General features: G+C 49.4%; 1 protein-coding gene across 1 annotated transcript; it reads right to left on the bottom strand.

Annotated features, from left to right (window-relative positions):
* Window positions 1–12603: 12603 nt before the first annotated feature.
* On the bottom strand, window positions 12604–69226 carry WNT9A (Wnt family member 9A; the record flags this gene model as incomplete). Its single annotated transcript, XM_084211645.1, has 4 exons — window positions 12604–13119; window positions 23024–23286; window positions 29460–29719; window positions 69132–69226. The coding sequence occupies 4 exons, from the start codon at window positions 69224–69226 to the stop codon at window positions 12646–12648; spliced, it is 1092 nt and encodes a 363-aa protein (XP_084067771.1). The 3' UTR covers window positions 12604–12645.
* Between the last annotated feature and the right edge of the window lie 2408 nt (window positions 69227–71634).

Below are 71634 nucleotides of genomic sequence, written 5' to 3'. Positions count from 1 at the left end.
GGGAGCCAGGCTGGACAGAGAACTGGTTTTAAATAAGTAAATAAATAATTTAGATACTACTCCCAATTTATGCTTTTCTTTCTTCAAAATAATCAGGAATAACTCTATCACATTCCTTCTATTGGTGATTCCTACAGCAAATGTTCCACACAGATACTTTAAATAGGGAATTAAAGGCCCTGTGTAAAGCAAGAATATTCCAGAAGGATCATTTGTACAGACAATAACAGGAATTTTAAAAATAACTAATTTAAAATGAATAATAATTAAATTATGAACCATATTTTCAGTTCCATAACTCCTGAATACTTAAATTATCAGGCCTCCCACACAGCTGCTTGTTTTGCATTTTGAGTGTGTTTAGCCTGCTAGAACTGGCTCTGGATTTCTCAGAAATTCACAATACAGAATCCAAAAATAGAAATGAAATATGGATTTACGTAAACAGCCTTCCCCCTCTGAGAGTCCTGCAGCACATCTCAGATGTGATTTTGGGTGAGCAAGAGGTAAAATTGAGGTGGTTTGGGTGAGTTTGGCCTTGGGATGATCTTGGCATCAGGAGCCAAGAAATTGGATCAGTAATCTTCAGGATTATCCTGATGATCTCTGAGAATGCTCTTATCTGCAGAAAACCTAAAAATTCCCATAAATTCTTGCAGTGGAGTTACCTTTTTTAATTAAATATATTCTGATTGTCATGAAAAATATTGGGTTTTTTCATCAGATTTCTTCCCTGCTATCCTTTCCTTTGTGCTTCCATGCACTGAAAGTGTTATTTTAATTTTTTAATAAGAATTAAAACTCAAATATCTCTCCTGTCACTGCTCTGAGACACAGCCCAAACTTCCTGTCCAATTAATGCCCCATGAAGGGGACATTTCATGCATCAGGAAAATCTGGTGTCCCCAGGAGACCAATCCATTGGGGAAAGTAGGAATGGAAATCATTGAACTCGAATTTTTGAGGCATCAGAGCTGAATTTTCTAATTATTTTTTGTTTTCCAACCAAAAAAATTGCCTTTTGCACAAATAAAAAGGAAATTACCCAAAACATTGTCCAATCCACAGCAGCCCCTCTTACCAGAGTCCTGTTTATGTTGTTGAAATAACCCGTTCCAGCTCATTTTCTGTCACCAAACCTTGCCAAAACTCCAGAAAAATTCAGCTGTGCCTGCTTCTCCCACCTTGACTGAAAGTGGAAACCTTCAGCTCAGCTTCTCCCCAGCAAAGCCTTCCCACTACAAATCCCACTTTCAGCTCAAAATCCAATTTATTGCCACAATAAAAATAAAAATAAACCAAGGAAGACTCAACCAAACATGGTTTGGGCAAGGCCACCACCAACCCAGAGCATCCAAAAAAAGTCAGGGATGGCTTCTTGGTGTTTTTTTTTTTTTCCAAATGGCAGCTGATAGAAGTAGGGTCTTTAAGAGGGAAAATTCAAAGTTAAAGGCAAATGCAGTCCAGAAATAAAAGTGAGTTACAAACAAACCCCCTCCTCACTGTGGCCTTGTAGTTTTGGAGCTGGGTTTGTGTCCCAGTGACTGCCACAAGGAATTACAAAGGAAAACAGGCACAAGTGAGGTCATTCCCACCTGAGGAGGGGAAAACTTTGGTTTTATTGGAGTTTCCTTGCCTGAGGAGACAACAAATAGAGGAACAAGAGAGGGGTGGCTCATGGAAAACATGATTCCACACCAGCCTTGATGTTTGGGACATTTGGCCATTCATGACCAAGACACCAAATCACACAAAGTGTCCAAAATATCTTCTTTATTCCTTTTTTTAAGCTCTGACCATGATAATTTTAGTGCTACCTTGTTAGAAGTAACAAACCCCATTTTTTTCATCCTTGATTCTTACAAAAATAAGTGAAATTTCAGACACTCAGAGCCTTCACCAAGCAGGGTTAACTGGTAGAATTTCCCAACAGGTTTTGGGGGATTTCTTTAGCCTGGAGATCCCTTTAGTCAACACCTCAGTGCCCAACCACTTTATTTTCATTTTATTCCTTTATCCCTCCCCTAAAGGCTGCCCAGTTCTCCTGGGACATCACTCAGGGAAAGCCTGAAAAGCTTTAAAGTAGAGTTTACTTTAAAAAAGTAGAATCCCAGATTGGTTTGGTTGGAAAGGATTTTAAAGATCACCCCTGTCCCATGGGCAGGGACACTTCCCACCAGACCAAGTTGCTCCAAGCCCCCTCCAACCTGTCCTAATCCTTTGAGAGATTCTTCCCTGCAAGTGAGAGGGAGAAATGAGTGTTAATTTAGGCTGAGTGCCCTTGTAATTAGCACCTTGCAAATTAACACTGCCCTGGGAAGCTGAGAAGGGCAGGAATGAAAGAGAAGCCAGGACAGGAATGTTGTTCTGGGGAGTTCATCATCGAAGGAGAGGTGGGAAATGCATTAAAAAGCAGGCTCTGGACTTGAATTCTAATATTTATAATTGATATTCTAATATTTATAATTGATATTCTAATATTTATATAATTGATATTCTGGTATTTATAATTGATATTTTGATGTTCATAATTGATATTCTGGTATTAGTTGTGTGGATCTGGGATTCTGGTCTGGTCAGAGGCCATCAGGGTCTCTCTATTGACTCAAGAAGATTTTGTGCCAGTCCCTGGGTTTTGAATTCTGCAGGGAATGCTGCCAGCCTTTAACTTTATAGGATATGGCAATGTAAATCATTAATGGGAATCATTAAGGATGGAAAAGACCTTTAAGATCACCAAGTCCAACTGAACCCAGCACCACCATATTCACCATTTAACCACGCCCCAAGTGCCTCACGTTTTTTGACCATTTTCAGGGAATTCAAACAAGAAATAAATAAATGAGTGCGAGGCCAGACACACCAACAACCCAAGGCACGAAGAGTGGAGGAAGAGGAGGATGAAAGGCACCACTTCCCTCCAAATCCCACAGATTAACCCCAGGTGGAGGTTGCACCCCCTGCACTCCTTTGATAGGACCTCAGGTAAATAACTGAGGGAAGCTGTGGCTGTTCAGTCCTTGAGGATGTGGAATAAAGCCATGGAAGGGTTTTAAGGGCCTACAAACACTGGTAATCACCCAGATGGATCACCCCCACTTTGTCATTTGATATGAGGCTTTTTTCAAGGTCTGGCCACGTTTTATACAAAAAATTATGAGTTTTTTAAGGGCCAATTATATTTACTCACCATTACTTCAGGAGTAGCTAGAAGTTGATGTGCTGGAGCAGCTCCATGGACTTGTTCCTTGCTTTAATTCCTTCAGTTAATTCTTTAAGTCCAACCAGGAAGGCCAGCCTTGCAGAAATGTGATTTCTCCGCCAGCAGAATCAAAGAACCAACCCAAAACACTTCAGGCTGGGCTTGTGAGGGTTATTTACAGAACACTTGAATTTCTGCATCAATTTTAGCCTGTTTAAAGAGTGGCAAGGAACATTCCTGGGCAGTGGAACTCAAATATATTGCTAAAATATTAGAAAATCCCTGGCGTGCTGCTGGCTCAGGTAAAAGCACGCTCCCAAGTAATTCCTTGGCACGGCTCAGGAGCTGGCACGGGCCAAGGACCATTCCCAGGAGACATTTTGGATGGAGCCACCTTGTTCTGGAAGGCCAGGACATTTCACAGGTTGGATGTGGGCTGCTTTAGGCCAGGTGGGTTGTGTTTAAATAATTCATGGAGCTGCAGCCAAAAAGTCCAATCCATTCCCTGCACCGACAATAATTCCTGGAAGCAGGAGCAGAGACGGCCTGGGAGAGGATGAGGAAGGTTGGATGGCTCCTCCTCTTTTCCAAGCAGCTTCCCACCACCTGGATATCCCAGATCCTGAGGGAAATTCCCTATTTTGCATTTGGCAGCAGTTACACCCTGGACCCACCAATTCTGGCTCTGTGTTTGTCATTCTACTTAGACTAAAAAAGTTCAGGCATCGCTTCTGTCCCTTAAGCAGCTCAGTTAGAACCTCTAAAAGGAGATGTTCAAAACCACTACACAGCTTGAGCTATGTTAATGGTGCTAATGATGTTAATTATGATTATGATGATCATGAAGAATCAATATCAAGTGTTTAAGGCCAGGCTGGGGCAACCTGGAGTAGTGGAAAGTGCCCATGCCCATGGCAGTGGAGTGAGAGGAACTTTAAGGTCCCTTCCAACCCAAACCATTCTGTGCTTCTGGGACCTGACTATTTCATCTCATCCCTTGGTGATTGATTTTATTTTTGTCCAAATTATAGTCCGATTTTAGTCTTTCATGCCTATTCAAGAGGAAGCTTGATATAAAATTTGTCCTCTGATTGTTTTTTTCTCTGTCTTTCTCCTCATTCTGTTTTTCCTCGCACACTCTTCTCCACTCATCTGTGCTCCATCATTGGTTCCCCAGCTGGGTTACACAAAATTCCACACAAAACACACCTCTCAGTGTACCTGCAAGCTTGTAAGAGATTCAGGCAAGTCATTACTTCTTTCTAAGCTAAAGGCAACTCTTGTTTTTACTGGATTTTCCTTCTCATGCTCCCCTTCTGCTCAGCACATCCACAGCTGCAGCCTGACACCACCTTCAAGGCATCTCAGCGACGCTGAGGAAAACAACGTGAGAGAGAGGGGCAAGAAACCTATTTTATTTTTCTGGAGGTGAAATCTCCCATCTGATCCTCGTTTTAATCCCAGATTCTTACAATGCATTCTGAGTCACCCACTTCCTCTGCGGGAACAGCTGTCAAAACCCTGCCACATCCCTGGCTCCTTCGGCTTTACGGCTCCCATTAGCAGCTCCTTAAGGGGCTGCCTGTGAGGTTCCAAACCTGCCAGTTCCCATTACCCAACTGCCAGGAAGTGCAAATGGGAGGTCGGCTGGGAAGCTGAAGAAGGCAGGGGGTGGCCCTGCAGGGTTTGGTGGGAAGAAAAGCCGAGGTAGATGCATCTCCCATCCCATCATCTCCAATTGTTCGCTCTTCTGGTTTAAAAGCTGAGCAGCCTGGTTCACTGGGAGGTGCCCGTGGCAGGGGGATGGGAATTAGGTAATCCTTGAGCTCCCTCCCAACCCAACCCATTCCATGATTGTATTTTATTTTTTTCCCATTCTATGAAAAATACCTGGATCAAAGTGTCTGCCTGGTTCCTCAGAGCTTTCAGCCGATGTTTCTCAGCACAAGAATGGACAAAGCAAAACAAGAGCAGGAGGAGCATTGGTTGAGCAGAGTTTTCAGTGAGTTAGCAAACAATTCCTTGGGTGCAGAATAACCTGTGAGGAGAGCAGCAGTGGGATGCCATCCCAACACCAGCACAATCCTGGGTAAAGCTCCAGCATTCCTGTCTGAGGATGAGCAGCGCTGGTTCTATGCAAAGGAACCGGCTCTGAAGGGGTGGATTAAAAGCCTGGGTGCTCTTCCCACAGCAGGAAATGGGACTGGAAGGTAAAATAAATGAATAAATGCAAGAATTTTTTGTGCATGGGAAGGAGAGAGCTGGAAAGCCAAAGGGACTCTGGAAACCCTTTGGAGACACACAAGTGAGAGTTTTCAAAGTAACAGAACCATACGATGGTCTGGGTGGGAGGAGACCTTAAAGATGGTCTTGTTCCAAGGTTTAGGTTGGATCTCAGGGAAATTTCCTCCCAGAGGGTGCTGGGGCACTGCCCAGGCTCCCCAGGGAATGGGCACATTCCCAAGGCTGCCAGAGCTCCAGGAGGTTTGGACAACGCTCCCAGGGATGCCCAGGGTGGGATTGTTGGACTGGATGATCCTCGTGGGTCCCTCCCAGCTCTGGTTATTTAAAGCTCAGCTGCAATGAGGAACTGAACAGCTCCAGAGGTCCACTGTGAAGAAAAGGACTTTGATCAAGCAAGACAATGTGCCAGGCAAGGACACATTGACATCAACGTGTCAAGCAAGTCAAAGCCTGGGACAACAACAGTTTTTTTGATTGTTGTCATTCCCCCAGACTAAATTTGGCCACGTCCAACCTATTCTGAGCTCCAGGCAGTTATTTTGGAATCACATCCTGGCAGTGACACTCTGCCAAGGTATCCCGACTTCTCCAGCAAAGTATGATGACCATGGAATCCCGTCGGAAGCCGATGGAGTCCCTCAGCCTCCTGAGTTTGCTTGATGATGTCATTTGCAGTGGATGGAGAGGCATTTCTCCAGCTCAGGGTACCACTTTTGGGGCCTAAATTAGCCCCCAGGCCAGGCTTATGTTCATGAATAATGCTGAAGGAAGGATCTCCCACAACCACTGTACAAAGACTTTTCCAATGGATGTGAAGAAAGAGGAGCACGCTTCAAGTATAATTTAAAATACATTTATTGTTTCATTTGTTCTTGCTTTTTTTTCTTTTTTTTGTTATACAAAGATGTTAAATAACTTAAATACATTCTCAACAGTCACTCAGAATCAGATTTATACCTACAAGCTGTACATATGAGGTAGAGAAAAATAACTTAGGCTCCCATAAGACATTGGAAAATAAACAAAACAAAACAAAAAGAAAAACAAGAAAAATACTAATCCTTCATGTTAGTATTCCCACCTCCCTTTAAAAGGAAATGCCATCCCAGTGTGCAAAACAAATCCTAGACTTTACATTCCTGCTTCAATTATTAAAGGTGGGGTGGTCCAAGGGAAATTCCTGGGCTGGTTTGGTGACTGGTGTTTCAGATGGATCCATGCTCAAGGGGAGCTGGAAGGATTATCCACACATCTCCTGATTTTCCTGAATTCAGTCTCACCTCTACTAATCTGGATGTCTTTATCCCCTTCTGCTGTCAGCAGGGAAAACTGGCACCTCCACCAGGGCCAGGCACCTTCCAGAGGTGCCCCAGACCTGCAGCCCAGGGGCTCCTTTCCCAAGGGGGTGGGATTCCAAACCCACATCACAACATCTCTCCCAACACTCCTGAGGGAACTCATCTCCTGGCCTTTTGGGACATCTTGCCCAGTGCTAAGAAGGGTTTTTTCCCCATTTCTGAAAACACTCGGCAACAACTGAGAGGAAGGCAAAATTCCGATGTTTCCCCTGACAGGTGAATTCGATGTGTCTGCATAATTCCTGCATAATTCCTGGCCTCACTCCCCACTCCCTCCCTGCACCTGAGGAATTGTAGTTACAGGAAGCCAGAGTAACACTGTGCTGCCAAATCCATTTTCCTTTCCTCCCCACCCACAAAGCCTCAAGATCCCTTTTTTTCTTTTATTTGCTCTATTCAGAAATATTCTATTTGTAAATAATTTGGTCAAATCCCATGCTAGTTGGTGAAAAATAAATCTAAAAGCTCTTCAGTGGCAATACCCATGACCAGGCTTCTTCAGGAGGGTTGAGCAGATTCAACCAGGAGGTTGGAATGAGATGGATCTTAAAGACCCCTTCCAACCCCAAACATTCCATGATTCCTATGATTCCTCCGGACCTGATCCTGTGCCATACTGAGCAGAAAGGCCACATCTTGTATTTCTTGTGGGAAAACATCACTTTCTAAAAGTCATCACCTAATTAGCACCCTAAAAACTGAAATCCAGGATGAGCTGGCCACGGAAGCCAGACTCAGCCCAACAGATGTGCCCACAGAGCTGGATAAAGCGGGAACGAGGAGCTTTACTGCACCTGTTCCACAGGGTACAGAACAGACCGGATTTTACTGCAGCATCAACTGAGGAATTTTTCACAGGCACCATAATCCACCAGAAAATCACCTTAAGCAGCATCTACTCCATGAAAGTACCCTTGAGAAATCTGTCCCTTCATCTGGGGTCTCATCCAACCCTAGCCCAGCCAAAACACCCGACTGTATGTTCCCTAAAACAGGGCAGCTGAAAAACCACGGACAAAGGAATTCCAGACCTGGCCTGAAGGAAGGCAGATGTCAACGAGCTGCTTGACAACAAAATCTCCTCAGAAATTATTTTAGCCCCTGCTCAGGTCTCCAGACCAGCAATCCCCAAAGTTCTTTAGGAAACAGGGGGTCCATAAATCATTCCCTGCTTCCCAAGGTGATGGACAAACTTCCTGAATCACAGCAGATCAAATCCCCAGCTCCCCAGTGTTATACTGCCCCATTCAAACAGATAAAAGTTGCTTGTGTTGGATCAAGCCTGGAATTTGGTCCTCTTAATTTAACCTTCCAATGTACTCAGATTATGATTTCATTTTCCCCAACCACCTTTTTAAGAGCCGTTCTTCCCCAGCCAACTGAGCTCAATGGCAAATCCCTGATAATTGCAAATAGATTTGGGATTTTCCCCATCCAGACCCATCTCAAGACCAGGATGTTCGGCTAGAAAAGGATAAACTTGAAATTTTAGGGTAGAATTTTTTATATTTCCATTACAAGCTACTCATTCTTCATTTTCAACATTAATAATGATAATGATTTAAAATGCCCTTTGATTAAACACTGCTTGTTTCACCAACTGGAGTTTTTGATAACGGGAAGATAAGGAGAACGTAATGTTTAGGACTTGTTTTGCATTTCTCCACATCCGGCAAAAATGAGTCAGTCACACAGAATAGAAGCTTGTTAAAAAACAGATGACGGGTGCAACAATTATTTCTGTGGGTTTTTATTTCTTTTAATAGAAAATTCTAATATAAAACAGCAAACGTTTTCAGTTTGCCTTGTTTACAAAAATATTATATATTTTTTTTTTATATTTCTGACATAACTAAAATGCACTATTCAATAAAAATATTCTTCCATCAGCTAACTTCTCTTTTTAAAAAAATTAATAAAAAAGTTATATAAATAATGGTTGCACCCCCCCACCCCAAAACTGATTGGGCTGGATCAGCTTAGGAGAACCAACACTTTGACACTTTTGGGGGGACAGGGGGTGAAAGGGGGTCAGGAACCACAGATCTCCCCTCCACCCATCTGTCCTTCTCCAGTTACATCTGAGCAAAATCCTGTTTCTCTGGGGATAAGAAAAAGGGGGAAAGTTGCTTTGCACTTTTTTTTTTTATATTTATATATATATATATATGAAATGACACCATGAAAAAGTTCAGGGACCCAAATCCACTGTTGAAGTAGTTTTACAAAACAAAACCGAGCAATTTCACTGAATTGCACTGGAGATCCAATGGTGTGGTGGCAGAATCAGCCTCTCTGGAAAAATCCACTTTAATCCAGCTGGGACAGAAAGGTTTTACAGGACACTCCCCAGTGTTTTAAACAGGAGTTCCCAGTCCCTGGTTTAGGGTTTTCCAGGCTTGTGGATGGACTAGCACTTGTACTCCATGAGTCAATTCAACACCTCTCACCATCAGAAAACCCATTCCTAGCACTCCAAAGGGTTTTGAGATGGTTTGACAGATTCTCTCCCAGCTCCTACTTAAGCCCCACTGGATTTTTCCAAAAGGAGGCTTTTGCCCCAATTCCTTTTTCAACGATAAGGCAAACATTGGAAAATGCTGGAACTAAAACATTCCCCCCCCCCCTCAAAACACACCCACAGCAAGGTGCAGGGGGGAGAAGAAAAATAACCCACATTTGTTTTACCACCCTAGGTCAAAAGGCCAAGAAGACAAGTTCTCCTGATTTCAGAGTGTTAGTATATTTTATACACTGCCTATACATTTAACACATGTGCCTCGCTACTATTTAGTTATTTATAATTTTTTTTTTTTAACCACAGGAGAATAAACCTTGCTATTTACAATATATAACAGGCAAGTACTATATCCACATGAACATAAATACAATTTGTGGTGGTTTTTTTTTCTTGTTATTCATTTTTTTGTAATTCTTTTTTTTTTTTTTGTCTTTTTTTTTTGTCTTTTTTGTCTTTTTTCCATTTTTTTTTAAATACTTACAGAAAGCATCCAGGCTTCAGTGCGTGAGTTATAATACACAGAAGAGCTCTTTCACTCAGTAGTTCATTCACTCTTTGCTGCTTTCTTCTAGACAAGCTTGGACAATCTGCCTTATTTCCCACCCATCTCTCTCTCCCCCACAATGCTGAACACACCAAGCTTCCCTACCCCATCCCAGCATTTTTTTGGCCAGGATATCCATGCCAGCACTCCCCTCTCTTCTGCTTCTAGGGACTCATTCTCCTCTCACACCAGTGCAATGTGGAGTTACTCCAGCGAGGTCAACGGAGACAGAGACACCAGTGAAAAGGAGGAAAATGAGGCCCACGGTTTAAATATAACAATAATAATAATAATTAATAATAATAATAATAATGCACATAAATTGCGGCCCATCCTTTAATTAAGAACAGATTTTAAAAAAAAGAAAGAAAGAATGGAGCCAGAAATAGTAATTCAGACCCCAAAGTTCCTGTTTTGAGCAGGTTTGGATCTGGTTTTACTTTGAAGGGGAAGAGCTATTCTATAACACACAAAAATGTAACAGTGAGTTTGCACATATGTGTGAGAGAGAGAGAGAGACAGAGGGAGAAAGAGAATTTAACATAATACCACATTGAAACCATTAGAAGGTCCTTCTGAAGGGCTTTACAATAAATAAATGTTCAATATTTATATATATATATATATTTATGTGTCAAGGTGTGCATATATATCTATATATACACACTGAATAATAGGTTTCTAGGCGATTTATTTTTTAAACCATTAGATAAACTGCTCGGGTGTGACTCTCCCAAGAGCTGTGAGACCTTCCTGGTGCTTTGCTGGGGTGGAAGGTGGGAAGCCACATGTGGATTCCACCTTCACTCCTCCAGCATTATCCTAACCTCCAGAATTGTATAGCAAATAAGCAAACACCAAAAAAAGTGACATTTTGCTTCACTCTGCAGAGCCATGGTGCTATTAAACAGTAACACCCTGTCCCTCCCCCTGCCCCCTCCTCAAGATTTGATGCCAACGAGCCAGGCTGGACTGCAGGTATTTCTTACTAAGAAAACCCCAAATCTATCTTTTCTCTTCCCAGTAGATGCATATGAACAGCTAAAATATTAGTAGCTACAATTAGGGGAGAAAAAATTAAATAAGGAAAAAAATACTTTGAAAAATAATGGTTTGTCTTGGGAAATTGCTCTTTTTTTTTTTTTTTAAACTGATTTTTACTAATGCTTGAGAATCTCCTTTTTGAAAACCAGATCAATGGCTTATAGAAACTCAATGGAAATTGCTACTACTGGACAATCAAAAATTGCTATCAAAAATCAAACAAAACACCCTCTGTTCCCCCTTTTTTCCTTAGAAAGCTTTGTTTAGGCAATTTGCTGGCTGCCTCAAATCCACTTTTATATGAAGAATATTGGCACACCAAGTCCTGGATTGTAAATCTCCTCTTCCAAGCAAAAAAGAAATGCTGGAGGTTGTCATGCGTTTCACAGTGTTGGAGTGATCAACCCCTGCAGTCAAATTTCTGGCTTCTCTCAGGTCGTCTCTGTGTCGATTGGTTATTCCAAATCCATGAGTTTGTTAGGATTTAGCAGGTGTGTTTTTAAAGTACAGTTCTCAATCTAGTGGTTAAAAAAAAACCAAAAAAAACCAAAAATCACTTTAAGGTCATAGGGTTTACATACAGCTTGTGTCATGTACCACTGCCATGGTTTAGAGTAAATGGAATGATGACCTAGGAAAGGAAAGTCAGCTCCTCCAGAGGTCTGATCCAGGCCGAAACGGCTGCTCCACAAGGAAAGACAGCCCCGGGTTGGAAGAGGCACTCTGATTCCTCTCGTCCTAATCAAGAGAAACACGTCCACATTCAGCTGGCATGAGACTCAACGAGTTCCAGTTGGGATTTCTGAAGCAGTTACCACAGGTTGACCTCCATCAGCGAGAGGTGGGAAGAGGAGAGAAAAATAAATCATGCTCGAAGTGAAAAAATGAAACAAAAGTATCTAGTGGTTTAAAAAAAAAAAAATTCAATTTAAGACAGCGATAGTGCTAAAGAGCCTGCATTTGGGTGAATTGTTTTAAATAAAGAAGGTGGGATGGAACTGAAGGGGACAGGCACGTCTGGTGTTCTGCTGTCTTCCCAACCTCTTTCTTGGATCTGTTTCTGTCTGCAGCGTGGTGGGCCCAACGTTTCCCAGCTGTACGTGGTGACGATGCACGCGGACACCGAGCTGTCATTAAGGAGCTGATGCTCCCAGTGGGTCTCTTTGTCAGAGCCTGGTTTGCTCCATGTGCAGAAACTCCACTGGAAGAACCCATCATTCCTTACAAATCCCTCTCCAGCTTCAGGAGAAATAAATGTCCGCTTCTGGCACCGCTGCACTCAAAGCGGAAAGATCTTTTGTATCTGCTCAGCTCTCTGAGCAGCTGGGTGAGCTCCAGGAATAAAGAAGTAGAGGATATTCATGCCAAAGGGAATCTCTTAGCCCAAGAGTTCATGGAGGATGGCTGAAACGTTCCAAGGAGAAATGATCCGTCAAACTACGTAGACGACGAAGGTGAAGGTCAACTGGTGTCTAACCCCAGTGTGACAGGCACTTATTTCCACATGGTTGGACCTCATGAAAATTCAGTCTACAGGATAAACGAAACAAAACAAAAAAAAACCAAAACAAAAACCCCCCAAAACAAAACAGCAACACAGCTGGGTCACCTGTACCCTACAAAGTGCTTATGTCTCAACATAGCTTCCAGATGCCAGAAGGTCAATCAAACCCTGTTTGTCTCCATAGGCAGTTCTCCAAGCTGGCCCGTGCAGCAGAAGCCGCGGGTCGTGTCAGTCCTTGCAGGTGTAAACCTCCTCCCTCTGGGTGCACTGCTTGCACTCCACGTAGCAGCACCAACGCACCTGGCACTGGCACGGGCGCGTCACCACCCGGCTCTGCGTGTTGTGGCCCCGGCCGCAGCAGATGCTGTCGCAGTTCTTGTCCTTGTAACACTTGCGTCCCGAGGTGCCGGGGGAATAGCGACTCATCAGGCAGAAGCTCGGGGAGTCGTCAATGTAGACGAGATCCGTAGTCCTTGGGATTTGATCGCTGTGGCCGGGGATGGATTTTTTAGGGGGGGAAATGTCGCCTTCCCCCGTGGCCTCGTTGGTGGTGCTGCCCACCTTGAGCGAGGTCTCGTACTTCTGCTTCAGCTGCTTGCCGATCTCGTGGAACGGGGAGAGCTGCCGCCAGCACGTCCGGACGGTGCAGGAGCCGGACACGCCGTGGCATTTGCAGGTGGTCTCCACGCCGGCTTTGATGACCTGCAGACACACACACGGCCCCAAAGAAAATCAGTCACGGCGGAGGAAATCAAAGCATCAAGTAAAACATGATAATTTCTAGAAGATGCTTCAGGGACACCAAGTTGATGACAATACAAAAAATATCTGTTGGAAGCAGACAGAAAACGCATCCTACAGGAAATACTTCAAAAGGCTCTTAGCTCCCAGAGTATGACATTCACATGCAAAAACTTTGTTTAATTGGCTAATTAAAGGTGCTGGAAAGGTGCACAAAGATTGTCCAGTGCTGCCACTCATCGTGTAGACAGAGATCTGAAACTGTGATACAACTAAGAGATTAATACATATTTTCATACCTATTTATGTTTGTCAATAATAAGTAGGTAAAATAGAAAAGTGGAAGAAATGGAAAGAGGTGGGGTGGCACATGCTCCAGCACATAAGTGCAGACAATAGGAACCTCCTCCATACCACAGGACCCCAAACCCAAGTACGAGCAGAAGGAATCTTATTTTAGCACCATCAACTGACTGATGCTAAACAAAGGATCCCATTCTTTTCAAATCAACTGCAATAAAGAAGTTGCACAGCACAAAACCACATCCATCTACTTAGAAACAGCACTGGAATGTTCCAACTCTGCTTCTCCAGAGAGAGATTTACACCGGGGGTACCTCTGTGGGCAACGCATGAACAGAGATGCTATTTGGACAGCCACAGATACCCCACATTTTGCCCACAGATTATAAACACAAATTTGCATTTCTAATTCTCCCACCCTGCCCCTTCTCCAAAATTAGGTTCTGTTGACTTTAAATGGCTAAGGTACAACCACCCATTAAAACAGCAGGTGAGGACAGAGTTTGTTTGACGGAGCTGGGTACAGACAAGGCACCAAAGTACTGTTGAAAGTGCCCTTCCTTTGGGCATCTACGGTACCTAGAAAAGAAGAAAACAACCTCCCCCTGTGCCCATGATGGCATCTGGCTATGCTGTGGCCTCCTGAAAGCAGAGGACTGGCTGCAGTCCATTTCCTGACCATCCGGTTCTTAATTATTTGGCTGCACAAATCCTGCTGAGCCCCATGTGCAACCGTGCAATAGGTCATGGACTCGGAATTGGGGCCTGGCCCAATTGTGATATTCCAGAAACATTTTTAGAAAGACAATACGCATAATGCAGCCTTCAGCAGAGCCCGTCCAATGGTCACACTTCATTCCTGTGACAGCCAAAGACCTTTGCGAGTGCAATCCAATAATACACAGTAGCATTCAGAGCGGTGACGGGTTACAGGGGGAGATGTGTTGCTGGTTATAGCACTCAGCTGGGATGGCTTGGGTAAGGGCTGTCACGCTCTGTGTGCCAAAGCGTCTCGCCAAGTCCACAAGAAATCCCACAATGTCAGACAAGAGCGTGCAGAACACATTTCAACACCGAGGGGGAGGGGGGAAAACCCCAACCCTCACCCGTCCCCTCCCTCGTGTAAAATCTCCTTTCACTGCTTGTCCAGAAGTGAGAGCTGAGTTCGTGTGAAACAAAGCTCCTCCACCTGATTTCACGCCCACACCATCAGCAAACCGGGCAGAAGCTGCTGGGATACTTGGGAAAGGGCTGCACACTGCAGTCATTCATCAGTTCAGGCTTTCCTCAACCTTTCCTCCTCCCCCAGCGCATTTGCATCTGCTCCACCTGGAAAGGGAGACAACCCCCATTGCACAGGAGCTGGGAAAGCAACCAACCAAAGGGAACTGGCTCAGCTTGTAGTCCTGCTCCTGGGCTTGGAGCTGATTGAACAAGACAGGGTCATGAAACTCAGGAAGGGACCCTGGAGTCGGGGCTGTTCTTGTCAGGAGCCACCTCTCTGGAGCTCTGCGGGAGTGCTGACGTTGCAGGAGTGCTGCGGCCAAGGCGTCCACGTGGGGCTGGCGGATACAGCCCAACACGTGTTGGAAAACCTGATCCTGATGGATTGGCAGCTGGCTGATGGCACAGGACCTTCAGTCAGGTGTAAGCATGTAGGTTTAGGCAGTTGAATCGCACCAGCCAGCCAGGGTTGACCTCACCGAGGCAAACACTTGAGTTTAAACACCTCAGTTTGAGAAACACCTCAGAACTCTCACGGCAGCCAGGGCAGCCAAGGCAGGGGAGGACCCTGCAGTGAGGCAAACACCTGCTCCACTGAACAGCCCTCCAGGCTGCCACTGACAGCTGAGCACATCTCTGCCACCTGGGGACCCAGCCCACACACAGGCACCTCACTTTAGGGGATTCTGTGAGCAGAATCTGGGCCAAACTCAGGTGTTTAAATGTCTCCACCTAGCACTAATCGAGGTGCTTTAAAGCATTCTCCTCACACCAGCTGTCCCTCCAGCAGCATAAAGGTCCCTCAAGGGGTACTAAAAAGTGCATTTGGGTAGATTAATTCTATTCTCCTCATCTGGGCTCAAACAAAGATCCACATGAACCCCAGTCTGGATTTTCCTGACTCGCTTCTAGCTCCTGGCTAAGCAATGCCTGGGACAGCTCTGGTGGACCAAAGCATCAAAGGTTTCCATTGTCCCCATCCCCATGAATGCAGCAGTTCATGAAATCCAGCGTGTGGATTTTCCTGTGGCTGCCGTGCAAGCGCGGCGCATCCCGACCACCCCGTAAAGCTTCTCCTGGAAGGACCGGGAAGGGCTCAAGAATGTTACGGGGCAGCAAGAGTGAAAATCCTAGAAAAATTCCCTGCCCAGGCAGCCTCCCCTGCTGCTGTCAGTCACGCTGCAGCTCCTCGAGGCGCTGCGTGATGGGGAACTGCTGCCTCCAGCCCCAGCCACCCACGAGCCAAAATGAATCTTGGCAAAGCCCTTCTGGTTCCTGTCCCGCTCCCCAGCTTCCACAACGACTTTTCCTCCTCTTGTGGCAAGCTCCTGTCAGAGACACTTAAATCCACCTCATTTCTTCAGGAAGCAGAGCAAGACTGATCCAAGTCAGCAGGTTGCTTGGAGAAAGCTTTGCTGGCTGGATCCTGGGACAAATGTCTGGATCATGCTTTCAAACCTGAAGGTCTTCTATCCTTCTTCCAGGATAGAAAAACACTATTTTTATTCCCAAAAATCTCTTGGTTAGATGAGGAAGAATAAGGCTTTACCATATAAAATCATATTTCAAGAGCTGTAGTAGCTCCTGCTTTCTTTTCAAGGCTCATCACAGTTCAGAGCCTGATTTACCTCCATCCTACACAGACCTGAACCTGTGCTGAATACACCACTGAATAATCACTTCATCCACACCAAGGATGTGGCCACCTGCACCTTTGTCACAGATGTGAAGCAGAATGGCTCAGCTTCCATCCAAGGCACAAAATATTTCATGCTCCCCATGGCCCCAACTCCACAGATACCAGATTTCAGCAGGGTTGTAGTAACTCAGAAGTAGCAGCAACGAGGAGTATCCTTTTTGTATTGTGCGCTGTAGAGAGCTCCTACCATGAAAGCAAAGCCAAACAAAGACAAGTGGTGGGTCAGGGATGGCATCACACAGGGAAATTCTGTCCTCCCACTCTCCTCTGAACAACCACCTGGTCTAGCAGTATCAAACAGAAGAGTCTTGGAAGAAAATAAGGATTTTTAGCTTGACTTAGGAACACAAATTCCCACTGGCCTTGCCGTGAGAACACCCAATACTGACAAACGCAGAATGAGGGAAGCACAGAGCAAGACAGAATCATTTTTCCTGGGGTTTTCCTGCTCGGAGGAAACCAGATAGCTCTGCTGGACTGCCTTCCCAACTGGCTTTACATGGGGAAAAGGGATCACAGCAGAGCATTGCTATGCAACATGTAATCCTTGCTCCCAACAATGGTGCGCTGCGAAGCTCAGACTAAGTGCCCCCGTCATGATCAGTCTCAGACATGCTGCAACACACAATTTCTCAGTGTTTTAGCTGAAACGCCGAGGACAGGATTCCCATTCATTCCCAGCTGGGTCACGGGGCTCTGGCAGTGGGTTTTTTTTTTTTTTCAGACAACTCTTGTCTGGGCAGCAGCAGCCCAGGGCGGACACCCGGCCGTGGGAATTCCTCACTTATTGCTCCGCTGTCGTCATGGCTGGGCTGCGGCTCCAAGGCTTCAAACCATTCGCTATGGTTTGGGGGAGAGGAGGCAGCAAACCCTCCTCACAGGCAGCTCATCCAGGGAAAAGCCTTTGGGAAGGGCTTTGGGATGCTTCCCCACAAATCCGATCCCCTCCATCCCCCGTACGCGGAGCCCTCTCCAATTTAAATAGGCTTAGTCATTCTCTCGGCTCAAGTATTAATGTTTGTTTGGACAGCAGCCACGGTCCCCACACACAACCAGTGGACCAGGCTTGTCCCTTCACACTGGCCAATGCCACTGGCTGAACTAGAAAAATTTCACAGACTGTTAGAAGTTGTCCTTTCTTTTTTCTTCTACCTTGTTAAAAACCCCCTTCTTTTCAGCCTGTTCTCAACCTGCTTTTTCAGAACAGTTTTCCCCTCCTACCACCCTTCCCTCTTTAAAAAATAGGAACATTCATATTTTAGTGACATAGGTATTAAAACACAAACATTTAAGCATGGAACAACATAACCCTACTTAAAACTGAGAACTTCAGAAGTATTTTCCCCATGCTCAGTATTCCTAGCATGCTTCCCATGCTAAAAAAGCTCCACATAAACAACCAACTGCAATCACTTATGGGACACAGCAAGCAATTTTTTTTCCAGAGTATTGATTTCCAGGCCTAAGAAAGGCTTTGGCTGAGCCATTCTCAGCCTGAAAGGAGAAGAAAATCCAGAGAGCATGCCTGGGCATTCCTACCTGTCATAACCTGCAGCAATTAATACCAGTGGTGGCCCTGAAAACTGATCTGTACATTAAGAGCTCTTCTCAGGCTGTTATTTGCTGGGTTTGATTTGTACCTTGGTAAACATGTGATGCCCCATTTCTCACTGCAAACACATCCCTAAAAAACTGCCAAGAAGGATGCTTCATGTCTTTTGTTTTTTCGCAGGCACCAAGTGGATTAAGCTCCAAAATAGCAATTATTACACATCGTGAGGGTGCAGCAAAAGCTGGAGCTGGACTGGAACTGTGTTAATGAGCAGGAACTGTGTGAGACTGGATGGTCAGTGCTTGTAAACACTGTCTCTGCAACAGGAGAGTTGTGCCTCCCTCTGCCTGTGTGTGACCTTTAGTGAGTCACTTAATCTTTCTGGGTCTCAATTTCCCCCCTCTGCCCAACGGAGCTCCAGAAATGAAGAGGGTGGCATGCTCTGATAACATGTTATGTGATAGCTCATGAAGTTCCTCAGACAGATGATAGCTGGGCAAACATCTCCCTGATATGGAGAGTGCATCTCCAGCCCTCCAGAGAGATCCCTGCCAGCACTGCCTGGGGGGAAAAGCCATTCCTCAGATGGAATTCCAAAATAAGCAAGTCAACAGCAAGGGAAAGTCCAGGCACCTCCCACTACCCTCTCCAGAGCATCCCAGATGGTTTCAGGTGTGGCTGTCTCAGGGTGGGTCTGGACTTGAAGCCTACAAGGGTGACAAGGACCATGACAGGGGGCTGGGACAAGGCAACCTTTAAGGTCCCTTCCAACCCAAGCCATTCCAGGATTCTGTGATCCTTCAGAAACACTTGCCCTGCACAGACCAAAGCATCTTGTGCAAAAAACAATGAAGCCTCATGAAAGGAACCAGTCTCAAAGCAGGAAACTGCTTGAAGAGAGATCTTTTCTTCTCCTCCGTCTCTACCTCCCCATAATTTTGTATTAAACACTCAAGATAACTGTGGTTGCACAAGGACTTCGGGCAAAGATTTGTGGAAGGATGAAGGAAAAAGGCAGTGAGAACATGATAATTTTTTTTTCTAGGGTAACAGCAGCCCCTTTTAATTGTGCCCCTTGGATCTGTAAGACATGCTTGACCAGACATACCTCTGGAAGAGGTCAGCACTCCTGGGATTAAGGAACTTAGCAACGCTCCAGAGAGGGAGTTGGAAAGTCATGTTTAATGATACTTGGCTGAGAAACTGGGCAAATTTAATTAAAACATCACTTACTCAAGCCCAGTGGAACTAATTGAGTGCTCTAATATTCTGCCTTTTCATTAATGGGTTACAAAAGAGGGCTGCACTTGTGTGTACAAGGGGGAAAAGGGGGGAGGACAGAGAGAAGATGAGAGCTTTAGCAAGGCTGCCTGGGCTTCATTTAATATAACTGAGAAACTTCATTGCTGGCAATGGAGCTTTAATACAGTTGACTTCTCCCCCATCCCCTCCACACACACATCTCCCCCCAAAACACCCTCTCCACCCCAAGACCCCTTGGAAAGAATGGCTGAATGAGGGAGAGTAGATCTGGCAAAGGAAGGGAAATTGCTTTTTTAATAAGTGGTCTATTCAGAGCTCCTGCTTTTCAATAAAGAGAAGGCTGGAGAAGTCCTGGTCTAATTACCTCATCCTCACACTAGACAAGCTCACCCTTTCATTAACCACTGAGGTCATATCATATAACTTGGTGAGCCACCACGGGCACAACATGTTCAGTGATTATTTCACTGGTGGCAGCAAAATTACAGGCAGCCCATCAAGGTTGTAAAAAGCAGAAGTAAAATCATAATTAAATGAGAACGTCTACCAAGAGACACTAAAACTAGGCGGGATAGGATCATGTCACCCTCGCAGAAATGCAGGGATTGTTTGCTGGTGTGACACCATGGAGAAACTGGTGTGGTGACCAGGAGGGGAGAGGATTGCTTGCCAAATTAGTCAGTCCAGCACAGGTCCTTTTTTTTGCTGGGTCTCAGGGGACTATTTGTATGTTTTGCCATGGTTGGGAGTAATTAGATGGGGAAAATGACACGTAAAGAATCAGTGAGAGACCACCAAGCTTGTGCTGTATCATTCACAGAGACTCCTCCACTCCCTCAGCGAACACACACATCCACATGCTGCAAGAACTCCAGCTCCAAACTGCTCAGCTCCAAACTGGCACGAGTCAAGGCTGTCTGCACCCCTGTACTGCCTCTGATCCACCCCAAATCAAATCCAGATGAGTTATTGTCCCAATGACCACGCTGGGTGAGTCCAAAGTGGTTTCAGACTGCTGCAGACACTGGGTGAGCAAACCCTACTTGATAGTGGCAAAGTCTTTATGGCAGGAGTTTGTTGGTGAGCAGCTTCTTTGAAGGCACAGAAAACATGCTGAGAATCATCTTTAACTCACTACCTTCCTCAAGGAAAACATCCACAAACTCAGCAAAGGATGCAGTAGTGCTCTCAGCCTCCATCCTCCCATCCCTGCACTTGCAGTGGGAACAGGAGGAAGAACAGAGATCAAACCTGGTATTAATCCACACCTGAGAGCAAGCAGTGCCAAAGGCAATCCATCCACCACATCAAACTGGTTTCAATATTCTGGAATCTGAAGCAAGCACTGCAAGTTTTGACTTTGCAGCCACAAAGCCAGTCTGGGTTCTCACCTCTGATCATCATCTTAGTGACACCAAATTGTGCCAGGGGTTTAGGGCCACATATCCTGACCATGCAGATGTGTGTTCTCCTGATCTTCTACCACCACCCTCCCTAAAGCTTCCTCCTCAGCATTCCCTCCTTCTCTGCCTGGCTCCGTGGTGGAGCTGTGAGCCTGGTGGGCTGCTTGGCTTGGCTTGGCTTTCAACCACACCGTGGCCCAATGCATTATTATATCCAGCAGCACAAACAGAGAAATCACTTCAACTGCTGCTGCAAACAGGCAAAGGAAAGCTGTCACACAGCCATCCCAGCTCGACAGACAGGTTGTGGGTGGACGAAAATAGGAACGGTGGATGACTGACCTGCGGCAGAGGTCTGTGACTTGGGTTGCCAGGAGGGCTCTCGGTGTCTGGACAACCGTCACAACTGTTACTCAGCTGTTCAGCTGCAGATATCACACTGGGAAACCACTGCCAGTGGCCACAGTCCCACTGTGCCAAGGGAAGTGGAGGCAGAGGATGCTGGAGAGTCCTGCATCTTCCCCTGGGAGCTAACTGGCAAGGATCAGGACACAGAAGGGAATGTTCAACCTCTCCAGTTCATCCCTGGAGTTCGTTTAGATCAGAGTCATGCAGTGTAGAGCACAGATGATAATTAAGGACATAAATCCTAAATCCAAGAGTGGCCTCAGCCATATGGGCATCCTGACTGCAGTTCCTGGGATTGGGAACACTGGGAGTTGGGCCAAACCCATCTGGGAGGCATTTGGCCCTGCCACTGTTGGTGGATATTCCTGGAGCTATAAGGATGTGCCAGTGGCAGCCAAAGTCACATCCTTGGAGGTTTTGCTGAGACTGTATTGTGTGACTCTGGAATGAGAGAAGAGCCAGGAACAGAAACATCCAGCATGGAAACATCCACCATGGGCAACCTTCTCCATTGCCATCCCATCTGCTACACACTCAACTCCAACAGATGGGACAGAGCAACCAGCACCAGGGCTGAGACAAGTTCCATCATCCTGCAAAGCCTGTTTGACACGTCAAAGAGCTGCCACAGGAGTTCAGAGACACTGAGCCCTTTAATCCAGAGCAGGAAAGCTGTCAGCCAAAACCAGACACCAGCTAAATCCAGGATATTTCTAATCCTGATCTCAGCTCTGTCTAGGAGCATCTGGTAGTGGGGAGAGGGGGAGACACTTTGCTGGCCAGCCCTGGCTGGTGGCATTCCCCGATGCCCCAATTCCGTCGCAAGGAATGACATTTTATACATAGACACAGCAACAACTGAGCTGGGGTGGCCATTCCTAGAATGCACAACTGGCTGGGCTGCATTTGCCTGGGAAACCAGAGACCCAGGTCCCCCATCCCAGCCCCAGGCCTGCATCCAATCACACAGACAATAACAAGGCTCGAGGGCTATTTCTGGCCTTGCAGTATGTCCCCCTCGGAGGTTGGTGCAATGAAACACTGATCCTGAGCACCTGTGCTGGCCAATCTGAGGGATTTTCGTGTTGGAGCAACTCTAGGCTAGGTACAGCCAAGCATTTTAGGGGAGAAGGTGGAAAGCCTCTTCCTTTTCCCCGTGCTGGCATGACCCAGCACTTGCAGACACTTTGTCCTTTACATCTGTCACGGAAAATGCTGAGCTGGAAGGGACCCACAGTGATCATCGAGTCCAAATCCTGGCCCTGCACGGGACAAACCCAAAAATCACACCACGGGCCCTAGAGCATTGTCCAAATGCTTCCTGAATTCTGGCAGTCCTGCAGGGAGGCCCCTGGGCAGCCTCAGGGGAGGTGTAAAGAGCAGGAAGAGAGGATGAAGATGGGAAAAGAAAAGAGGGACTCTACAACCAAGCACCATCTCCTGCTCCAGGTGACACAGGAGGTTCCTGTGCTCTGGGTGACACAGAAGGTTCCTGCCAGAAGACAAAACTGAAGGGACTATTAGGTCTGAGGTCAGCCAGAAATTAATATCTCCACCCTGGTTCCTTGCCAGCTGTTTCTCCAGCCAGTTTTAAAGAAACCTGGCCAAGGAGATGCTACACTGTCCATGCTCTACTGAACTGCTGCAAGAGAAGCGTCCCTCAAGGACCTGTTGTGGCAGCATGAAATCCTTCCTCTGTGTCCTGCCTCATGTAAGCTTTTCCATCCCTTTTGTGGTGTGAAACACTCTCCTCCCTGTGGGAAACCAGCATCTTTGTCACCACCTCATATTTCCTAGACCTGGCCAGTCCCATTTCTTTCCCTCTGGTCTCTGACGGTTTTGCACAGTAAAAACCAGGGCATAATCCCACAACTCAGCCTTCTCCCCTCCAGAAGGAGCACCACTCCATCCATTTCACATCCAACACTCCTACTCCACACCCAAGAACTGCATCATCCCCCCAAAACCCCACAGCAGCCCCACCACCACCACCCCGCGGCGCCTTCCACGCACCTTCATGCCCACCAGGTTGTTGTGGAAGTCCACCCTGGCTCGCAGGTCCTTGTTGGGCTTCCTCCCCAGGAACTCCTTGACGAACTTGTTGCTGTACTTGAGGTTGTCCCCGCAGCCTCCCCACTGCCAGGCCTCCCTGTTCTCCAGGTCGGGGGCCTCGTCGCAGGTGCAGCGCTCCATGCGCCCCGCGCTGCACGCCTTGGCCATGGCGTGGGTCAGCCCCGCCGAGGAGATGGCGTACAGGAAGGCTGTCTCCTTGAAACCTGCAGGGACAGCAGGGACAGGCTCTAATTGCAGCTTAAAGAAAGGAAAAAAAGCACAGGAGATGGAGGTAAAACCGCTCGGGAGAAGAGCGTGAGTTGCGTCACGGAGGAGGAGAATGGTAAGGTTGGAAGGGACCACGGTGGGGCATCTGGTGGCACCTCCCTGCTCCAGCAGGGCCATCCCACAGCACAGGGCTCAGGATTACACCCAGACTGCTTTGGAATATCCCCAGTGAGGGAGACTCCACACCAGTGCTCAGTTACTGCCCAGGAAAGAAGTTCTTCCTCAAGTTCAGGTAGAATTTCCTGGGCACCAGTTCCTGCCTGTTCCTCCTGTGGCACTGCTGGGAGAAACCTGGGCTGTGCCCTCCTGACTCCCTCACAGCATGGCAAGCTCTACTTGCATCACTGATGGTGAAGAGGGCAAGGATTGATGGACAGAGGTGGCACAGACTAGGGTTCAGGAATGCCAGTGGAATCTGGCCAGCTCGGTGGCTGTCACTCTGTGTCACTCACAGGCTCTGCCTGAAAATGGAAAGAGTTGAGCAAGAGTTGTCCCATCCCTGGAAGTGTCCAAGACCAGGCTGGGCAGGGCTTGGAGCAACCTGGTCTACTGGAATGTGTCCCTCCCCATGGCAGGGGGTGGAACTGGATGAGCTTTAAGGTCCCCTCCAAGACAAAGCTTTGACTCCATGAAGCGTTGGACAGGACATGGAGGTACCACTGCTGCTACCAAGGGGACACCAAACTGCAGGAACCCAGCACAGGCTTCCAATCCTCCTCACTCTTCCCTCTCCTCCTGAATCAAATCACTGGGTCCTGCTCCAGACTGGCAGAATTGTTGACAGATGACACCTGAGGGCTGGGAAGCGGGAGATGCGTCACCCAACACAGCACCTCACTCAAAAAAAACCAGTTTACACCTCAAACCTCCCATGCACAGCCTTTCTTTACACCTCCACACTCACCTGCAGGGATGTGACAGCATCAACACCCCCAACAGGCAAATGACACCCAGAGGGACCCAGGGTTTCAATCCAAATTATAAAAGCCAGAAATAAAAAGCAAACATGGCAGTATTTATAGCTGCCCATTCCCCAGCTATGGAAGCTGTAAACGACTGCATATTTGAGATGCAATTCCAGAACAGCTTTGGATGGGACTCAAGAAATCCCCCACTCAAAAATAACACAAGTGGATGGTGACAGTAGTGGATATATCTGTGAGCTGGTGTGTCAAGCAAGGACATGCAGAGACACTGCCAGGTCATTTTTGGAACTGTTCCTTGGGAGGTTCATGACAGTCCAAGCAAACTCATGTGGCCATTCCCAGAGTCTGCCTTCCCAAAACACTCCCAGGAGCAGGAAGACTGATGAAAATCCACCCCAGGAGACTGAGGCTTGGTCCTCCCAAGGGTTCTGAGGTTCTGCTTCCTCCCAGATTGTGGCAGGAATTATCCAATCATTCTACTGCTCACCTGGAAAAGGAGAACAGGAACCTTTTCCCCACTAGAAACAACATTAAAATAAAAAAGGTTCAACCTTACACTCACTGAGGACACTGCAAAGAGCGGTGAGAGATAAAATAACAAATTCTGTTCTCTCCCTGAAGTCAGACCATGTCCTCTGACAGCCCAAAACCACTGCAAATACTCCACTGGAGGTGGTGAGAGAATTCCTAATTCACACAACAAAACCTCATGGGTACCCAGACGACTCCTCTGGGTAGAAAATGCCTTCTAAGCATCTCTCATCCTTTGCAAATGATTTTTTTTCACAAAAATCCTCTGTTTTTTCTCCTTTACACCCCAGGTCAGACTGCCCACGTGCCTGCCAGAGGGATGCCCCTACCAAAGACAGATGTTCCCAAGCCTCTGTGCTCCTGGATTGGAGAATTCTTGCCACAGCTACACAGAATGAAGAGGCACCAGTGTCACACAGAGAATCCTCAATGGGATGGGGAGTGCAAACCCTGCCCTGGAGGTCTGAGCCTGCAATCATGGCATGGTTTGGGTTGGAAGGGACTCTCAGATCCATCCTGTCCTGGGCAGGGACACCTTCCACTAAGCCAGGCTGCCCCAAACCCCATCCCAGCTGGCCTTGCACACTTGACTCCCAGCCATCAGCCTTCTAAGCATCTCTCATCCTTTGTAAACTATGTTTTTTCACAAAAATCCTTTGGTTTTTTCTCCGTTACACCCCAGGTCAGACTGCCCACGTGCCTGCCAGAGGGATGACACCACCAAAGACAGCTGTGCTCCTGGATTGGAGAATTCTTGCCACAGCTACACAGAACAAAGAGGCACCAGTGTCACACAGAGAATCCTCAATGGGATGGGGCGTGCAAACCCTACCCCGAAGCCCCCAGACCTGGAGGTCTGAGGCTTGGTTTGGGTTGGAAGGGACCCTGAGATCCATCCTGTCCTGGGCAGGGACACCTTCCTCTATGCCAGATGGTTCCAAACCCCATCCCAGCTGGCCTTGCACACTTGACTCCCAGCCACCAGCCTGAACTGATGAGCTGGGCAGCCCGGCTCTCCGCCCTGCTGAATCCCGAGCGGGTGTGGAATCCCAGCAGAAAGTCAGCGCCGTGCGACCACAGCGCATTCCAGACCTGACAGAAAGCCAGCAGGAGCAGCTCATCTGCCAGCTTCTCCCTTTGCACCAGCTTTGTCTCCACTCCTCCCCTTCTCCACCACTGAGAGCTTCCCAAATTCCCTGTGCCCATCAGCACGGGGATCATCTCACAGCTCCCAACGAGCTCCATGTGACATTTGGCTCTGGCCAGATTTTAAAGCCATCTCCACCACGCACTATTTGATTGCACCAAGATATTTTGTAACAAGATAATGAGCTTTAAATCAATGCAGGCATTCTAAGCCCCAGTGCATTGACAGTCTGCCGGGCCTGGCTATCCAGTTTCAGCCATTTCCAAAATTGTGCACGAGTATCCAAAGAGGATAACGAGTCCCTTAAACAATCCCCTGTTATTTTAAGAAACGGGGCTGCATCAGCCCGAGCTGCAAACCAGCAGCCAGGGCTGGTCTGGTGACCAAAGTGTAAAAAAGTTTCTTCCCCACAGAGGGAGAAACTTTTAAGTGAAAAAAGTGGGGTTTTTTTTCCCCTTTCTCCCTGGAGGAGGAGAAACAAGCCCTCAGCGATGAATTTGGAAAGCTGTGTCCTGGTGGGTGATACACGCCAGCCTTTGCCCTGGGGTACCACTCACTGCAATGCTGAGCCAGGAACCAGCAGCTCCTGCAGAGGAGGAGGAGGAAGATTTACAGAGCGCCGTGTTACTGCTCAGGAACAGCACCTGAAGGATTTACAGCAGCGGGGCAGGGCAGAGATGCTGCAGGGATATAAAGCACGGCAGAATGAGACAGCAGCAGAGCCCTGCAGCCCTCAGAGCCCTCGTTTATCACCCAGCTCCCTGACAGGGGCGTCTCTGTGGGGTTTTAACTCCAGGCTGCCCCGCAGTGCCCCTTGGCTGGGCTGCCCAGGGGACAGGCAGGTCTGAAGGAACGAGCTGTGGCCTCCAGGTGTCAGCATGAGAAAGTGCTTGGCTTCCCCAAGGCACCACTAATCCAGGGACTCCTCTGGCATGCAGGGATATTTTTAAATGTCTTGCAGCTCTGGCCGGACCTCTTGGGTTTCATAAGGACTTTCCTTGTTTCCACCAGTCAGTGACAGTGCATTAGTTAAGCCCCGGTGCTTCTGGATTACTCCTCCTCACTAATTAGCCCTGCAAACCTCTGCTCCTATCTCTAAAGCCTTCACACCCTGCCTTTTCCAGGTCCAGGCCCATTGCTGAGTGTGGGACTTTCTGGAAGTCACTAAAGCCCTGGAGACCCCCAAATGCTGCCTGTAAAATGGTGCTGCAGCCTGGAAATAAGAACTGGATTTTACTGGGAGGGTGGAAGAAACTGGATTATACATGGTGGTACAAAGAAAAGCACTAAAAATATCACCTTCTCCTCCAACACTCCTAACTTCTGGCCATCTCCACCTGAGCTGCTGGGAAGAGGTGTGGGAATTACCCACTGCTCACATCCAAGGCAGTAACAGCACGCAGCCATCTGCCGGTTTTGCCCTGTACTGTGACAGGGCTCCCCTTGCCCCCTCTAACAGGACAGCACAGAACACTCTGGTTTGCCTTATTTCCTTTAAAAACGCCTTTTTAAAGCATTTTCTCAACTTCTTTCCTGAGAGACTGGCATAAATAAATAGGAGAAATGAACAGGAGAAATAATAAAGAAAGAGGGGGCAGCTCTGAGAGCTTCCCAACACTCTCCTGCAGCAGCAGCTCAGTTTCCAGCAGAAATGGGCAGAAAACGTAACTCCTGGCTGCAGAGACCTGCACAAACACCTCCAGCCTCCAAGGAGAGCAGCCAGGGCCAGCAGTGGGAAGCAGGCAGGGCAAGCCCATAAATTACCCCCATTAGCACATTCTTTGCCTGCCCTGCACTTCCAGGGATGAGCTCCAGCCTCGCACAGAGCTCTCGGTGGATCTCGGGGCAAGCACCACCAGCAGAGGATGGCCCAGACTGACCATTGGGGCAGGGGGTGAGTGCAGAGACACCCCCAGACTCACCTGTCTTGAGGAGACCCCCAAGACCCCCCCCAGACTCACCTGTCTTGAGGAGACCCCCAAGACCCCCCCCAGACTCACCTGTCTTGAGCAGACCCCCAAGACCCCCCAGACCCACCTCTCTTGACCCCCAGACTCACCTCCCTTGAGGAGCACCCTGAGACCCCCTAAATTCACCTCTCTTGAGGAGCCCCCCAGACTCACCTCTATTGAGGAACCCCAAGACCCCCCAGACTCACCTCTCTTGAGGAGCACCTGAGACCCCCTAAACTCACCTCCCTTGAGGAGACCCCCCAGACTCACCTCCCCCCCTGAGAAGCCCCCAGACTCACCTCTCTTGAGTAGGCCCCCCAGACTAATTTGTCTTGAGGAGCCCCCTGAAGCCCCCAGACCCATCTCTCTTGAGGAGCCCCCAGACCCCCAGACTCACCTCTCTTGAGGAGCACCCTGAAGCCCCCCAGACTCACCTCCCTTGAGGAGCCCCCCAGACTCACCTCCCTTGAGGAGCTCCCCAGCCCCACTTCTCTTGATGAGCCCCCTGAAGCCCCCCAGACTAATTTTTCTTGAGGAGCCCTCTGAAACCCCCCCAGACTCATCTTCCTTGAGAACTCCCACAGCCCCCAGACCAACCTCTCTTGAGGAGCCCCCTGCAGCCCCCAGACTCACCTCTCTTGAAGAGACATCCCAAGACCCCCCAGATCCCCTCCCTTGAGTCCCCCCAGACTCACCTCCCTTGAGGAGCCTCCTGAAGCCCCCCAGACTAATTTCTCTTGAGGAGCCCTCTGAAGCCCCCCAGACTCACCTCCCTTGAGGAGCCCCCTGCAGCCCCCAGACTTGCCTCCCATAAGGAGCCCTATGAAGGCCCCCAGACTCACCTCCCTTGCGGAGCCCCCCTGAAGCCCCCAGACCCACCTCTCTTGACAAGCCCCCTGAAGCCCCCCAGACTAATTTCTCTTGAGGAGCCCTCTGAAGCCCCCCAGACTCACCTTCCTTGAGGAGCCTCCCAGCCCCATCTCTCTTGAGGAGCCTCCTGAAGCCCCCCAGACTCACCTCCCTTGAGGAGCCCCCGAAGCCCCTAGACTCACCTCTCTTGATGAGCCCTCTGAAGCCCCCCAGACTAATTTCTCTTGAGGACCCCCTGAAGCCCCCAGACCAACCTCTCTTGATGAGCCTCCTGAAGCCCCCCAGACTCACCTTCCTTGAGAACTCCCCCAGCCCCCAGACCCCCCTCTCTTGAGGACCCCCAAGCCCCACCTCCCTTGCAGACCCCCCCACAGCCCCCAGCACCACCTCTCTTGAGGAGCCCCCAGACTCACCTCCCTTGAGGAACCCCCTGCAGCCCCCAGCCTCACCTCTCTTGAGGAGCCCCCTGCAGCCCCCAGCCTCACCTCTCTTGAGGAGCCCCCCAGCCCCAGCTCCCTTGCAGACCCCCCTGCAGCCCCCAGCCCCACCTCCCTTGAGGAGCCCCCGGCAGCCCCCAGCCTCACCTCTCTTGAGGAGCCCCCCAGCCCCACCTCCCTTGCAGACCCCCCTGCAGCCCCCAGCCCCCCCTCCCCTGCAGCCCCCCCTGCAGCCCCCAGCCCCACCTCTCTTGAGCAGGCTGGCGCGGTAGCGGCCCTCCAGGGTGCAGTTCCAGCGCTCGAAGCGGAACTGGTACTGGCACTCCAGGGCGCTCATGCTGATGGCCTCCATCAGCGTCTCGGCCACGCCGGGGTCGCGCCGGCACATCCGCCGCTGCTTCTTCTCCAGCTTCAGGCGGTCACACACCTTGTAGTGGGCCTTGGCGGCCGCCTCCTCCATTTCTGAGGTCAGAGGGAGGATGGTCAGGGGTTCGTTCCCCGTCAGCCTGCCGAGAAACAAGGGACACCGTGCTGAGGGCAGGAAAGCAAACAGTGACTGCAGGGATTCACAGAAACACAGGGCTGGCAGAGACAGCAAAGCAGAGATGGGTTTAGAGAGACCTTTGGGGCTGGGGACGCTCCTGCTGCAGCCTTGGCTGGGCATGTGGGGGAGACCTGTGTGCTCTGGCCAGGGCTTCTGCCCTGCCACTTCCCCTTCCTTTCACAGAATTCACAGAATTCCCAGAATGGCCAGGTTGGGAGAGACCTTCAAGGTCATCGAGTCCAACCCAGCCCCAACAGCTCAACTCAGCCCTGGCACCCAGTGCCACATCCAGGCTTTGTTATACACACCCAGGGATGGGGACTCCACCACCAATCCAGAACTTTATCACTCTTTCTGTGAAAAACTTTTCCCTGCTCTCCAACCTGTATTTCCCTTGGCACAGCTGAGGCTGTGTGCTCTGGTTGTGTCAGTGCTGCTGCAGACAGAGCCCAGCCCAGCTGAGCACAGGCACCTTTCAGGAGCTGTGAGAGGGATGAGGGCAGCCCTGAGTCTCCTTTTCTGCAGGCTGAGCACCCCCAGCTCAGACATTCTGCCCTGTGAGGGTGGTGAGGCCTTGGCACAGGTTGCTTACAGAGGCTGTGGTTGCACCATCCCTGGAAGTGTCCAGGCTGGACACTGGAAACTGATCTAGTTCGTGGCATCCCCACCCAGGACAGGGGCTGGGATCTAGACGGTCTTTAAGGTCCTTCCAACCCAAACTGTTCTGGGATTCCATGAAATACAGCCTGGGATAGAAATGGGATCACTGGTGGGATCAGGATCTCCTGGCTGAGCATCCCTATGGACTTGATTTTACAGTGAGGCTCTGCACAGTGTGTGTGCAAGGTGGCAGCAGGAAAAAGCAAAGAGGAAATATCTGGATTTCCCTACCAGCTCTCACAGAGCTTGTCTGGGCATAAACACTTGGGCCACCTCCACCACAGGACTGTGTTTAAAACTGAAAGTGGAAAGAAATCATTTCAGGTGCCTCACTGCACGAACTTGGGGAACTGGCGAAAATACACCAACATCACTGTCACTGTCCTGGGCATAAACAAGAAAATCATTTTAGCACCCCAAGCAGAGCCAGAACCCAGCTGGAGAAGGGACAGAGGATGATTTGTCCCATCAGAGCTCAAGAGACACCCTGAGAAGGCACAGAACCTCAGCAGAAGAGATCCTGACATAAAACCCAGCGAGCCACAGCCCGAGGCTGGAGAGCAGGACACACTTTCCAGGAGATGCTGCCAAAAGCTTTTACAAGACAGAACAAGCTCAAAACCTAAAAAAAACCATAACCCAAAGAAATTCACATCCCTTTGCCTCCCCTCCCTCCCTCCCTCCCCTGCCTTCTCCCAGCACAAGGTCCTTGACTCTACAGTGGGCAACAAAAGATGCCAGCGGACTGTTCCCGCTGTCAAGTGACAGCTGCTGGCAGGGGACCGGGCTGGCACGGTCCCCAGGAGCAGGGAGGCTGCAGGAACATCTGCTGGGCTCAGGAGAGCTTGGCTGGCCAGCCTGCTGTGCCCCACTGTGCTGGCTGTGCCCTGCTCCGGCCAGGTGCCAGTCCCCACCATCCATGGGAACCCCCACCCGGGCTCACACGGCACCTGCAGACAAATTCCACAGCCAGGAAGGGAGAATGGCTGAAAAATGTGGAGATCCAGGGCTGGGAACACGCTGGAATGTTGCAGTCTGGGGAAGGCTGGGGGGCTTGGACATCTCCAGTGCTGCAGGAGCACTGGGAAAAAATGGGGTGATGGCAATGGGAGGGGAGCATCCTCACCCCCTTTGCTGAGATCCTGGAAACCCTTAAAGCCCCACCTGTGCTGCAGGAGCGGTGATTGGCTGGTTTTAATGAGTATTTCTCTCTAATTAACAGCGCTGGGAAAAAGGGGGTGATGGCAATGGGAAGGGAGCTCCTCCAGCTCCTTTGCTGAGACGCTGGAAACCCTTAAAGCCCCACCTGTGCTGCAGGAGTGTCAGAACCCAGGACATCCCTCTGGCTGCCCTGGAGGACTCCAGACCCTGGCAGGAGGCTCAGAGACCTTGGCACAGAGTCAAAACCACCTGTGCCTTTGATTTTAACCCATGGAGAAAACTGCCAACTTCATGTGAGGATTTACAAGCCACAAGAGCTTAGGTAGAACGACAGTGAATTTGTCACAAAGTGAAAAAGTAGAATTTTAAAGATTTAGAGTAAAAGTTCAAAAAGCAAGATAGAGAGATCCAAGCATGCCCTGTCCTCCTTCTTCTTGTCCTCCATCTTTTGTTGTGACAGTGACACTTCTGAATTACTTTAGAGACAGACTGTCTAATATAAGTGATAAGTATTAAAAAATTATTGTGAATAAAGTACACGTAGTTCTTAGCATAAAAAACTAACACAGCCCCAAAGACAGTCAGTGTGCCACAAACTGACCTACCCAACAAACCTCAGTGAGTCAGAAAAAAATGTAATAGATAAAAAAAAATAAGCAGCCTTAAAACCAAAGCATCTCAGCTTCTTCTTCAGTTGCAGGGCTAGGAAAAAAAAAAAACTCTTTAATACCTCAAAAGCCATTTCAACCACTAAAACCCAAGACAGGAGCAGTGATTTGTTGGTTTTAATGAGTATTTCTGTCTAATCAGTGGGATGCACCCTGCCAGCAGCACAGGGACTCAGAATGCTTTAACTCCCAAACCTTGGGGCACAAAATCCTGCCCTGAGTCCCAGCCAGGCACATCCAGAACAGATCCAGCCAGTACTGAGGCACTGATGAGGTGATTTAATATCAGATATCTCAGGGAGGGACCAAAAATGGCTCAGGTGGCATTTCTAGAACAAAGATGGGCAGGCAAATGTTCTCCTTCAGCTACACTCAAAGGTATTGATATCTCCAGAAAAACCCCACAGTGATAAAAGCACAGAGGGATTTGTGGGAAACATGGGAAAATATCTTCCCTCCAGTTTTGCTCCCCCCAAAATAATAATAATAATTTAAAAAAAAAATCTGAAAGGCCGAACAGCAAGATCTGTTGGAAGCATATTTTAACCCTTTCATTTCTGGTCTGTCCCAGCTGCTCCCCAAGGAGAGGGGGACATCACCCAGCCCTGGTGCCTCCCAAAACTCCCAAAACTCAGCCAAAGCTCCCAGGAGGCTCATTCAGGAGAGAGGTGCCTCAATCTGAGCTTCACTGGAGCAAAAATCTGTATCAAAATCTCCAGGATGTTCATTCCTGGCTTTCCTGGTACTCCAAAGATTCATTCCTGCAAACTTTCATGGCTGGCACCAGAGTCCCTCAGCTGGCAAAGGAGAGGGAGGCAGGGAGGGAGGGAAGGAGGCATCCAAGCATTTCCTAAGCTCCCTCTTCCCATTTTTAATTTCAGCTGAGCAGGGATTGTTCACCTAAAAGGTCTGGAAAAAAGCTCCAAGGATGGTGTAGCAGATGGCTCTTGGAGGGAGGAGGGAGATGGGAACTGATCCTGCAGCCAAGATTTCTGCAGAGCAATTGGTGATTTTCACCCTCTTCCCACCTTTTCCCCCTCCAGTGCTTGGCTTTGGGATAATTCAAACTACACTGTCCCACAGATCAGCCTTCCAAAACTGGCTGATAGCAATGGTGTGTGTCTCCAACAAAAGTCACCTAAACACACACAAAACAAAGATCCAGGGACCAGCAGATGGCAGGAAATGGGATTCGTGGTGCTTCAGAAAGTCACAACTCTCCCACAGCTGGCAGAACAGCAGCCTGGGTAAAACAATGAACAGAGATCCACCCATCACTGCCTGCATTACTGCTCAGAATCATCCCTGGGACAAGCCAAGGAGTAAATTGAGGAGGAAAGGGGGTTTTCCCTCACCAGCACACAGAAATCCTGCCAGGTGAAGAGCAGAAGCTTGGCTTTGGGATGCTTCAAAGTCCAGGTTCCCACAGATCAGCCTTCCAAAACTGGCTGACAGCAATGGTGTTTACGTGACAGAAGTCACCAAAACACACACAAAACCAAGATCTAGGGACCAGCAGATGGCAGGAAATGGGATTCATGGTGCTTCACAGAGCCACAACTCTCCCACAGCTGGCAGAACAACAACCATGGAACACCAGGATGAACAGAGACCCACCCATCACTGCTCAGAGGCATCCCTGGGACAAGCCAAGGAGTAAATTGAGGAGGAAAGGGGGTTTTCCCTCACCAGCACACAGAACCCTGCCAGGTGAAGAGCAGAAGCCACACACCCAGCCCCACACACGCTCTCCCTCCGGGGGCCCTCGGCTCCGCAGGCACATTCCAGAGGCGCTGGGGACAGGGGAGAGGTGGCACTTTGCAGAGCGTGGCATCAATCACAAAGGCCAGGCAGAGCCAGGGAGAGCTGCCCCACCTGACACGCTGCTGCATGGAGCCCTCCTAATCCCATAAAGCCCTTTTATGCAACCTCAGCTGAGCGAGGTCCTGTAAGGCAACGGTGTCAGTCGGACGCTTTCTCAGCTCCTCACAAAGGCCAAGCTGTTCTTGCCAAGGAAATGTTTCAGGGGCTGTGTGCATGTGTGTGTTTTTGTTTTTTACACACCCAAGGCACAGTTGTTACCACCGAGCTGCCAGCCAGAACCCTGTGATTGTGTTGTTTTGCTCCAGGAAGGGGCTGAGTGGGAGATGGAGTGGGCACCTCTAAGTGGAAAAAGGTTGAAACTGGATGGTCTTAAAGCCAAGACCATCTAAGCCAAACTTAGCTGGTTCTGAGCTAAGAACCAGCTGTTCTAAGCCCAACTGTTTCAAGCCAGATTCCAAGATTCCAAAGGGTTCTGAGAGTGTCCACCAGGAGCCTGGAGAGAGAGCAAACAGCTCATTGCACACAACCCAGGAGGCTTTATCTCTCTGGAAATTAACTCTGAGAGCAACATCAACCTCCAGTGCCAAGAGATGGTTCATAGAATTCAGGATTTTCAATTTCTGCTTCAGAATTTTGCATCTCACGGGTCCCTTCCAACTCAGGATATTCTGTGGTTCTAATCTTTAATGCCCAATTTCTACATCCAAACCTCAGGAAAGACCTGGCTGCCCTGTGCCACACCCCCCACACTGAGAGGGACCTTTGCAGCATCATTTGTGCCATTCCCATTCCAGTTCCACCAGTCTGAAGTCAGGAAATCAGAAGGTTTATCATTAATTGGTGTAAAAAGCAAGACCCATCTGGTTTGCACACACTCTACTGGTGTCACTTCCTTGGTAGTGAGCTTCATCTCAAACATTGCTATTTACATTTTTTTTTTCCCCCTGGAGTTCAATCACCCAAGGATTTGGGAGAGATCCCAAGCAGAGCCCTGGCCACTACACAGGCCAAGTTTTATCAGTGACATCATGGAATTATTGCCCTTCCAAGAGGCAATTCAAGACAGATCCTGCTTCCCACTCATCCCAGGGGTCAAGAGTTTGTATGGCCTCATCAGTTCACACTTCCATCAGTGCCCCTGGATTTTCCCTGGCTGAAGTGGGGACTTTCCTGGTGGGGATTTGAGCAGGATGAGGCAGATTTAAGGCACCTACACAGACCTGTGAGTGCACCCTCAGTTTTGAGGTGCTCCAGAGTTTCCTTTGCAAGTGCCACTGGAGCTGGGATCCAAGGTGAGCTGCTCCCATCTGGAATGACAGGGCTGCTGAAATTCTGCATTCCTATCTCACTTCCTCCTCTGTTAGGAAATTTCTCTTTGGTCCATCTGTACAATGACTGGATTAAATCTAGTTCCACTCTCCACATTAATTTTTTCCTGTGGAATTGCCACACTTTCAGCCCTTTCTCTTCTCTTTCCACCACTTTTCCTTTAATAATTAAAAAAGCTTCTGCAAAATTGACAACTTGACCATGAGTCTTCGCCACAACACCTAAATTAATGATTGCACAGCTCAAGGAGTCTGAGTTATGCTGGATACCAGGCCTATATTATTTGATTTTGCACCCAGTAACCTCCAGTTGCTCTCTCTCTCTCCTATCATCACATTCCCACTCTGTGAATATTTCCTAAATTGATTTATCACACTCCTCCTCCCACAAAATATTGAATATTTGAAGTATAAAAACCCAAAAGTCCAAGAAAAAAAATCTGAATTTCAGGGTGAGTGATGAAGATTTGATATTTGGAAGAAGAGCTGGACGTGGAAGGCTCAACCACCTCATTCTGCACTGTCTTGTTTGGGTTTTTAAATATTTACAGTTTTAAGTGCTCACATGAACTGAAAAATATCCCAGATCTCCTGATATTACATAAAAATAAGGCTGTGGATTCTCCAAACCTCCCAAAATGAAATCTCAGCACTGTGTTCACAAAGATTGTTCTGTCGGAATTCTCCACTTCCACCTCACCCCTCTCCCGGTGTAACGTTCCCAGTGATCCCCTGACAGGATGCTGTGACATTGTGAGGATCGAGGAAGGTGACAGGAGGAAAAGTGTTTTTCCCAGCCTGAGGGAATGCAAACCACCCAGGCCTTTACAGACAGCGCTGAACCCCAGCTAGGAACCAAACCCAGCTTTGCTAAAACTCATCTTTGCGAGTTCCACCATCCCTCATGGCCGTGCCAGCTCTCTTCCCTCGGGTCCATTCCCAACCAGCTCTGCCCTGGGCTCACCTCTCCCTGTCATTGTCCCCAAACAATGGGGACAGGCTGTGGGAGACCACTGAACAAAGCAATTGGAAACTCCAGCAAAGAGCTCAGCTATTCCCACCACAATTCTGCCCCAGTGGCCGTTTTGATCCTTATCGCCCTCTCATTAGCGTGGCCAGAACTTTCTTTAGGTGACAACCTCTCAAATGTCACTTCCTCCTTAGTCAGCAGTGCCCAAATCTCAGTGGCAGCTTCTAGAGGAGTTACAGCCCCCAAAATAGAGGCTGCTACACACACAGAATCACAGAATTCCCAGAATGGCCAGGTTGGAAGAGACCTTCAAGGCCATCGAGTCCAACCCAGCCCCAACAGCTCAACTCAGCCCTGGCACCCAGTGCCACATCCAGGCTTTGTTAAACACACCCAGGGATGGGGACTGCACCACCTCCCTGGGCAGAACATTCCAGAACTTTATCACTCTTTCTGGGAAAAACTTTTCCCTGCTATCCAACCTGTATTTCCCTTGGCACAGCTGGAGGCTGTGTGCTCTGGTTGTGTCAGTGCTGCTGCAGACAGAGCCCAGCCCCACCTGAGCCCAGCCACCTTTCAGGAGCTGTGAGAGTGATGAGGGCAGCCCTGAGTCTCCTTTTCTGCAGGCTGAGCACCCCCAGCTCCCTCAGGGGTTCCTACAACGTTACACACTCCCAAAAACACCAAGGAGGGGTGAGAGGGCCTTCCAAGTTCACAGCATGCAGCCAAACCTCACAGCCCTGCTCCAAAGATGAGCATGTGCTTGATGGGTTTTTCCAGTGGAAGATTTTGGGATTTTAGGACAGAGGGAAATCAGCTAAGGTCCTTGGATCAGCTTCTGAGCAATGGGAAGGAGGAGGAGAGAGGATAAAAGCAACAGCACAGGGGAAGTTCCAACCCAGCTGATCCCACTCTACCAGGGAAGGAAGCATCAATCTCCTTATGGAATCTGCTCAAACAGATTTTTGGGGTTTTTTTTTTAGGGAAAAAAAAAGTGTAGATTCTTGTAGGTTTCAATCACTCAAGCTCTCTTCAGCCATGCCTGGATAGAGCCATACAGTGGCATCCTGAGCCATCTCAGGATGGACACATGGACATGGAAGGATCCACACACTCAGCTCCTACCCAGAGTTATTCCAGCAAAAAGGGAAAACAACAGCTGCTTCTGGCCAAAATAAACCAATGGTGCAAACCTCCAGCTTGTCCCTTTCCAGCACAGCTTTCCTGAGTGCCTCCAACACTCAGCAACCACTCTGACCCCAAAATCCCTTTTGGATGCTACCACAGAGTTTCCCATTTCAGATGGAGATGAAGCTCATGTGGAAGTTGGGAGATTCCCCCAGGCCTGCACTGGGGAGAACACTGCACTCCAAGCACCAGCAGGTTCTCAAATCAGTTCAGAAGGGATTCCTCTGGGAATGGGACAAAACACAGGTGGTGTTCTCCCAGAAACAGGATGGTTGCTGCATGTTTAAATAAACTTCCATCCGATTTCCTCACCTTCCCCTGGACAAATTACCAAAAAGTTTGGGATGTGACAGATAAAGGAAGAAGTCTCTCAGTGGATGAGCAGGGCAGATGTGACTCAATTCAGCTGTGGAGGGCTGGAGGTGTTCCCATTCCTGCAGAGGACTTTATGGGATGGAGGTGCCATGAGGAACAGCTCTTCTGGCACCGTGGCCATCAGGAGCACCACAGGGAACTCCTCCAAGCTGCTGCAGCATTCCCCTCTCCTGCAGAGCACAGGGTATGAATTCAAACTCACTGAAGGGAGGATTTACCCTCCCTTCCCCAGCGAGGGGGAACAAACCCAGCAGAGGAAAGAACCAATTTTGGGTCTTTGGTGGTGCACCTAAGCCACAAAGCTGAAGAATTTCTCCTCTTTTCCCCTCTCCTCTCCTTACACCTTATTCAGGAGGTTTCCAGCCCATCAGAGCAAAAGACAATTTGATTTTAGGTAAACACCTCAGCCCCAAGACCCAACTCCCCTGGAAGGACCCACTCTGTCCACAAACAAGCAGAAGCAGAGAAAGAGGGCGGGGAGGGAAAGGTTGTTTCCTCTCCCCTTCATCCTCTCAAGAATGAAACAGCAATCAGGGAGATTTACAAAGGATTTGGTGCCAGTGGAATGCACGGGCCAGGCGGCAACAGGGGCTTTCAGTGCCGATTTAAGAGGCATTAGCTGTGCCCCTGGCAGCCTGTGCCAGGAATTATCCCCCCACACCATCCCCTCCTTGGCTGGACAGCTCCTGGACCCCCAGCCCAAACCCCTGCTCCTTGTCCAGCCACTGCTTATTTTTATTTAATTTATTTTAATTTATTTATTTTATTTATTTTAATTTTTTAGTCTAACATGATTTCTTTTGGCCTGGAGCCTGCTGCAGCATAGGCAAGGAGAAGTTGGGAGTTTTGATGCAGGGAAGCAGGAAAAGTGCAATGGAAGATGAAGAATTAACCCAGAGACAAAAATAAAACATTTGTTCTAACTCATTAACTCCACTTGGTCTGGAGGGGAGAAAAAAAAATCAAAAGCCCAAAAAGGGACAGATTTTTTAAATATTGGGGCATTTGTCTGGGGTCTTTTTGGGGGAGGGGGGAATAGTTTGTGGGTTTCAGGGGTTTTTTTAATACTACTGAATATCCTTTCATCCCAGGATCTCAGCCCCACCCCTGACACAGGGTCAGAGAAATTCATGTTCTCAGGCACAGGGTGAGATTGTTGAGGTGTCCTGTGCAGGAGTTGAACTCAATCCTTGCAGGTCCCTTCCAACTCAATATATTCCATGATTTTTAATCTAAAATTGGGCCTAAAATGACACAGAAGACAAAGGACATTTCCAGATGGCACTTATACAAAATATGCATCATCACCCTGCCTTGCTTTTGAGCAGTTTTTGGTGGGATTCAGGACCAGGAAAGGACCACAAATGTCATGGATCACATGAGAGAACACAGCAAAAGAATTTATACAAGACTTTAAAGAGAGGAGACCAAAGGAAGTGGCCCAGGGGCTCAGTGGTCTGAGTTTCTCATGGCAGACTTGAGCCCCATGGAAACCCATCTGCCTCTACCACAAATGCCAAATTCCTAGAAGCCAAAGTGCCATCTAAAATCCTGCAGAAATAGCAGAAATAGCTTTGATTTTCTGTTCCAAGCAAAGAAAATCCAAGTTCGTGATCTTTCTCACCCGCTTCCCTTATCTGGGAAGAGATGCACAGAATAAATGAGATTTGGCATTTGAAATCTAAACAAAGAGGCCCAAAAGCCCCATAAATGTTTGTTCCCTGTGCTTCTTGCACTGATGCTGCTTTTTATTTATTCCAGCAGGTTCACCAAGAAGGAATCAGAGAGCACCACACAGAGGGTAAGGACATTCCTTCAAAAGGGTAATTCCAGCTCCCAACACCTCCTGCCCATCCTTCTGGCTCTCTCCAGCTCAATCCCCTGACCCAAGGCCTGACCAAATCCTGCAGATCCAGCCAGGGCTGGGAGAGCTCTGCCCAGGGCAGTGCAGGGATCAGACCTTTTGACTCAGACCAGGCACAGCATTAAAAAAATAATAAAATAATGACAATAATAAATGGCAGGCATTGAGAAGGGAGCCATTTTTCCAAAGTGCACACCATCAAACGTCAAGGCTCGATGCCACCGGATGTTGTGAAGCCCAGAAGGACGAACAGACTCCAAAATGGATTAAACAAACTCAGGAAAGGGAGGTCCAGCCAGCTGGGTGATGAAACACGAGGGCTCAGGAAGCCTTTAAACCACAGGACATGTCAGGAGCCACACCACTGCTCCCAGCTCTCCTTGGACCTCCAGAGATCCATGACTGTCGGGAGAAACCTTGGATTTGACCCCAAAGGGCAGCTGTTGGGTTCCCAACCACCTGCAAGATGCTTCCTGCTCCAGCTACAGAATTTGGACATTTAATATTGAATCCCTCTGCACTCTGGAACCCTTTGGATGGCAGCAGGAACAGCCCAGAGGTGTCAAGCACGCAGCACACTGATATTTTACCAACTGGGGCCTTCCAGGGCTTAAAGGATTCTTAAAAGAGAGAGAGAGACTTTTTACAGATAATTAGAAAGGAATATGTCAAATCTTATCTTCTTTTCTGCCAGGGTCAGGATTAAATGTGTGAGATGGTGTTTCTTGTTGGGACTCAGATGTTTATCAGTTCTTATCTCTGTCACACTCTCACAAACCCTGAGTTCTGCAGCACTTCACTCTCACAAACTAAAAATGCAGCCCCATCTCTCTCTCTGCAAGGCCTTTAAGGATCAACTGTCTAATTAAGAAATGACACCTCAATTATTTTCACTTTTAACCCAATAACCAATCACCCATGGCTGCAATGGGGACTTTTTAACCAATTACACAAAACCACCCAAACCCATGGAGGAGAAGGAAGAAGGTGAAGAAGAAGGAGAAAGCGGCCCAGCCTCCACCCCAAAACCTCCCTCTTGCTTTATATCCATTCCCATATTCTAAACCCTTAAACTCTGAGTTTCCCACCCTGTGATATCACACACTTCTATCCAAACTCCACACCCACAATCCCAGTTCTGTAATTCCATTCTGGAAGCTTCTCCATGGCCTCAGGTCAATGCAGTGTTCTCTGGGGGTCAGTGCCTGGCAGCACAGAAATCTGAAATTCTCAGCAGCCAGGGCTCCAACAGGAATAGGACAAGGGGGAATGGTTTTCAATAAAGAGATTTAGATGAGGTGCTACAAAAAAGTTCTGGACTGGTGAAAAACAGGGTGTCCAGAGAAGCTGTGCCTGTCCCTGAACCCCTGGAAGTGTCCAAGGCCGGGTTGGATGGGGCTGGGAGCAATCCCAGGTTGGATGGGGCTGGGAGCAATCCCAGGCCAGGTTGGATGGGGCTGGGAGCAATCCCAGGCTGGGCTGGATGGGACTGGGAGCAATCCCAGGCTGGGTTGGATGCAGCTGGGAGCAATCCCAGCCCAGGCTCCCAGGTCCCCAGCAGGGCTCCCACCCACGGGCACACTGGGCACATGTGTCAGTGTCAGTCTCCCCCTGCCAGGGAACGCATCTGACTTCCCACTGAATTCCTGCTGGTCTCCTCACACCTCAGCCAGCCCTTCTGTCCTCTCTGGGGGGTGAAGGCTGCCCTGCTGGCCTGTCCCTGCCTTCTCCCATCTGGGGGATCGGTGGTGCCGTCCATCCCAACACTGCCCGCTCTGTTCCCAGCCGATGCTGCAGCCACAGAGCTGCCCTTGCCCAGACCACAGAGCCTGGCAGCCAGGCAAGGAACTCCTTGCAGCCAAGGCAGCAGCTTCCCTGGCTGCCTGGAGATATCCCTGTGCACTCACACATGCTGCAGCAGCACAGCAGCTAAAGAGAAAATCAAGTTTACTGTCCGGACAACACAAATGCAATTAAACCTTTGAGGGAAGCACAGCGAGTGCAAAGAGCTTGGTGAGTTCATTTGGACAGAAAAATAACTGGAGAATGAGCTTCTTCCTCCTTCCCCAGCCCTGGTTTTACATCCAGGACCTGGAGGTCCCAGCTGGAAGCAGAGACTGGCTCTCGGTCAACTTCTGGATAAATGACAACTTCTAGAAACAAGCATATGGATTCAGGGAGGAGGGGTGTCAGCTCCCCCTCCCCTCCCAACGTTACCAGCCCCTATTAGATATCCCTGGGAGGTCAGCTCATGGAGGATTGGGATGGTTGGGCGGTTTGACACATCATCTCAGCTATTTTGGGAGCAGTTTACGGGTCTGCAATTCCTCCCCTGCACAGCCCCGATAGCTTTTCCACTCTAATGTCACATTATCCTTGTGGCAGGTTTCAAAACTAAACAGGTGAAAAAACAAACATTCAGGGCACTGCACAGAGCAGGATGCACCAGAGGCTTTGGGGTGATGGGGTGGTGGAAGTTTATCCTCATCCTGAGCCCCAGCACAGGTTGTAGGAACCCCTTGTGAGCACAGAGGTCGATTCCTTACAAAACTCAACAGGAAGACACTCAAAGGCTCTGGCAGGAAACTCATCCCAGGCCCAAAGGTGTCTTGTGAATGACTTCCTGGAGGAGCCTTGCACTCCTGAGGCTTCACCAGCCCCAAACAGGACTTAGTGGTTAAACCTCAGCTAAACAAAGCAGCCCTGGCCAGGGTTTCAAGCACAGGTAAGGATGAGCCACCAGTGAAGGGGAATCTGTTCTTGCTGCTCCATCCTGGAACAGGCTCCCAGGAAGTCACCAACACCCCAAACCAAGTTCTGCTCCCGACTCAGGGGCACTGGGGGTCCTTCCTTCCTTCCTTCCCCACCATCCCCCAGCCCCCAAAGCCCTGCTCCTCCACACCTCAACCTGTCCCAGCAAGAGGAAAAGGGAAAGAACCAACTGTGAACATCTGCCCTCAACCTCCTGGTGCTCCTTCACCCCCTTCCTCCAAGGGCTGCACCCAGGCCCAGCTTTGTGGAAGGGAAGCAGATGCTGGCACTGGGGTTAATCAGAGGGGGCAAACAGATCAATATTGATGTTTTTAACAGACCCCAGCTCCCTTTCCAATGTGACATGACTACAGAGCACTGGCAAGGACCTCAGCCAGACCTACCCTGGCCAACACTTCAGGTGAACACCCTCAGGAATCCTTGCTGAGTTCAGCACATACCTGCTTTTGGGTTTTTTATACTACATAAAGTCTGTCTGAACAAAGAGCCACATTAACCAATATACCCCAGAACAGGGAAAGTCCACTGTGTGGATTGCACAGCATCCATAAAAAACGGGAAAAAGAGGGAGAGCCATTTTCTTTTTTTAATATGATAAGCAGAAAGAGTTTTAAACTAAAAGAGGAGATATTTGGACTAGATATAAGGAAGAAATTCTTCCCTGTAAGGCACTATATACCTGGAAGGTGTATACACATCCAAGGCCAGGCTGGATGAGGCTTGGAGCAACCTGGGACAGCAGGAGGTGACCCTGCCCATGGCAGGGGGTGGAATTTAAAAGTCCCTTCCAACCCAACCTCTGATTTTCTGATCCACTCCAAAGCAATGCATTTGTGCTCAGGAATGGAAAGGCAAATCCCTTGTGCATGAAAGCAGCACGTGGGGCACACTCCACCAACCAGTATTAAGGAAAGCATTTCCTTCCTGTATTGATCACCCACCCACCCCACAAAGTGGCATTAAAAAGGCAGGGGGCAGGACAACAAGCCAAGTGTTATACATAGCAAATTCTGATTAGATTATGAAACTTTAAGAAGATCTTAACAAGTGGACAGTGTGCATTTTACATAATTAGCTTGTTACTTATAAATGCCTCCCATAGTGCCAATGGCAGATTTTCACCACCTAAAATAGCCTAAAGCTGTCGGATTCAAGAGCTCCTGCCATCCCAATTTAGATCAACTCAAACACACAAACCACGAGGTGGTTTTGTTACACCAAGATTAAGAATTGAATCGGCTCTTGTGTGCCTGGATGGTGGAAGGGGCAAAAGATTACAGAGGGCAAAGACACATTATGTCACCGTGTGCCACCCGAGCCCAATCCCCACTGAATGTGGCAGCTGTTCCCCACTGGGTTCCTGGGAGATTTTGGGATACTTTTGGGGGGACAGAGCCTGGCTTTAGGGCTGGATGTGAAGTTGTGGGATGCCACAGCTGCATCATCCATATTCATGGGGCTGAGAGCTGCTGCCCAGCTCTGTGAGACTCATCCTTCATCAAACTGGGGCTGTTCCACTCCAATTCCAAGAAGCAGCTCGGAGCAAGCCTCGAGTTACAACCACTGCCTAAAAAAGGCGACCTCAGGAGCAGCAGAGCAGGTAAAGAAACCATTTGATTTGCAAGCTGGGGGTGTTTGAGAAGGAAGTACCAACAAAAGCAGAGTTACACTGTGTTATTCCTCTGCCCTCCTGCACTTAAATGGAAAAACATTTTAAATTCTAATTAAAAAGTGCAAGAAAACGTTATTCCTCTGCCAGTCCTCTGCATCCCTGCAGCTAAAGGGGAAAAAAAAAATTCAATTCTAATTAAAAAGTGCAAGAAAAAGTTATTCCTCTTCCAATCCTCTGCATCCCTGGTGCCTGTAGTTAAAGGGAAAAATATCTTCAATTCTAATTAAAAAGGGCAAGAAAATATGACAGGAAGTATTTTGAGGAAAAACTCTCATGGAAAAAGTGTCCATAGGTTTATCCCAGCAGGTAAACATCATCCAGAACACCTTCAATCAATCTGTGTGAGTTCCCATTTCCTAGAACAGCCATCAAAAGCTCAGAGAAGCAGCAGAGCAGAAAGGCAGCTCCTAAATCATGGGTTACCCAGAAAAATGAGGCTGCATCTTCGCCTGCTGGACAGGACTGAGATCAGTAAAGCTGCCATGGTCTAGCACTGGGTCCTTTCAATATCCCACACTGGGCACTTCCAAGTCCCAAAGAACTTGAGGGAAAAGGGAAATGCTCCTGGTACCCTCCAGGAGAGCTGGAGAGGGACTGGGGACAAGGATGGAGGGACAGGACACAGGGAATGGCTCCCACTGCCAGAGGGCAGGGATGGATGGGAGATTGGGAACTGGGAATTCCTGGCTGGGAGGGTGAGGAGGGGCTGGGATGGAATTCCCAGAGCAGCTGTGGCTGCCCCTGGATCCCTGGAAGTGCCCAAGGCCTGTGGCATAATGTTGAGTTTTCTTTTTTTTTTTTTTTTTTTTGTTAGGGTTGGGATTAAAAGTGTGAAATGCTATTTCAGATGTTTATTAGTTTTTATTTATATTACAGTCTCACAAACTGTGAGTTTTACAGTACTTTACTAACACACTACAAAATGGAGCTGTATTTTTTTCTCTATAAGGCTTTTTAAGGACAAATTGTCTAATGAAGAAATGATACTTAAATTATTTTTACTTTTAAGTTAATAACTAACTAGTTGTGTTTCACAATGTGGACTTTTTTATCTAATCATATAATGCTACTTAAGCTCATAAAGAAGAAGGATTAATTTCTCTTTTAAAACTTCTATTTTGTTATATATTTATTACTACATTCTGAAATGTTTAATTCTAAGTTTTCCACTATGCGATATTACACACATTAATTCAAACTATACACTCACAATCTTAGTTTTATCATTTAATTTTGGAAGCCTTCTCCACAGCCTCAGGTCAAAGGCAGTGTTCTCTTGGGGGTCAGGCTTGTCAGCACAGAAAGTCTGAATTTTCAGTAACCAGGGTTCCAACAGCATGAGATGATTTATCCTTTACCCTTCTAATCCAAACTAATGAGTGATTCTGTGATTTTCCTTTGTCATAACAGTTTTACTCCTTAGACCTCAGAAATGGAGGACTGGGGGGGTCCTATTCCCCAACCAATCTCCAATACAGGGTTTGAATTTTTTCCTTGGAAAGATTGCTGAGTTTCAGCTGAGTGGAAGGTGTTAGGTTTCATCTGTGAGAAGCTACAGTGAGGCCAGAAGTCCCAGCTGAGCTGGATCCCAATAATTTACACATTTGGGAAAAGCCAACTGGTGCAATTTCTGCACTCAGCACACAGCATTGACCCAAGAGGATGTTCTGCCTCACAACATAAATTCCTTGTGTTGAAAACACAGGATCCATTCCCAGTCTAGGCCTGGACAATCAGTTTTCTAAATATTCAGAGCTGACATCTCATTTGAGATAATTATCTGTATCCCTAAATTCCTCTGAAACACCCAGAATGCTATGGAATCCATCTGTGAAAGAGATGAAGAGATGTGAAAGTTTGGGGTCTAAATTATTCCTTGTGAATTCCTTTGGGAAGTAAGACTGGAAGAAGCAAAAGGAACAAAATCATTACAGACAAATTACCTGAATTTGAGCCACTCAAGGGCCAGGAAACAGCATAATTCTATGTACGCAGTAGGAAATCAATTCTACTAAAAATAATAGAAAAATGGCCATACTCTGCAAGGCAGCAGATCCTTTTCCACATTCCCATCTTGTCTTAAATCCCAAAGGACAACTAAAGGGAAAGGAGGCAGTGGGCAACGGGAGGAGCAAACTCATTTTTGAGAATAAAAATTCATTCTTATAGTGTCACAATAAAAGGCAAATTGAGGGTAAGAACATTCACAGTTGTTCCCCAGTCATCAGTATTCCTCATTTTCCAAGCTTTAGGTTTCCCTGGTGTGACAACCAAACATAGGATGACCTATAATAATTCCAAGTACTCCAAAGTAATGAAAAGAAATCTGATTTTCAGCATCAGGAGCAATGCTAAAGTAAGTGGACTCCTGACAGCTTTCTCTGAGCTCTGTGTCAGACAGCACCTTAAAAACACCCACGAGGACCCAAATGTGTTTTCCATGGAATAGAGAACGTGGATAATGTGTTCTAAATCAGCCCTGGGGCCAGGCAGTTAATGAGAACAGAAAAGAAATATTCAGTAATTGCCCATTCACTGCAAGAGGAGAGGAACTGCAGAACAAACCTGGCACGGAATCACGGGACAAAATTCCATGGCAGGGTGCAGGCACGGAGGGGATGGCTGAGGTAACTCCTCTGGAGCTTCCCAAATTAAACTCTGAGCTCTTAATTAGCAGTAATTGTGCAGTAAAAGGTGTCTCCAGGTACCTGAGGTGCTGGCATTAAATCACAGATTATAGCTGGATTCAATTGCAGATGCACTTTTGGTGGTTATGCTCAGTTTTTCATGGATTTGCCAGGAATTGTGTCCAGGACTACAAGGGACAAGCAAATTCCAGGGAGTCCAGCCTGTATCTGAGGGTGCAGACACACCAGGGAAGTCCTGGGGTGGGAATAAATAAAAAGTGAATTTTTTGACAACACAGGTGGAATTTGTCCAGTATGGAAGCACCACAGAAAGGGAAATAAAAGTTAAATAAGGATTAAAAGCCCCACATTGGGTATATTCCATAAGCAAGACAGCTTTGCTGCAAGTCTTCACAAACAGCCTGAATCTTCCTTTTCAGTCCAGCTCGTGATATTCCAACATGAGCAGGGCTAAAGAACACTGAGAACCCCTCTTGAACTACTCCATCAACAGATGCTCATTAGAGCTAATCACAACCAGAGCAGCCCCAGCCTGAAATGGAGTTTCCATCTGTCTCCAAAATGCACGTGGGCTTAGCTGTACAAATCCCACATCCCACCTACTTCTGTGGATCTGGACACTGAGTCATTATTCCCAGGAGGATACAGGGCACAGCTACATGGAGCCTATCAGAGTTAACAAGCTAAAAATATTAAAAAAATAAAACCAGAAGTATCTCAATTAATTTCCAAGTGTCACAAAGGTGATCTGCTATAGAGTAAAATCTCATAAAAAATATTAATTATGATACTGGAGCAAGAGAAGAATTTTATTCCCAATTAAAAATTAAAATAAAAACTTGCTCATGAATGAATCTCCTCAGCAGGGAGGATAAGCAGAACCAGAGCTGCCCACTCAATACATGAAGACAATTCAGGGCAAAAGAAATTAAAATCTGTCTGAGCCCTGCTTGCACTCCAATTTAGCCTGAGTCATTATTTTTTCCCTGAATCCTGTGGCAAAACATATTTAAAAGGAAGGGTACGAATGTAAATTGAAGGGAAATTCAGGAGATTCAAGGAAACTTGAAGTTTAAGCAGACACAGACCCCAGGGTGAGATCTGCCTTTGGTTTCTTGGACAAACCAAACCAGAATTCCCAGCTCTTTCAGCAAATCCTACACAACCACGCTGCTGAAGCAGCAGCTGAAACCCAAGAGCTCAGTGACAGAACTTGGCCCCGTCCTTCCCTGGGAGCCGGGATCACATTCCCCAGCCCCTCTCTCCGTCTGAGCCCGAGACTTTCCCGCTGGCCCCGTGTCAAGAGCCCTGTCCCACTCCCAGCCTCGGTGGCTCCCTGCTGCCAGAGCCTCCTGCCAGACCTCCCCTGAGGCTGGGGAGACATCCAGCATCCATCCCTGACCCTCCTATCCCAGGGACACCAACCTGCATGTCCCACAGCTCACTGCCCTGAAACCCCGCCAGCGACGCCGCAGCCACGGGAGCCGCAGGAGCTTTGTGCTCCACAGGGTGCCATTTGTTTGCCATTTGTTTTCCTGATGCTGGAGAAAGAAATCCCTCCAGTTCACCCCTATCCAGCCCCAAAACAGCAGTGGTTCAAAGTGCCCCAAAAATGTATCGCTCACAGGCAGCTGGAGCAACGAGAAATGAAACCAAAATCATGGAGATATAGGGAGGGAACGACTGGGAGATGTTCGCTTTGTTGGTACAGGTCTTGGGATGATGGGAGCAAGAATAACCCATCCTAGCACGAAAATATTGCTATTAATCATCAAAATACTCTTGGTATTCATTTCTTCCACCCTGTGTCACTTCAAGCAAGAACTCAAGACTATTTTCCCAGGATCATGACTTCCCACCCAACTTTCTGCTGAAGGATATCCACGTTGAGGGCTCTGACATTCCAGTAATAAACCCTAATCCATTCTAGAGCTGTCAAGAAGCAAAGTGAAGTTTAGCAAAGCAAATGGCAGCTTCAAGGAGGAAAGTAATGCCCAAAGAACACAAAGATAAGAGGAAAACCTTTCTAACGTAATTTCTTTGTGAATCAAAAGCATTCTTCACCCGGGAATTTTCCTCCGAGGTAAAGAGGGCCATGCCACTAATTAAAAAAAAAGCCCTCCAAGTTTCCAAAGCATTTCAAGTGATAAAACCCAAGTTAGAGCCTGAAAATAAATCCTAACAGTAATATGCACACACTTGAGAGAAGAGGGGAAGAAAAAAAAACAAACCAGATATAAACCTACACTGGAAAAATCTTGCACTTAAGCGTAGCCAAAATGCCAGTTGCTACATGTCACATTTGGGCGCTCCAGGCAACGCTATCACAATGGCTAACAGGGGCAGGCAGAGCTCCAAGACCTGAGTCCAAAGCCCAAGAGGACACACAGATGCTCCTTGGAGAACAGGGATGGCATCTCAGGCTTTCTGCTGAGGCTTTCACACACGTTCAGCATCCTGAGCAGCGGCGCGAGTCAGAGCAAGGCTGCGACCTTTGGGACGCCGTTCCCGGCTAATCCTGCCTGAAGGAGGGCCCCAGAAAACATTTAGATTGAAGGATCCGTGAGATTAAGATGTTTATCCACCCTGTGTCCTGCACAGTTGGGATTTCAGTGTCTCCTGGCTGCACGAGCTCGGGAGGACCAAGGGCCAAGAACGAGAGAGGGGAGGGATAGCAACGCTAACAACTGCTGCGAGTGTTTGCTGGAAACCTGTCCCCAGGCTGCAGATAAAGGAGTAAAACAGGATCAGGGGAGATTTTCCCCACATGGAAACACCTTAGGAGGCTGAGCTGACACAGCTGTTGGGGCCAACAAGCGAAGTGCACAGTGTGAGACTCTCTAGGGTGAAATGCTTCGATTTTACAGATGTTTATATCTGGCTTTGGCCAGAAAAGATGCCATGAACCCCTAAAGGTCACCCCAGGCTATCAACAGCCCTAAGAGGACTCAGAACAAATGTTAAGGTCAAGTAACTCCTGCTCTGCCTGGAGAAACCAACTGTATGCAGAGCTGAGGGTCTCCCTCCCATTCCAAACTGGAAGGGCATTGGGCACCAGAGTCCCAACAGGGAAACCTCATAAGGACACTCAGATCACAGAATATCCTGAGTGGGAAGGGACCCACAGGGATCATCAAGTCCAACTCCAGCCCTGCAAAGATACCCCAACAACCCCAGGCTGTCCCTGAGAGCATTTTCCAAACACTCCTGGGGCTCTGGCAGTCTCAGGGCTGTGCCCCACCACCCTCTGGGGAAAGAAGATATCCAACCTGAACCCCTCAACAGCTTCCTGCTGTTCTTCTGGATCCTGTCACTAGTCACTAGGATGCCTCAGGTTTAGCTTTTATATTTTCACATTCTGTGCTGCTTTAGTGTGTGGGTCTGGGCTTGACATCAGGGGATGCTGAGCTCTGTGCACAGAGCAGGGAGACAAAACAATTCCTGCTCCAGCTGGGCACCAAGGACAAATGAGCCAAATCTCAGGCCAGGAGCACAAACCCCGTGGGCTGGAGAGAGAAAAACAAGCAGGGTGGGACTGCAGGGGCTAAAGCTGGGATGGGACAATGAACTGCAAGGTGCAAATGGAGCAGAGCTGATCCCAGGGAGAGACCCCGTGCCCGGCCGGGCATTTTGGGGCCATTTTGGGTCATCTTGGGTGCAGCCCTGGCTGGGCTCTGGTGCTGCCCAAGGTGCATCCATGGAGGAGATCCTTTGGATAAATCCCTGCTTTATTCTGTAGCTCTGCCCAGCCTCTGCTCCAGGGCAGCCTGCACAAAGCAGCAACTACAGAGAGGAGATCAGTGCCTGCACCTCCAATTCCCTCAGGAGGAAGCTGGAGGATAATGCTGAGCTATCCCTGGAGGATAATGCTGAGCTCTTCCGAGTTTGCAGCAAGGGAATGAAGGTCTCCAAAGCAACTTTGGCCACAGAAAACCACGCCCTGGACAAAGTGGAGGAGAGTTTAGGTGATACAGTGGGATGAAGACAGCAGCAAGAAAAGAGACTTTCCCAGTGCACATGGAATGAGGAGACAGGAATTTATGGAAAATTGACCAGTAAAAACCTTTCTATCCCACCTTCATCCTGGAGTAATTATCCTTTGTAGAGAGTCCGCAGCAGTTTGCAAACCCCAGGTTTAGGAGCCTCACTCAAGACAATCTGGGTCACAGTTGAGGAGCCAGCACAGCCTGGCTCCAGCACAGAGAATCCACACTGAGCTACAACAGCACTGCAGTTCCTAGAGAGGTTGTGGATTCCCCATCCCTGGAAGTGTCCAAGGCCAGGCTGGATACTGGGATAGTGGGAGGTTCCCTGTCCATGGCAGGGGTTGGAATGAGATGGGCTTTGAGGTCCCCTCCAACCCAAACCATTCTGGAATTCTACAGTCATGCCTTGGGATGCTGCATGGCAGGAGATCCATGAAGAAATAGGACAAGGCAGCCACTGCTGACGGAATATTTCTGGCCCAATACCTACTGTGGCTCATTTAGGATGATGGGAAGTGGGTCCTGGGCAAGGATGGTCCCTGATAGTTCTATGTTCTTCCACATTTGGTCAAAAATGGATGGGTGAATAAGAGAGAAACCTCTTGACATTCCCCAGCAAGGTTTTACAGCTTCCAGAAAAAAAAAAAAAAAAACAAAAAAACCCCAACCAAAAAATCCCCAAAAAAACCCAACATTAGTTCTACACTAAAGGTCCCAAAGCTTGTGAGGCAGGTTTAATTTTAGAGCACACTCATCGGATTTGCTTACATAATTTTCTTGATTTGGAAAGCTTTTTATTTTCCTTAGTGAGAAAAGCTGTCCAAATTTATCACGTTAAGCAGGGGGCTGCTTGCCCAAAAGGATCTTAAAATACATTGGCTGCGATTTTCCTTTTAAAGTTTGCATATCACAATTAGGGCAACATGGAATTAGAGCAGCTTTAAAGAGTGAGGTGGGAAAGAAACCATTAAAAAGGACAAATCCTCACCAAATTATCCTGGCACCTAAATGCAACAGCCCTCAGGTTGTCCAGAGGCTGCTGAAAACAGGGCAGCAAGAGATCAAGAAGTGTTCCAGTGTGAACCCATTAAGCAGGATGTATATAAATCCCACAGCGGAGATTTTGAGTGATTTTAAGAGTTTTCAGTGATTTTGAGAACATCATCTTTCTCTTTGGAACTGCTGGGGAAGAGGTTGGCCTCATCTAACTGGACAAGAGCTTGGTGGGCAACGAAATTTCCCCTCTGGATCCTCAAAGGGACAGGACTTGGCAGTGATTCTTCTTCAGATTTAAATCTGCACAGCTCCTCCACCCAACCACAGCAAGAACTCATGAAGTTCTTAGGCTCTTCCTAGGTTTGTTCTTCCCAACATGAAACCACAAAATGCCATAAAATCCACACACCAACATCTCAGTCAATCCCTTACTCCCAATTTTGACACTGCTTGGGTCATTTTTGTAGATGGAAGTTGAGGATCTCCTCAAACAGAGTTTTCATCCCTGTGGAAAAGCTGCAGGAATAGAAAGAAGGGGGAAACTCACATAGAAAATACAGAAAACCTCGCCAACCCCATGAATGCCACAGGTCAACATCCCTCAGATTGAAAGTTTACAGGAGGAAAAATCCAGTTTAGGTGTTGCCAGGTATCTTCTGCCTACTGAAAGCCCATTTTTAGGGCCACTCCAGCAGATCCTTTATCCCCCCACCCAATGGTCACAGCAACACACGATGAAAAAAGTGGCACCACAAGTGAAATCATTTAATTTGGGTCTAAAATGAAAACCTCCCAGGACTCAGCAGGTCTTGTGTTCAGGTTTCCAGCACTCCTGACTACTTACAAGAGCAGCTCTGGAGCTCTACAGTCCCCCCAGGAGGGATGGAAAACAACACTGGGCTGCTCTTGGATGGGAGCACTCCCACCTTGAAGGCAGCGTGTTGTGCTCCCTCTTTGGATGATGGTCACAAACTCAAACTTTGTGAGCCTGACCTCAAAGAGGCCTTCAAAAAGCTACCCTAGAACAGACAGAGAACCATGGAATCGTTTGGGTTGGAAAAGACCTTAAGGATCATCCAGTTCCACCCCCTGCCATGGCAGGGACACCTCCCACTATCCCAGGGTGTTCCAAGCTCTGTCCAGCCTGGCCTTGGGCACTGCCAGGGATGGGGGTACCCCCAGGTATCCCTAAGAAAGGAGAAGGTTCTGAAGGATGTATTAATGCACCTCTTTATAGGTCCTGAGGTTTTAAACCAGCATCATTCTCAAATAAAAAGGTGTCCTGAGGTGAAAGAGTCCTCAGCAACACCTTGGTGTCTTCTCAGGAGTTTCTCAGTTGGACACTCACACAAAATTGATGTGTTCTAAGTAGTCTTTCAGTATTTCCCAGAGCAACTGTCCCCAAAAGTCTTAAGAGATGCTAAAGATTAAGGGAATGGCCTTGTGTCCTGAAGAAGAAAAGACCAGCATCTCATGGTGCTAAACTCACCAGGCACTGCCACCAAAACCTAGGGAGAGAGAGCTCTTGGCCCAGGCAATTAAAAACAATGTCACATAACTAAAAATTTAAATTAAAGAAGGTATTTCTTTTTGAGGGTAAAAACAGAGATTTAGATTACATGTTAGAAATTGTTCCCTGTGAGGGTGGGCAGGCCCTGGCACAGGGTGCCCAGAGAAGCTGTGGCTGCCCCTGGATCCCTGGAAGTGTCCAGGGCCAGGCTGGGCTTGGAGCACCCTGGGACAGTGGAAGGTGTCCCTGCCCATGGCAGAGGGTGGAACAAGATGATCTTTAGGGTTCCTGCCAACCCAACCCAGCCCAACCCATTCCATGACAAAAAGAATAAAGAATAAAGAATAAAGAATAAAGAATAAAGAATAAAGAATAAAGAATAAAGAATAAAGAATAAAGAATAAAGAATAAAGAATAAAGAATAAAGAATAAAGAATAAAGAATAAAGAATAAAGAATAAAGAATAAAGAATAAGCTCCCCAAATCTGGCCATTGATTTCCATCACCATCAAATCATTGATTTCCAGAAAACTTCACCAGAGAAACCAGGCTTGGAGCAGAACCACAGCAGCCACATTGTCACTGTTAGTGCCAAGCTCCAGCCAAGCCTGAAGGCCACCAGGAGCAGATTGGTGATGTCCTTCAGCTGCTGTGGAGAGGGAAGGAGGAGCTCCTTGGTGGCAAGAAAATGAGATTAAATCAGCTTAGGGCTCAGGCAGAGCTGTAAGCGAGACACAGCCTTTGCAGGGCAGCACAGAGGGGCCTTTGAGGGATTTCTGAGCTGCAGCACAGAGAGGTCTCAGAGCCCCAGCACATCAGGGCAGCAGCAGCATCCATGTCCTGCCTGTGTGCAGTGTCTGTTCCCTTCTCCACAGCCTGCAGGGACCCTTCAGGAGAGCCACGAACAACCCAACCTAAAGAAACTCAGGGTTTGTTCACCACCCCCCCAAAAAAACAAAACAAAAAAATCCTTCCACGGCTGCCAGCTGCTGCTGTGGCCACCCAAACTGCTCCCCCAGTTCTGAAGTGATGCTGGACTAAGGAGAGGAGCTGAAATATCCTGAGCAGGAGGGGAGGGTGAAGTTACACAGGGCTATTAGTAAAATAAACCTTGCTCTGGCACGCTGGAGAAGCCTTACCCAGAGCACTGCTGGCACTCACTGCAGTCACTGGGGTTAACCCTTCCTTCCCTCGGAAAGGAAAGGTGGCAAAGCTGTGCCAAGCAGCCATTCCCTCCACAACCTGCTGGAAGCTGCTCCCCAGGGATTAAATTTGGATGCAAAGCAGGGATGTGACAGGGGTCAGGATGGTATCAGGTCAGGGAATGGGGTGCAGGATGAGGACAAAGGGAGGAGAGCCCCATCTGCAGAAGGGTCAGTGCTACCTCTTCTTCCCTTCAGAGTCAAAATGTTTAGGATCAGCATGAAGGAAATAAAAAGTCATGATATTTTTTCCCCTCAGGGATCTTCCCTGGCACTGGCAGGATTCCCCTCTTCTCCTCCACACCCACATCAGCCAACACTTCAAATGCAGAGGAAAAGCCCTGTCCCACCCAGCTCCCTCCAAAGCAAGAATTATCCAGGCCACCACATGGAATGACTGTTTTTCACAAAAACTTCAGGAAAACTGAGGCCAAAAAGCCTTTCACAACCACAGCTCACCCTCGACTGGAGAGAAACTCCCCAGCTAAAGGAGGAGTGTGCTATTGGTCAAGTATTCCCAGTTCACCCTAAGACTTCAGGACAGCAGGGAAAAGCTGATGTGTGACTCACTGCCCTGCATTTTTAAGTGAAAAAGCAAAGAGCTTGGGTTGAAGAGTTAAAGGGGAGAAAAAAAAATAAAGCAAGATTTGGAAAAGAAAACAAAAATTAAAAAAACTTAAGGCAAGTAAACACCTGTAAAACACCAATTTGAAGCAGTGGCTCAGCAGATGCAGGAGGTGCTCAGAGGAGCTGGTTCACACGTGAGCTGAGGTGAAGTTTGCAGCTCTCTGCATAAGAGGCTCCCTGCATTAGTCACCGGTAAGGGGACACTCCAGCAATGCCCAGCTGGAAGGAATGGAGCCCAGGAATGCAAAGTGGGGTGGTTAAACCACATCAGTTTTGGAGTGCCTCCTCCAAACAAGGCTCTAAAGTGCCCTTAATTCAGTTTAGCCTGCTTTGCATTGAAATCAAGTCTGTTAAAGTGAATTAAGGACCTTTAATCCCCAAGGAGAGTGTTTCCACCAGGGCTAGTTAAGAGTAATTGAACTAATCCCCTTTAAAAGTCACTTCAGATTAGTTGTGCTAAGTGGCTGTGCAGATGAGGCCTGGGAGCACAGGGACTGTCTCTAGCATGCAATAATCCCATCAATCTGCCCCAGGGAGGACAGCTAGAGCCTGGGAGGGATCCAAACCACTCCACTAAGAGCACTAATAGAAATGTCTCCTTGTGCCTGACAGGTGCCACCTGGTTGCAACCAAAGGCATTTTTCCACGTGGATTTTCTGGGCAGACCATATTTGCTGGGCATGGCCAAGGGGAAGTTGGGTTTTATGGGCAGCTCCCTGGTCCAACAAGTGCTGGCAGCATCTCCCACTCCAGCCACGCTCGAGGCTCACGTCCCCTCACTGAAATATCAAATACAGTCTGCCTCCATTCCCCCTGTCCCAAAGGGGCCAGAGGATGGATTTGGGGTCTGTGCAGGTGGGAAGGGGCCAACTCCACCCCACACTGATGGCTGGGAGTGACTGGATCTCCCATTTAGTGCTACCACACCCACTCCACTCTTCTGCAAGCTCCCAGGGTGTTCCCCACTTCCCACCGGTTTTCATCCCAGCTTTTCTACTGCAAAGAGCAAAAGCAGGTCAGCCCCACACAATTCCCACAGCAACAGCAATCAGAAAGCTAAGAAGGGCGATAAAACCAAACAAAGGGCTACCAGCCACCCCAAACCACATCCTGCCTCGATTTTTACTCCAGGTCCCCCCTCCCCAGGGCCGCCAGCAGCACAGGGCAGGCTCAGCCCAGGTTTTGCCTTTCTAGGAAACCACAGAGCCCCTGTTTCACACAAGCCACTTCTTCCCCAGCTAAGAATAATCCCCCCAGCTGCTGTTTGATGTCCCCATCGCCATGGAGGCAGTGTTTTTTCTCGGGGACATCCACAGGGAGAGGCTGCGTGTGTTCGCTGCCGTTAATGTTTCCTGTGCGGTTCGGGCTGCTTTACCTCCAGGTATGTTTATTCCACTACTTTAGCAAAGCAGCAGACTTTTTAATGGAACTGTTGATATTTTTCCTGGCTGCTGCTCCTCCTGGAGAGGCGAGGCAGTGTACAAACGGAGTTCATTGCTAGCTCCAGCCTGGAGCTGCTCTGCTCCTCCTGGGACCGCGGGGAATTGAAGGTTTCCATTGCACTGGTCAGGTTTCCTCCTTCTCCCAGCCTTCAAGCTTTAGACACACAAACAGAGGAGCTCAGGCAGCTGACAGGAGCAGGAGCAACGTGTGGCTGCTGCTTGAAGCAAGGGCAGCAGCTGCCCTGGAAATCCAGCCACACATCTCCCAGCCAGGCTCTGGGAAAGGAGAGCAGGTGCAACGCTGCACCCCCAAAATGAAACCACTCATCTTGTTCTGCAGCCAGACCTCACGGGCTGAAGCTTGGTGTTTCCTGCTTTTAAACATTTCAGACCTCACCAATTCAGCAGGAAGATTCCTACAAATTTGTCTTTGGACCCCCTCTATTGCTGCAACAGGAGGAGAAACTCTAACCCAGGAGTTTCTGCTTTGTCAGGCACATATTGAAGGCATTTTCAAATAAAATCCATAGCCCAACAGCAGTTTGGGGCTTTAAGGGATGTGCACCAGATCCCTGACTCAGCTCAGAGCTGCTCCCTGTGAGAAGTCCTGTGCCACAGCTGAAGCTATTGTATTTGCTGGGACCCTCGTGGCAGAAAGGAATGATGGATCTGACCCCATGTGCTCAGAAGGCTAACTTATTATTTTATGATACTATATTATATTAAAGAACACTAAACTATACTATACTACAGGATACTTACAGAAGACTAAAAAGATAATAATGAAAACTCCTGACTCTCTCCAAAGTCCCGACACAGCCTGGCCCTGATTGGCCAAAGAGTGAAAACAACTCCCAGCAGAATGCAATGGAACAATCACCTGTGGGTGAACAATCTCCAAACACATTCCACATGAGCACAGCACAGGAGAAGCAAATGAGATCAGAATTGTTTCCCTTTTTTTCTCTGAGGCTTCTCAGCTTCCCAGGAGAAAAATCCTGGCAAAGGTATTTTTTTCAGGAAATGTGAACGTGACCCTGAAGCACCCAAAGCCGCGCAGACCCTGAGCAACCTCTGCTCCCTTCACCCACAATGGGGTGAAACTGAACATCCAGACAGGTCAGACAGCAGCTCCAGAGCCACTTCAATCCCGAGCACTTGACAGGAGCCTCCAGAGAGCCCTGGGAGCAGGGCAAACAGCCCCACACAGGCAGGGAGGAGCAGCTGTTTGGACAAGGCTGCTGACCTGCCCCTGATGTGGCCAGCAGCAGCAGAGCATCCCTGGGAGCAGCTCAGCTCAGTCCTGGCTCTCTGCAGGCTCTGGGAGCTGAGGAGTCACCCCCCACTGCTCACCATGAGTCTGTGAGGGGGCACATCCAGCCCCTGGCAGAAACACCCATGGTGTCACAGGGTCAGCCCCAAACTGAGGCATTTTTGTCACTGTGAGTCAGCCCAAGCCAGGCTGTCACAGCTCAGCTGCCCCCTCCCAGCAGCAGCTCTCAGATTTTCCATGAGCCTGGAGCAGCCCCAGGGATGCAGGGCTGAGGGAGGATGCCCTTCTCCTCCCCTGGTACCTCCCTCCCTCCCTGGCTGGGACAGCCCTGCTGAACCCAGCCTGTGCTCTGGGAACACAAAGTCCCACAGGCACTGCAGCTACTCCTTAAGGCATCTCCACAACATCAGATTTGGTTCTTCATGGTTGGGGATCCCTCTGCAAGCTCAGCTGATCCTGCAAGTGCAGGATTATGCCTGGTCCCACTGCCCTGCAAGCACCATCCCTTCAGCACAGTGCCTGCCCTGCACCTTGCAGAGAGGCAAATCTGCCTGAAAACACATTTTCCTCAGCTCCACAAACCAGTCTGGACATTACAGCTCGTAACACTGACCACAGGGACTGCTCAAAGCCTTCCTCAGTGCAGCTCACACCCTCCCCAAGGGCAGCTCTTCAGCTCCAGTCCTCTCTCCAAACTCACGCTAAGCCTCTGGATTTCCAGAGTCAACAAGGGACAAGCCAGAAGATAGAAACAGTCCCCAGGGATGCAGCACAGCTGTGCTAACGAGCCAGAGGAAGTGTTGGATCTTTGGTCAGACCCTGTAATTCAGCTCAAGTGGCTGCTTCACCTCTGGCCTCTCAGATCAACTTGTTAACCACAGACTGGGAAAGAGCTCCCTGCTTGCTCCCAGCAGGAGACTGATCTTTGGCAGGGGTTGAAAACACCCCTACCCCCTCACCTTGGATTGCAGAGAGGCACAGAGATGCAGAGAGAGAGCTGAGCTCCAGGTTTGCCAGGTATTTCAAGATCTCAGCTTACACTGGGAGAGGATTAGGGCTAGAAAAGAATTTTGTCAAGATTAAGCCAAACAAGTCAGTTCTTTTAAACCAAGTATCAGTTCTGGTGAGCTGTCCCCAGAGGGGTTTGGGCTGCAGGATTGGGTTTCTTGTCAGAGGAGATGGGCAGCACTGGGGAGCAGCTGAACTCCATGTTCCTGAGCTGGGAAAGGTCCCCTGAAATCATGGATTGTCCTGGGAGAGGCTCTGCAGCCAACACCAGTGGATCCAGTCCAAGGTGGACACTCATCCCCAGTGCAGTCACTGAACTGGCTCCCAGCTTCCCAATCCAGGATGTAAAAAAGCTGAGAAACACCAAAATCCAGCAGCCTTTTCATGTTTAGCTCAAGTAGAAACACATTTTCTTTGATTATTTAAATTTTCAAAGCCTGGTCTGATGAGCCCTCAGCCACCATTCCCCATTGCCCCAGGAGAGGCTGACAGAAATGCTGAGCCTGGGATACAGCATGGAACACCCAATTCCTCTGGATCCCCAACTGGCTGCATGGCAGTTGGCAGGAATTTAATCAGCAGATCCATTTGGCCTAGCTGATTAAAACAGCATTAATTGCTCATGGAGTTTGGGGCAAACTCGCTCTGATTTCTGCATTTGCCACACACTGGATGGAGGAATTTCCCAACTGAAGCAAAACTTTCCTTTCTTGGTAAAACTTATTGGTGTCTTCCAGAGAGTGGAGCAGCAAAATTGGCCATGGAGCAGAGCAGGAGGTGGCTTCTGTGGGGTGGAGCAGCAGAGGATTTCCCCTAGGCAGGAGTGAAGCACTGAGAGAGACCCACAGGGACCTCTGGGCTTGGCTGAAAACCCTCCCTGCTTATTGTATTTGTGGGGTGCCCCGCGGCAGGGAGGAGTGATGGATCTGACTCCATGTGCTCAGAAGGCTAATTTATTACTTTATGATACTATTTTATATTAAAGAATGCTATACTAAACTATACTAAAGAATACAGAAAGGATACAGACAGAATGCTAAAAAGATAATAATGAAAACTGGTGACTCTCTCCAGAGCCCTGACACAGCTTGGCCCTGATTGGGCAAAGAGTGAAAACAACTCCCAGCAGAATGCAATGGAACAATCACCTGTGGGTGAACAATCTCCAAACACATTCCACAGGAGCACAACACAGGAGAAATTTAGAGAATTTCAACAGCACACCAAGGTTCTGGTGAAACTTCTGCCCATTCCTGCCAGCTCTGCCTCAGCCAGCCCACAGGTGTGGCATTCACATTTGCTGGAAAAATCCCTTTGCTCAGGATTTTTCTCCTGGGAAGCTGAGAAGCTTCAGAGAAAAAGGAAAGCAATTATCTGATTTGCTTCTCCTGTGTTTTGCTGCTTTAGAATGTGTTTGGGGATTGTTCACACAGTTTGCATTTTCTGTGGTGGATAGAGAGAAAAGAGGTTTTCCTCTGTGTTCCTCCCCCAAAAAAAGGAGTGTAGTTTTTTTTTAACCTGTTATTTCCCCTTCCCCCAAAATCCTCCAGCAACTGAATTGGCAAAATGCTCCCCACACCTTAGAGAATGGTTTACAATAACAGACTGGAATGCAACAGAGCACAATCAGAAGCTGCCTGATTCATTTGAAACAAGAGTTCCTGGTAAGAGCTGAGGGAATAAAAAGAAAAAAAAAATAAAAATCAGGATAGATTTTTCTATCAGCTCCAGCAAATCCTGTAGCTGCTGTGTTTATCCACAGAATCAAAATACTCCCTGTTCCACTTGGGGAAGTGCAAACACACATTACAATAAAATGTAAAGCTTGCTGAGCTGATAAACTTCATAAGTGTGTTTTATGACAGTATCTGGAGAGATAAGGCTCATTAGCACTTACAGCCACCATTCTGAAGGAACCTTAAAAAGCACAGCTACAAACAGGAGAAGAGGAAAAAAATTTGCATTTTGACGTCAAAAAAAAGCTTCTAAAGGGTTAACCCCTTACATAATAAAAATCCTAATAATTTCTGGGCCCTCCCAACTTGACCTGAGCTGGTTCCTGAGCTCTGGAAAAAGTCAGGAAAGCCAAACCTAGCTGGCTCCTGCTGGTCCAGAACCTGCAGCCATGTTCTGCAGGAGAAGCAGTGGCCCCCCATGACCATTTAAGAGTGCAAACAGCAATTCCTGTGCTCTGGGGCTGCTCAGGTCAAGGAAGCAATTGTAGGAACACAGCACAAACCACCAGGGAGCTGTTCTGGCTGCAGAGAGAAGGGGCTGCTCCAGTGTGGAGGGAAGCCAGAGGCTCCGAAGGTTTCAGGTTGGAAAAACAGGTCCAGGGGAGTTCTTGGAATGCTCCAAGAGAGCCCTGGGAGTTGGGAAGTTTGTGTTTAACAGAAGGTTTCCGTGTGAACTCAGCACCATCCCACCCCAGAGGGGTCTCCAAGGAGGCAGCTGGAACCACAGGGTCAGAAATTGAGGGGGAGCAGACAAAGACACTCTGAATGCATCAAGTCCTCTCCTCAATCATCAGGGGAAGACTTGACCCCTTTCTCCTCTACAGAGCTCAGGTGGCCACAGAACCCAAGCCCTGAAGAGGCCACATTATTTTGTTATTCCATGGAACTGGAGCAGAGGGGATCTACATGGAGCTTCTGGCATCAGAAGTCCTCCCACCTCTGGTGGTCCCCACAGTGGGGATATTCTGATTTAACATCTTCAAAACATAACTCCCTCTTAGAAGGCATCAAGGCACAGGGATGAAACAGGAGAAAAATAAGTTAAACCCAGTCTTGAGCTCTCCTGAGCCAAGATTCCCATGTCCCACCGCCCCTGTGCAGCTCTGGAGCACAAATGCCTCATCCTGTGGGAACACCAGTGATGTTCACTGGTCCAGCACCTCCTCTGGCTACCCAGCCACCCCCACAATAACTCAACCTCCACAGTTTCTTCTGACTCAGATTTTCCACTAAAAAAACCTTAAAGAATGTTTAAATATCAACATTTATTAGAAATAACAACACTGTCCTTAAATGAAGGGAATGGAACAGAGCATCCCTGGGCCAGGAATATCCACAAGAGAGCTGGGGAGAGCTTTTTACAGAGGTAGACAGTGATAGGATGAGTGGGAATGTTTTAAAGTGAAAGAAAACAGGTTTGGGTGAGGTATTAGGAGAAAATCCTCCCCTGTGACGGTGGGGAGGCCCTGGCACAGGTAGCCCTTGGATCCCTGGAAGTGTCCAAGGCCAGGCTGGACAGGGCTTGGAGCACCCTGGGACAGTGGAAGCTGTCCCTGCCCATGGCAGGAGGTGGAACTAGAAAATCTTTTCTAATCCAAATCATTCCGTGATTCTCCGAGAGGCAACGACACCAAGTCTGCCAACACAATGAATGAATCCCACAGAAAAATGAAGAAAGCAGCAAAAACTGAAAAAACTTGCTCTGGTCAGAAAGATCCTAAGCTGCATCACAGAGGCTTCTCCATGCAGTCTTCCAGACTTTCCCCTTAACCTGCTCCCCCTTCCCAATCCCACAGCCTAATTCAATTACCTGCCACCAAATAAGCCTTAAGGCCATTCTCATTACCCCGATAAAGCACAAGGCCTTTAATTATTAAACACTCTGGGGCTCTTTGTGTTGGGGTTGTGGGGCTGGACTCGCTTTTATTGTTGTCAGCAGCTTCCAGAAATCAAGTTAATCATTGACCAGGCCTTTCAGCAGGAGACCAGAGTCCTGTGGATTCCTGGGCTCTGGTTCTGCATCACCAGTCAGGCTAAAGGAAGTCACCAGCCTCCTGCTTCGCCAGTATCCACTCAATATTCTCCTAACAACCCATCTTCCCCCTCCAAGGTGTCATTTACAGCACTGGGAAAAAGAAAAATGCACTATTTGGACATGGAGGCTGCAGCAATGCCCATCATTAACCTGAGTTCAGAGAGGAACAGCCCCGGGCGAGGGAAACTGAGGCACAAGGCAGTGGTTCCAAAATGTCAAGCAACGCGATCAGTCCACTACCTAAGCCAAAAAATTACTAATTCTTGTCGGAGTTAATGCTGCTCCATCTTCTGCAGGCAGGAGGAGCTTCCAGGCTCTTCCCAGCCCGATCTGGGACAAATCCCGCTCCCCAGGGATGCAGATGCAGATATTTTCCCGAACATTCCTGGCTTTGTTGCCACCCTTGTGGCACCTCATCAAATCCAGCGCCGCTTCCAAGCACCTCCAAAGCAAATTCTGTTTCTGGGCACGGGGTTCCCTCTCCAGAGGAATGGAGGTTAAACACTGCTTTGAGTTGACCCAGAGAGGCCAACTTTGGGAGCCAAGCCAGGCAGCACTCGCAGCACTGACAACTCACCCAGCTCCAAAAAACAAACGAGGGGGAAAAATAAAAACAACCCACCCACCCAAACCGGGCAAAACCCCCCAGTTTTCCAAGAAAACCCCAATTGCAGCAGCTCAAACCCCGCGGGGCCGCGCGGGAGCGGCAGGACGGGCGGCTGAGGGCGGGATGGCCGAGCCGTCCTTTCCGGGCACTCCAGCTGTGTTTGCCTGCGTGCTGCATTCCTGCCTCGCCAGCCCAGGCCAGGTTTTGTTTTTTTGGGTCGTGCTGGGAAGCAGCTGCTCCGTCTCACACACGCCAGGGCCCGGCGGGCACGCCCGCGAAGCCACCGCGGCCTGGAGCGGCCTGGACGCGGCCCCACACCACCCTCCAGTGACAGCCACACACACACGGCTCTGCCAGCCCCCAGAGCGGCCCTCGGGCGGGGAACACAGGGGCACAGAGCCCCTGGGATCGCTCCTCCTGGAGGTGACAATCCGGCCGGCAGAGCCCCTGGCATCGCTCCTCCCGGAGGTGACATTGCAGATGACATTCACGGTGACATCGCGCCCCGCTCAGGAACCCACCCCAGAACGCTCACAGCGCATGAACAGCCCCTTCAAGTCCAACATCCTCCTCTTTTCTAAGTCTCTCCTAACAAAACACACTCTGAACAGCGAGGTTTCAATCCTACAGCTGATGCTGGAACTCACGGTGAGTTTGCACCCCGCTCAGGAACCCGCCCCACAGTGCTCACTCACAGTGCCTCAACAGCCCAACAGGTCCAAGCTTTTGCTCTTTTCTAAGTCTCTCTTAACAAAATTACACCCTGAACAGCCCCTTTAAGTCCAACACGCTGCTCTTTTCTAAATCTCTCCTAACAAAATCCCACCCTGAACAGCGAGGTTTCTATCTGCAGCTGATGCTGGAACTCACGGTGACTTCATGCCCTGCTCAGGAACCCTGAAGGCACCTGAACAGCCCCTTCAAGTCCAACCTTTTGCTCTTTTCTAAGTTTCTCCTAACAAAATCACACCCTGAACAGCACCTTCAAGTCCAACATCCTCCCTTTTCTAAGTCTCTCCTAACAAAATCACACCCTGAACAGCGAGGTTTCTATCCTACAGCTGATGCTGGAACTCAGGGTGACTTCACACCTTGCTCAGGAACCCCAAAGGTGCCTGAACAGCTCCTTCAAGTCCAACATCCCACTCTTTTCCAAGTCTCTCCTAACAAAAATACACCCTGAAGGATGAGGTTTCTATCCTACAGCTGACGCTGGAACTCAGGGTGACTTCACACCTTGCTCAGGAACCCCAAAGGTGCCTGAACAGCTCCTTCAAGTCCAACATCTCTCTCTTCTCCAAGTCTCTCTTAACAAAACACACCCTGAACAGCGAGGTTTCTATCCTACAGCTGACGCTGGAACTCACAGTGACTTCACACCCCACTCAGGAACCCTGAAGGTGCCTGAATAGCCCCTCCAAGTCCAACATCTTTCTCTTTTCTAAGTCTTTCCTAGCAAAATCACACTCTGAACAGCCCTTTCAAGCCCAACACCCCACTCTTTTCTTAGTTTCTCCTAACAAAACACACCCTGAAGGATGAGGTTTCTATCTTACAGCTGATGCTGGAACTCAGAGTGACTTCATGCCCCACTCAGAAACCCACCCCAGAGTGCTCACAGCACATGAACAGCCCCTTCAAGTCCAACATCTTTCTCTTTTCCAAGTCTCTCCTAACAAAAATCACACCCTGAACAGCAAGGTTTCTATCCCAGAGCAGAGCAGGGCACCTATCCTGCACCTGCCAAAGGGAATAAAAATACACAGCACTTCCCACACTGCAAAGCCCGCAGTGAGTGGTGTGTTGGTAAATTAGGGCAAGCTATGCTTCCCCTCCCTCCCTCCCTCTCCCCCCGTGAGCATTTGAGGGTTCCTGTTGCCTGCGTGCAGGGGACAGATCAGTTACATTTATGCAGAACATTGCAATCTGTCAATATAAACACTATGTAAGCATGAGCCACTTGTAACATTACTACTGTCTTGACAAGTGTTCGCAGAGGGGGCAGAGCTGCTGGGATCCTTCTGCTCCCAGAGGGAAAGCAGAGCAAATCCCAACTGGCAGGAAAAACACTCCTTCCAGCAAGAATTTTAAAATAATTCATAGGGGTTTTTTTAAGAGGTGCATCAAAACGGAATCAGACTCTAAATGAGAAGAGAAAATAGAGGAGTTGATTTATGGCCTGGGTCACCTCAGACGCACATATCAGGCAGCTCAGGAAAGCAGAAGCTCCCACGGGCTGGTTTCCCTTCCCACCAGCACAGGGCACAGCAGGATTGAAGTTCCTCAGCCACCCTGCTGTCACCCCAGAACAGCTAGTCTTGTCACCTGCCACTTCCAAAGCCCAGAAGTGCAAGTCCCAACACAATTCCCAGATGCTGCTCCGGCATTTCCACCGCCCCCAGCCACGCTGGAGAGAGGAAGGGGAGGTACCCACACCCAGAGCGTGTCAGGCACCAGGAAAGCAGAGCAGGGAGGAAAGCTGAAATGCAATGCTTTCTCAGGGATCCTGGCAGCCTGGGGCTGCTCCAAACTCCCCCAGCAGCCTGCTGGAATATGGTGCAAATTAGCGCTCAGACAGCCCAGCTGCAGAGGCCGTGGCTGGACATAAAATCAGCCTCGCTCCTGGGGCAGCCAGTACATCCCAGCAGGCTGACAGAGCCCCAGGCAATGCCTCCCCCTCTGCTGCAGGCTCAGCCTCTCCCAAAAATTCAGCCACCCCCATCATCATCATCCTCCTCCTCCTAAGGGGCAGCTCTAAACGCACAAAGAGCCAGCAGGGCTGTGCTCAGTTTTGCAGGCGTGCTTTTTTCCTCTCTGTCAAAAAGTTTCTTATCAGGCAAGGTTTAGGAGCTGTAGCATCACCTGATTCCTGCAGCCAGGCTCTGCAGCTGCTTCCCAAGAGTTAGGGCTGAGCCAAACCCCTCAAACCCCTCCTGAGCAGGTGCCTGCAGGCTCTCAGCTCTGCTCAGCATCACTGCAGGTGCTGCTCCTGGGTAGTAACCCCGGGTCCTGCTGGCACCTGCTCCAGGGAGGAGGGCAGCAACACCCAGCGGCCAGAATTCCCCTCAGAAAAAGGGAAAAGCTGTCTCTCATTCCACAGACCATCACCTTCAGCACATCTCCCAGCCAGACAGCCTGGGGATGGAGCAAAACAGCAGCAAGAGCCCCACCTGCACCACAGCTTCAACTCCCACACACTCCAAACTCTGCTTCCAGAGGGCATTTATCCTACTTGGCTGCTTGTGCATCCCTCCAAGAACCAGAGGCAGGGTTCCAGGGAAGCACAGCAGCCTCCAGCCGTGGTGTCCCCAGCCCAGCATCCCTTCCTGCCACCCCCCAGGACAGGCACAGACATAACTCCATGCTGACACAATCTCATTATCCTGTAACCATGCCCCATTTCTGTCCCTGGGCACTCATTCCCCACATTTGGAGACATGGAATTCTTTCCCTGAAATAAGACATTGGGGCTGGGGGGGGGGGGGGAAGGGATCATCCACAGCTGTCCCTATCCCCCTCCAGACTGAGGAAGGGAGCAGCCAAGCTGCAGCCACAGCGTGACATCTGCTGAACACTGCCTCACTCTGTGCCCCACCACCTCCTCCACAGGGATGCCAGCACCCAGAGGGACCAGCAGGGTGCTGGTCCCACCAAAGGGTGGCTTTGGGACTCCAAAGAAGCATCCCTTTCCCTGCCTGGAGGGTGTGTTTTAGCTCGGGTCATTCAGCCAAGCTGTTAGCAAGGATTTTTCAGAACGAACAGATGTGCTGCCTCACCTGGAGCAGCTCCTTCATGCACGTGGCAGAAGAAAAAAGATCAATACCAGCCTTCCCAGGGCACTTGCAGAGAGAACTGGGGAGCTCTGCAGGAACATCCAGCTTTTACCAGGGGGGATTTCTTTCCTTACCAACAGGCAGGAGCCCACAGCAGGGAGGGCTCAGCTCTTCCACACACACTTGTGGATTACCAGGAGCCGGGATCTCAGCTCTGACTATTCCCAGTGTCCCCAGCAGCTCTGCAAGTGCAGCCTCTGCTCTTGGAACAACAGAGAGGGGATCAGCTGCTCCTTTGCTGGGCTTTAACCAGAGACAAGGAGGTTTTGCATAAGCAAACTCCAGCACACACCACAGCAGCCCTGGAGTGCACATCTGGCTGAGGGCACATCTGGCAGCATCTCCTCTCCGCCAGGGAGGGAGTCTCAAACCAGAAACAGCAGCTGCACCACGACAGAGGAAAACCCAAAGAGGTCAGGACAGACAGCAGACGCTGCCCTTGGCTCAGAACGCCCCTTCTAAAGTTAAAACCTCTACAAGCCAAGAGAGAAATCCCAGGGGGAACTGGAATGAGTTACCTGCTGCTCTAGAGCAGATAGCAGCACAGCAGGGATTAATAGGAGAGCCACAGCCAAGCTCCTTCCAAAGCCTGTCAGTCCCCAAGGCACAATTCAGCTGCACAGTGCCGGTGGTCCTCGGCAGACACATGAGCCAACGGGCTGGGAACAGCCCTCTGCACACTGGGAGAGGGAGAAAAGGGCTTTTCCTAAAAACCTGCACACACAGGACAGGCTGTTTCCTTAGAAAACCAGCCCCAGCAGCAGGAAGTGAAACGGTTCTGGAGTTGGAAACAGAAGATGTAAGTAGCACTGTTTGGAAAACTTTGCCAGACCACAAGCAATGGACAAGCCTCAACACCAGGATTTGTTTTACTGGAAAGAAGGGGGGAAAACCTCAAGTCTGCTAAAACATTCTCCAGGGCTGGTCCAGTGGCTCCTACCAGTGGTCACAACACAACATCCCCCCAAAAAAAATAAAAAAAAAAGGCAAGAATCCCCGCTGTTGTGTAAACTTACACACAACATCTTACACAGGTCCTCGCGTTAAACTCCTCTCTCAAACCGACAACATTTTGCGACAAATGGTTTAAAATTAAGGATAAGAGGCAGCGGCACCCTAAAAAGCACAGAGGGAAAACCCAGCACGGAGCTGAGGCTCCGCGACGCGGCTGCGGGGGGCGTTGAAGGGGCTCGGGGGAGCGGGTTGAATTGGCTGGTCCAGCTCACCGCACAGAGCCGGGACAGCGGGAAAAGGAGGACAAAAACAGGGGGATAAATCACCCGGGATAAGGGGGGTAAACCCCCGGGATAATGGGGATAAACCCCCGGGATCGGGAAGGGAGCGGGATCCACCTGCGCGGCGCGCGCCGGGCCGGGAGCGCCCCCTGCCGGCCGCGCCCCGCCCCGCGCACAGGTGAGCACCGGGGATGCGGCGCCCGCGGAGCCCCCCGGAAAAACAACGGGCAGCCCCCCTCTGCCGGTACCTGGTGCTGAAAGCCGCGCTTTAACTGCGGGGAAAAAGGAGTTTTCTCCGCGCTGTCCCCTGCTGCGAGGGTTACAGCCCGCGGCTGGTGCGCTGCAGGTCCGTTCCGTGCGGGGAACGGGGGAACGAAGCGCTCCGCTCGCTCGCCCCCGGCAGCTCCTGCCCGCCGCCCCGGGACACAGCCCGGCAGCTCCCGGGGGGCCGCGACCCGCGGCTCCCGGAGTGCCCGGTCCCGACTGGCAAATCCAAGGGGATTTCGGGCGCCCGGCTCCGAGCGCTGAGACGTGGGACAGCCGCGGGCACGGCGCTGTCGCTGCCCCTGTCCCGGGCCGGCTGACAGCGCCCGCGGGAGGGGATGCCCGCACCCCCGAGGGACGGAGGGTGCCCGCAGGCACACGGCAGCATCCCCACCTCGGGCGGGACGCGCCAGGCGCAAAACCCCTTCAGCATCAAAAACAAACTCAGGCAAAAGTTCAAGAGCAGGAGCGGGGGGCACGGGGCACCTACCCGAAGTAGGCGGCGGAGGGCCGCGGGGCGCAGGCGAGCAGCCCTAGGAGCGCGCAGGAGGAGAGCCATCCCAGCAGGACGTGTCCATCCAGCATCTTGCAGCGGCGCCGGCGCTGCTCATCTCGTTCCCCCGCCGCGCCCGCTGCGGCCCCGCCGCCCGCCCCGCTTCTTATAGCGCGGCCGGCGGCGAGAGCCCGAGCGGCGGCGGGGCGGGCCGGGGAGGGGCCGCCGGGGGGGGAGGGACACGGAGGAGAGGCGGGATGGGACAGGGGGACACGCCCCGGGAGGAGGGACGGAGCGGCGGGGCGGGGAGAGCGCGGGGAACGGGAGCGGAGCGGGGAGAGGGAGCGCGGGGCGGTGGGACACGGTGGGGAAGGGGAGAGGGCAGGGGGTGAGTGAGTGGGCAGGCGGGAGAGGGATGAGTGTGTCAGGGTGGGTGTGCAAGGGATTGGCATCCGAGCGTGGCATGGGCAGCGGTGCCAGGTGTGCAAGGCGTGGGTGTTGCAGGTGCCAGGGCTGGGTGGTCGTGCAAGGATCGGGGCAGGTGTGCAAGGGGGAGGTTTGGCACATCTGGGCAGCTGTGCAGGAATGGAGCAGTCCTGAACGGGCTGGGTGCGCCAGGGGTGGGCAGCTGGGCAAGGGGGAGGTGTGACACATCTGGGCAGCCGTGCAGAGGTTGGGGGAAGACACAGGCATCGCACACTCGTGTGCACACCCACAGCGCTGTGAGCAATGCAGGGACACCGAGCAGCCCGGGGGGGAAGCAGTTAATGCCCTAAATGTCACCCTTTTGGCCGGCAGCGTTTTTCCAGGTCTGTCGATGTCACTGTCATCGTCATCCTGGAGGTAATTCCAGCACCCGAGAACAGGAAGGTTCCCCTCCTGAGCATGTGCGTGTCACACTGCTGAGCCAGCCCGTGTCCCCGTGGGGACAGAGGCAGGAGGACGTTTGGCACTGGGCTCTCATCTCAAAAGCCACTGTCCCTGGGGGTTTAAGCTCAGCCCCACAGAGCTGTGCCCAGCAGGTGACATTTGGGTGCACGATGAGCAGCAGGGTGCTCAGAATGGGGTCGTTGGTGTTTCTGACCCCCACAATCTGTGGCCAGCGCAGTTCAGGAGCCACACAGGGGGAGAGTTCATGGGGATGAACCTTTTGTCCTGGAATAGCTCCTGGAGTGACACTGGGAGCTCAGTAAATTTATTTTCACCTCTGACTGTAACCCTTGAGCATTTCCAGCCTTCCCAGCCGTGTGCAAACTGTGTGGATTCTGCTTATTTTTGGGGTGAGAAGGAGAAAGATTTTTTTTACTTTTTAATGTTTCAAACATCTCAGCCCAGTCCCTGACCACATTTTTGCCAAAACAAAAGCGTCCTTGTGGAAAAGCGCCGTTCAAAGCTTCCCACATCCACCCGTGCATGGGATGTGGGGCTCCCACTGTGGCTCTGCATCAGCACCCCTTGGGGTGGGTGTCACATCCATTCCAGCTTCCTCAAATCCATGTGATTCACCATTATCTGGGAATATCTCAGCTTCCTTCTCCCAGTGAAGTGGCACCGAGTCAGCCCCCTGTGGGTGCTGGGGGTCACAAACCCCATGGGCCACCGCAGCCCGGCAGAGGGCAGAGCAATATTTCATTAAAGCCCCATCTAGAGGCCTTTCCTGGAGGAGAATTTGGGAGATAGGACCAGTGCCAGGGTCATGCTGAGCGTCCTTATCCTGCCACCCGAGCTCTTCCAGCTTGGGAAAAGGCAAGGCAGGGTTGGAGGTGGAGGCCAGGACAAGCAATGTTATCACTGGGAGGCTTTTCCTGAGCGTTTCTCTGGTGGAAAAAGCAGTTTAAGAGTCATTTTCCACGCACATCCCCAAGAAGCTGGTGATCCCAGCACGTGGAAGGAAACTCCAGTTCCTGCAGGCAGCCCCTGGCTGAGCTGTGGGTCATGGAAAGGCAGAGAGCCCCTTGCTGTTACTCATTTTCTCTGCCCACAGCGAGGTGCCAGATCTGGGGTGATGCCCTGGGCGTGTGTGACTCTTTCCAAAGCGAGGCAGCACCAAAAATAGTCCCCACTTCTGCTTCCAGCCAGGAAAAAAAGGGAAGCCCAAGCAGGCAGTGGCTCCTCCGGGGCTTTGCTGCTTGTCATGCCCGGGGACCATGCATGCAGCATCTTCCTGGGACAGCTTTGTGGCTTCCAGATCCTTCAGGTGACATAGATCTCGGTGTTTCTGCTCAGAGCAGCGGCCTCGGGCGCTGTCCCCGCAGCCACCGACAGCAGAGGGCAGTGCCACATAGGCACAGTGAAAAGGGAATTTTTCTGTCCGGGAGGAAAGGGACACAGCAGAGCCAGGGGGAAGCAGCCAAGCACCCAAGGAATTTGGTGGTGTAAGTGGCAATTCCAAAGGGTCGTAATTGTTTCCTTTGGGAGAAAAAGATGCCAGGTGCAGGGATAATGCTGGACAAGGAGCCCCAGAGTTGTTGTCACCTCTGGTGTGGCAGCAGCACAAACC

This window comes from Fringilla coelebs (assembly GCF_963513975.1).
Source record: "Fringilla coelebs genome assembly, chromosome: 1".
Taxonomy (NCBI): domain Eukaryota; kingdom Metazoa; phylum Chordata; class Aves; order Passeriformes; family Fringillidae; genus Fringilla; species Fringilla coelebs.
Note: the sequence above shows the minus strand (reverse complement) of the source record. Positions and strands in the feature narration are given on the sequence as shown.